The following is a 72,089-nucleotide window of genomic DNA, read 5'->3' as shown; positions in this document are numbered from 1 at the left end:
AACACTACACCTACCATGAACCTGGAGTCAACACTACACATACAGTACCATGAACCTGGAGTCAACAGTACACATACAGTACCATGAACCTGGAGTCAACACTACACATACAGTACCATGAACCTGGAGTCAACACTACACATACAGTACCATGAACCTGGAGTCAACACCACACATACAGTACCATGAACCTGGAGTCAACACTACACATACAGTACCATGAACCTGGAGTCAACACTACACATACAGTACCATGAACCTGGAGTCAACACTACACATACAGTACCATGAACCTGGAGTCAACACTACACATACAGTACCATGAACCTGGAGTCAACACTACACATACAGTACCATGAACCTGGAGTCAACACTACACATATAGTACCATGAACCTGGAGTCAACACTACACATACAGTACCATGAACCTGGAGTCAACACTACACATACAGTACCATGAACCTGGAGTCAACACTACACATACAGTACCATGAACCTGGAGTCAACACTACACCTACAGTACCATGAACCTGGAGTCAACACTACACATACAGTACCATGAACCTGGAGTCAACACTACACATACAGTACCATGAACCTGGAGTCAACACTACACATACAGTACCATGAACCTGGAGTCAACACTACACATACAGTACCATGAACCTGGAGTCAACACTACACATACAGTACCATGAACCTGGAGTCAACACTACACATACAGTACCATGAACCTGGAGTCAACACTACACCTACAGTACCATGAACCTGGAGTCAACACTACACATACAGTACCATGAACCTGGAGTCAACACTACACATACAGTACCATGAACCTGGAGTCAACACTACACATACAGTACCATGAACCTGGAGTCAACACTACACATACAGTACCATGAACCTGGAGTCAACACTACACATACAGTACCATGAACCTGGAGTCAACACTACACATACAGTACCATGAACCTGGAGTCAACACTACACATACAGTACCATGAACCTGGAGTCAACACTACACATACAGTACCATGAACCTGGAGTCAACACTACACATACAGTACCATGAACCTGGAGTCAACACTACACATACAGTACCATGAACCTGGAGTCAACACTACACATACAGTACCATGAACCTGGAGTCAACACTACACATACAGTACCATGAACCTGGAGTCAACACTGTTGTTACTTTATTGTGTTACTTTTTTGTACTTTATTTTTTATTATCACTTTAGTTCATTTAGAAAATATTTTTCTTAAAACTGCATTGTTGGTTAGTGGCTTGTCAGTAAGCATTTCACAGTAAGGTCTACACCTGTTGTATTCGGCGCGTGTGACAAATACAATTTGATTTGATCTGAGTTACATTGAAGAAAATGTTAAAAGATGTCTCAATTAATTATTTTATAGATGGCATCCAAATAGTAACCTTCCTTCCTTCCTTCCTTGAGTCCTCTTACTCCTCCTGGAGAATAATCCATTGGTGTTGTACGATATCCTGACTGAGCTGTTTCCCTTAGAGTTTAGACACCAGGAAATCTGAATAAAGTATCAGATGAATAAGATAAGATGAAGATATATCAAGAGATAAAAGCGTTGTCTACCTCCAGTAAAGTATTGCATCCATGAACTATGGTCTCTTGTCCTTCCTGCTCCAGCCTGCCCTCTATGGCCGACGCTGAGAAGGTGACGTCCACCCTGTCCTCTGAGGGAGTTCTGACTGTGGAGGCTCCTCTGAACAAGCAGGCCATCAAGGCTGCAGAGATCTCCATTCCTGTCACCATGGGCATCAGCAAGACCAAAACCCTGACGACATGACGATGAGGAAGAAGAGGAGTGAAGAAACTCCACACACACACACACACACTCAGATGAACACACACATTTATCCTAGACACAGAGGAAATTGTGAGATATTTCCACACTGACTGTATAGTTACAGTAAGCTATATATATATGTATAGTTCCAGAAAGCTCTTGAAATGCATCAAGAAAATGTTTCACACTTTCTCAAGCCTTGAACATTGTGAGGAAGAAACAAGATACATTAGGGATTGCCCTCTCTCTCATTCAACCCCTCTCTCTCTCTCTCTCTCTCTCTCTCTCTCTCTCTCTCTCTCTCTCTCATTCAACCCCCCTCTCTCTCTCATTCAACCCCTCTCTCTCTCTCTCATTCAACCCCTCTCTCTCTCTCATTCAACCCCTCTCTCTCTCTCTCTCTCTCTCTCACTGTCTCTCTCTCACTGTCTCTCTCTCTCTCTCTCTCTCACTGTCTCTCTCTCTCTCTCTCTCTCTCTCTCTCTCTCTCTCTCATTCAACCCCTCTCTCTCTCTCATTCAACCTCTCTCTCTCTCTCATTCAACCCCTCTCTCTCTCATTCAACCCCCCTCTCTCTCTCATTCAACCCCTCTCTCTCTCTCATTCAACCCCTCTCTCTCTCTCATTCAACCCCTCTCTCTCTCATTCAACCCCTCTCTCTCTCTCATTCAACCCCTCTCTCTCTCTCTCTCACTGTCTCTCTCTCTCTCTCTCTCTCTCACTCTCATTGTCTCATTGTCTCATTGTCTGTCTGTCTGTCTGTCTGTCTGTCTGTCTGTCTGTCTGTCTGTCTGTCTGTCTGTCTGTCTGTCTGTCTGTCTGTCTGTCTGTCTGTCTGTCTGTCTGTCTGTCTGTTAGTCTCGACTCTCTCTGTGATGAACTCAGCTCTGTGTGGCTGGCTGTCAACACATCTACACCATCTACCATGCTATATCTCATACTCCAGTAATTTCTATATGCATTGAATCAGGGGACAAAAACTGTTGCACACACACACACACACACACACACACACACACACACACACACACACACACACACACACACACACACACACACACACACACACACACACACACACCCACACACACACACACACACACACACCCTATTACATCTGCAAACAGTGACTGCAGCCCTGCTGCTGTCTGTCTGCATTGTCCACTTGCTCTCTCTCTCTCTCTCTCTCTCTCTCTCTCTCTCTCTCTCTCTCTCTCTCTCTCTCTCTCTCTCTCTCTCTCTCTCTCTCTCACACAGCCAATAAGACACCAGTGATAATGTACTCTGATCCCAGATCATTTTGTTGACAATGACTATCGGAGTTGTAAAGACTGCACAAACTGATCTGGGACCAGGCTAGTAGTACAGCACAGAACCAAATGGGCCAGGACATCTGGCTATTCCACTCATTGAAATAGAATTACATTCTGTTCCTTCTATTTTCATGTTTTCACCATCCACTGACTGTTGCAGGAAAATCACTGTTGGAAAGCTGTATCCCATGTAAAACGTTGAATAAAGAAAAATCCTAATAGAATCTGTTGGCTGTTCTTCTTTAGTAAGACGTGATCTGAGTCATGTAGCACAATTACGGACGTGTTGTTTTGAGCGATATGATATCAACGATGTCTGTTTTTGATTTAACTGGCAGTGGCATCGGTAGCATCTGTGTTAAGTCTGAAGATAAATAGAGAGACAGAGAGAAAAGAGCAACAGATATCTGTTAGATGGATGCCTGGACCTGAGATTGAGAAATAAGGCTGTGAATCACATCACAATACACATGACGGGGGTGTGATGATCCGTGATTGCGTCATGCACTTGTTTCCATGGTCATAGGTAGAGGGCTCACACCAAGTGTTGAAGGTCTCAATTCAATCCGTACCCAAATTGAGCGCCACAGCAAGCTAGAAATATAAAAGTAATTTCCGATTGAGCCAACATACGCAGCGTTTACCGTGACTGCGATCTCCGCTAACGCAGAAACATTGCCTTTAAATGTCAATCGGGCTACAATGCAGAACTTCAGTGCTACAGATTGAATCGAGCACTAGTATTTATCCATAGAGGTGTTAGTAATTATCCATAGAGGTGTTGTGTTAGTGATTATCCATAGAGGTGTTAGTAATTATCCATAGAGGTGTTGTGTTAGTAATTATCCATAGAGGTGTTAGTAATTATCCATAGAGGTGTTGTGTTAGTAATTATCCATAGAGGTGTTAGTAATTATCCATAGGGGTGTTAGTAATTATCCATAGAGGTGTTAGTGTCACGGGCTGGCTCGAAGAACAACAGGAGAGGTAGAGTCAGGCGCAGGAGACAGAGAGTTCGTGACCACACTTCTTTATTTGAAGTAACTGGATGTGGTCGTCAAAGTATAGGGGCGCAGCCCTTAAATATTCTGCGATGGTGTACACAAATAAAATAAACCACTGGCAGAAGGAAAACTTAGTACACGTTCTTTTCGCACACAACAAACCCGGACAAGCAACACAATCACATACAACCACATACATCCTACGCTAACCTAAATAACCCCCCCTTACTAATGACTAACCCAAAACAGGTGCGTGCCTACCTAGACCTAACCAAACGAAAGTGAAACAAAAAGGGATCGATGGCAGCTAGTAGGTCGGCAACGACGACCGCCGAGCTCCGCCCGGCCGAGGAGGGGCGCCACCATCGGTCACTGTCGTGACAGTTAGTAATTATCCATAGAGGTGTTAGTAATTATCCATAGAGGTGTTAGTAATTATCCATAGAGGTGTTAGTAATTATCCATAGAGGTCTTAGTAATTATCCATAGGGGTGATAGTAATTATCCATAGAGGTGTTAGTAATTATCCATAGAGGTGTTGTGTTAGTAATTATCCATAGAGGTGTTAGTAATTATCCATAGAGGTGTTGTGTTAGTGATTATCCATAGAGGTGTTGTGTTAGTATTTATCCATAGGTGTCACGGGTGTCGTAGGGTAAAGACCAAGACGCAGCGGGAAAATGTACACTCATCTTCTTTATTACGGACAAAGAAGGAAAACCCAAAACAAACACGTATACAAAAACACAACGACGAATAACAGGCCGGTAAGGCACAAAGCTATACACAGCACAATCTCCCACAAAATCCCATGACAAACAAACTCCTAATTATAGGACCCTCAATCAGAGGCAACAATAACCAGCTGCCTCCAATTGAAGGTCCAACCCCAATTAACTAAACATAGAACTACAAAAGACTAGACAGAATATAGAAATACACTAACATAGAACAATGACTAACAAACCCCGGACTAATAAATCAAATCACCCCTCTACCTAAACACATACACAAAACACACCCTGAACCACATAAATCAAACACCCCCTGCCACGTCCTGACCAAACTATAATAACAAATAACCCCTATTACTGGTCAGGACGTGACAGTACCCCCCCCCCCCAAAGGTGCAGACCCCGGATGCACCTCACACAAATAACCAAAAATAACCCCAAAAAATAAATCCCAAATCTAAAGGGAGGGAAGGGAGGTTAGCTTCCGTCTCCGACGGCTCCTGTGCTACACCCCCCTCCCCAAACCTCCAACAGTGGAGGTGGCTTAGGCTCAGGCCTTAATCCCCTACCAGACCAAACCACCCCCACTGCATACCTCTGCCTGAGGCCAGTCACTGAAGACCCTGGACTGGGCTCTGGGAGCTCTGGACTGTAGGGCGACTCTAGGAGCTCTGGACTGTAGGCCGACTCACTCGGTGCCGGACTGTAGGCCGTCTCACTCGGTGCCGGACAGTAGGCCGTCTCACTCGGTGCCGGACAGTAGGCCATCTCACTCTGTTCCGGACTAGACACTGTTACCGGATACTCTGGACGAGGTACTGTTGCCGGACACTCTGGACGAGGTACTGTTGCCGGACACTCTGGATGAGGTACTGTTGCCGGACACTCTGGACGAGGTACTGTTGCCGGACACTCTGGACGAGGTACTGTTGCCGGACACTCTGGACGAGGCACTGTTGCCGGACACTCTGGACGAGGCACTGTTGCCGGACACTCTGGACGAGGCACTGTTGCCGGACACTCTGGACGAGGCACTGTTGCCGGACACTCTGGACGAGGCACTGTTGCCGGACATTCTGGACGAGGCACTGTTGCCGGACACTCTGGACGAGGCACTGTTGCCGGACACTCTGGACGAGGTACTGTTGCCGGACACTCTGGACTGGGACTGGGCTGACGCACTGGAAGCCTAATGCGTGGGGCTGGTAGTGGAGGTACCAGACTGGGGACACGGCACCTCAGGGCTAGTGCGGGGAGCAGGAACAGGACGAGTTGGACTGGGCTGAACCACTGGAAGCCTGGTGCGTGGTGCTGGTTTAGGAGCCGCCAGACTATGGATACGCACCTCAGGGTCAGCACGAGAAGCAGGAACTGGATATACCGGGCCATGGGTAAGTACTGGAGGTCTGGAGCGCACCTCTTGCACAACCCGTCCTGGCTGGATAGAAATAGCAGCCCTGCACAAGCGGACTGCTGGTACAGGGCGAACTGGGCTGTGCAGAGGCCTGATGGTTGCCGTGCGTAGAGCAGGCGTAGGGTAGCCTGGGCCTAGGAGGCGCACTGGTGGCCAGATGCGTTGTGCAGGCTTCCTCCTTCCAGGCTGGATGCCCACTCTAGCACGGCACTTGCGAGGGGCTGGGATCGCTTTGCGTGCGCATAGGCGAGATTGTGCGCACTTCCGCATACTCCGGCGCTCGCCCCTCCAGTTGCTTCCCATAATAAGCACGGGGAGTTGGTTTGCGGTTCAATCCTGGCCTCGCCAAACTACTTGTGTGCCCCCCCAAAAAAGAATCTTGGGGGTGCCTCTCGTGCTTCCCCTTCGGCACGTACAAGGCTTCATACCAGCGACGCTCCGCCTTGGCTGCCTCTATCTCCTCCGGTGGGCGACGATATTCCCCAGCCTGGTGCCATGATCCAGCCCCGTCCAGAATTTCCTCCCATGTCCATGATTCTCGATAATTCCGTTGTTGCTCCTTCCTCCGCTGCTTGGTCCGTGGTTGGTGAGAGATTCTGTCACGAGTGTCGTAGGGTAAAGACCAAGACGCAGTGGGAAAATGTACACTCATCTTCTTTTATTAGGATAAAGAAGGGAAACCAAAAACAAACACGTATACGAAAACACAACAACGAATAACAGGCCGGTATGGCACAAAGCTATACACAGCACAATCTCCCACAAAATCCCATGACAAACAAACTCCTAATTATAGGACCCTCAGAGGCAACAATAACCAGCTGCCTCCAATTGAAGGTCCAACCCCAATTAACTAAACATAAAACTACAAAAGACTAGACAGAATATAGAAATAAACTAACATAGAACAATGACTAACAAACCCCGGACTAATAAATCAAATCACCCCTCTACCTAAACACATACACAAAACACACGCTGGACCACATAAATCAAACACCCCCCTGCCACGTCCTGACCAAACTATAATAACAAATCACCCCTATTTGTCACGTCCTGACCAGTATAAGGGTTATTTGTTATTGTAGTTTGGTCAGGACGTGGCAGAGGGTATTTTGTTTATGTGGTTCGGGGTGGTGTTTATGTAGTAGGGTGTTTGATTTATTATTTCCGGGGTTTTGGGGTTATGTTCCAGGTTTGTATTTCTATGTTGTCTCTAGTCTTTTGTATTTCTATGTCTAGTTTATTGGGGTTGGACTCTCAATTGGAGGCAGGTGTTTTCTAGTTGCCTTTGATTGAGAGTCCTATATAGGGGTATGTGTTTGGTTAAGTGTTTGTGGGAGATTGTTTCTTGTTTTGCCTGTGTGAGCCTGACAAGACTGTTTTGAGTCCGTGAGTTCTTCGTTTTTGTTATTTTGGTGTTCTCTTTATTTTAAAATAAATACAAGATGAGCATCCACATTCCTGCTGCGTTTTGGTCCTCCATTCCCGACGACAGCCGTTACACTATTACTGGTCAGCATGTGACAATAGGGGTGTTAGTAATTATCCATAGAGGTGTTGTGTTAGTAATTATCCATAGGGGTGTTAGTAATTATCCATAGAGGTGTTGTGTTAGTAATTATCCATAGAGGTGTTAGTAATTATCCATAGAGGTGTTGTGTTAGTAATTATCCATAGAGGTCTTAGTAATTATCCATAGGGGTGATAGTAATTATCCATAGAGGTGTTAGTAATTATCCATAGAGGTGTTGTGTTAGTAATTATCCATAGAGGTGTTAGTAATTATCCATAGGGGTTTTAGTAATTATGCATAGGGGTGTTAGTAATTATCCATAGAGGTGTTGTGTTAGTAATTATCCATAGAGGTGTTGTGTTAGTAATTATCCATAGAGGTGTTGTATTAGTAGTTATCCATAGAGGTGTTAGTAATTATCCATAGAGGTGTTAGTAATTATCCATAGAGGTGTTGTGTTAGTAATTATCCATAGAGGTGTTAGTAATTATCCATAGAGGTGTTGTGTTAGTAATTATCCATAGAGGTCTTAGTAATTATCCATAGGGGTGTTAGTAATTATCCATAGAGGTGTTAGTAATTATCCATAGAGGTGTTGTGTTAGTAATTATCCATAGAGGTCTTAGTAATTATCCATAGGGGTGATAGTAATTATCCATAGAGGTGTTAGTAATTATCCATAGAGGTGTTGTGTTAGTAATTATCCATAGAGGTGTTAGTAATTATCCATAGGGGTTTTAGTAATTATGCATAGGGGTGTTAGTAATTATCCATAGAGGTATTGTGTTAGTAATTATCCATAGAGGTGTTAGTAATTATCCATAGAGGTGTTGTGTTAGTAATTATCCATAGAGGTGTTAGTAATTATGCATAGAGGTTTTAGTAATTATGCATAGAGGTGTTAGTAATTATCCATAGAGGTGTTGTGTTAGTAATTATCCATAGAGGTGTTAGTAATTATGCATAGAGGTTTTAGTAATTATGCATAGAGGTTTTAGTAATTATCCATAGAGGTTTTAGTAATTATCCATAGAGGTGTTAGTAATTATCCATAGAGGTGATAGTAATTATCCATAGGGGTGTTAGAAGTTAGCTAGGCTGCCAACGTTAGAGAGCTAGATAGGCGCTCTGCCGAGTCACCCACAACACCACTCCCATCCAGCTACGAATGTCAGGGAACCACAGCGAAGCTATCCAGTTCCTGCTCATCAAGTCCCTCTGATTCCCGTGGTGTTTGGATTCTTCTGGCTCCAACGACACAATACCCTCATTAACTGGTCTACTGGTGCCATCATGGGCTAGAGCCCGTTCTGCAACACCCATTGCCTGAAGTCAGCACAACCTGCCCCAGGATGTCTTCCTGGGGGCTCGGAAAGTGCCCCAAACCTCTCCGCCATTTCCGCAGAGTACCGGGACCTTCGGGAGATGTTCAGCAAGGCCCGGGCCATGTCGCTTCCGCTGCACCGACCCTATGACTGCAGGATTGACCTTCTCCCTAGCATCACACTGCCCGGGGGAGTACTCTGTCGGGACCGGAGACCGTATTTGATCCCCTGCTGATTTTGTACGTTTACCCACTTACGAAGAAATGATCAGTCTATAATTTTAATAGTAGGTTTATTTGAACAGTGAGAGACAGAATAACAACAAAAAAATCCAGAAAAACGCATGTCAAAAATGTTATGAAATGATTTGCATTTTAATGAGGGAAATAAGTATTTGACCCCCTCTCAATCAGAAAGATTTCTGGCCGCTCCAGAGGGCCACTGTGTTTTCCAAGCTAGATCTACGGAATGCCTACCACATGGTGCGGATACGAGCGGGGGACGAGTAGAAGACCGCCTTCAACACCGCCAGTGGCCACTACAAGTATCTGGTCATGCCCTTTGGCCTCACCAACACCCCTGCTGTGTTCCAGGCTATGGACATGTTGAACCGGTTCATCTTCGTCTATATTGATGATATCCTCGTCTTCTCCTGCTCCCCTCAAGAACACGTGCTCCAGTCCGGCAGGTCCTTCAGCGCCTTCTGGAGAATCAGCTGTTTGTGAAGGCGGAGAAGTGTGAGTTCCATCGCTCCACCATCCCCTTTCTGGGTTACATCATCTCTGCTGGGAGTGTCCAGATGGATCCTGGGAAGTTGAGACTCCTCCTGAGGGTTCGACCACGGGGCAGGGGTTTCCAGTACCTGGTTGACAGGGAGGGTTGTGGCCTGGAGGATAGGTGCTGGGTCCCCCATAGAGACATCCTGGACCCAGCCCTCATCGCCGACTTCCGGCACCCCGGTCAACCAGGTATGTGCCCAGTTAGGATGCCAGGTGGCGACCCTAGAGGGGAGGGTACTGTCACGCCCTGATCTGTTTCACCTGTCTTTGTGCTTGTCTCCACCTCCCTCCAGGTGTCGCCCATCTTCCCCATTATCCCCTGTGTACTTATACCTGTGTTTTGATTTGTCTGTTGCCAGTTCGTCTTGTGTGTCAAGCTTACCAGCGTTTGTCCTGTCAGCTCCTGTCTTTTCCCAGCCTCTCTTTTTCTCGCCCTTCTAGTTTTTGACCCTTGCCTGTCCTGATCCTGAACCCGCCCCCCTGACCCGAGTCTGTCTACCGTCCTGTACCTTTGCCCCTATCTGGATTACCGACCTCTGCCTGACCTGACCCTGAGCCTGCCTGCCGTCATGTACCTTTGCCTCTGTTTCTGTAATAAACATTGTTTATTAAACATTAAACATAAACATTGTTTATTACAGCAACTCTGCATCTGGGTCTTACCTTATCCTGATAAACAATAATTTCTCAAAATCCGCCAACCTCAAGAACAATCTAATGAATATCAAGATGCAGGTGGTTTATGCCTATTAGTTGAAGATCCTTATAGGTAACTTACAGATAACTTCTAGGATTGTAGACAACATAGGATGTGTTCATGAGTTGTGAGTCCCTCTACCATCTCTGCCATCGTGTGTGATCTTAGTGGTTCAGATGGTAGAGTATGGCGCTTGCATCACCTGGGTTGTGGGTTTGATTTCCACAGTAGCCCAATATGCAAAAATGACACAAATGTATGCACTCACAACTGTAAATCGCTTTGGATAAGTGTAATGTACACAATACTAGAATGTCATCAATTATATTTGATTCCTGGAGCATTTTATATCCAGCACTTATTTGTATGACTTATTCAAAACTGTCCATGAATGGCTGCAAACATACACAGCCTCACATCATTCATTTTCAAAGACACAAGTAGGCATATCAGATTGAAATGATGTAATAACACTGACAGAACTGGGAAGAAGTGGAATATTAAAATAAGTGTGGGGAATAACAGTAGTGTTCTTGCTGACAAACACGGTAATTACCCTGTATTTTCGCCCATTGTTAAGAATAAGAATTCTTCCACTGATCAAACTAAGTAAAGTAAATAGATAATAAAATCTCCTGAAGACGAAAGAACATAAATCTGCCCTTAACACCCTAATCAAATAATTGTTATATTCATTGTCCGTCTTCTAGAATCAAACTTTTACTTTTCGGTTCCCAATCTGTTTGACACATTTTTTCATAGTTACAAATCAGCCCACCCTACCAAACTTCCCTGAATAGACATTTAAATCCGACTGAAGGAGAACAGTTACATTTTTTTATTTTTTATTCAGGGTAGTACCGTGAATTTGGTTAATGTCAAGCGCTACCGGAGCCCCAAGTCTAGGTTCAAGAGGCTTCTCAACAGCTTCTACCCCCAAGCCATTAGACTATTGAACACCTAATCAAATGGCTATTTACATTGCCCTCCACCCCCTCTTTTACACCGCTGCTACTCTCTGTTGTTATCATGTATACATATACGTATAACCTCAACTAACCGGTACCCCCGCACATTGACTCTGTACCGGTACCCCCCTGTATATAGCCTCCACATTGACTCTGTACCGGTACCCCCTGTATATAGCCTCCACATTGACTCTGTACCGGTACCCCCTGTATATAGCCTCCACATTGACTCTGTACTGGTACCTCCTGTATATAGTCTCCACATTGACTCTGTACTGGTACCTCCTGTATATAGCCTCCACATTGACTCTGTACCGGTACCCCCTGTATATAGCCTCCACATTGACTCTGTACTGGTACCTCCTGTATATAGTCTCCACATTGACTCTGTATCGGTACCCCCTGTATATAGTCTCCACATTGACTCTGTACCAGTACCTCCCTGTATATAGCCTCCACATTAACCCTGTATCGGTACCCCCTGTATATAGTCTCCACATTGACTCTGTACCAGTACCCCCTGTATATAGTCTCCACATTGACTCTGTACCAGTACCCCCTGTATATAGCCTCCACATTTACTCTGTACTGGTACCCCCTGTATATAGCCTCCACATTGACTCTGTACCGGTACCCCCTGTATATAGCCTCCACATTGACTCTGTACCGGTACCCCCTGTATATAGTCTCCACATTGACTCTGTACCGGTACCCCCTGTATATAGCCTCCACATTGACTCTGTACCGGTACCCCCTGTATATAGTCTCCACATTGACTCTGTACCAGTACCCCCTGTATATAGCCTCCACATTGACTCTGTACCAGTACCCCCCTGTATATAGTCTCCACATTGACTCTGTACCGGTACCCCCTGTATATAGCCTCCACATTGACTCTGTACCGTAACACCCTGTATATAGCCTCCACATTGACTCTGTACCGGTACCCCCTGTATATAGCCTCCATATTGACTCTGTACCGGTACCCCCTGTATATAGTCTCGCTATTGTTATTTTACTACTGCTCTTCAATTACTTGTTACTTTCATTTCTTATTCTTATCAGTATTATTTTTTAAACTGCATTGTTGTTTAGGGGCTCGTAAGTAAGCATTTCACTTTAAGGTCTACACCCGTTGTATTTGGCGCATGTGACAATTTATTTTATTTATTTTTTATATATTTTTTTGGGGGGGGTAATTAGTATGATTTTGTTCATCAAGAACATATTTTGTATTTGTTTTGTTTTTTTACTAATCTTTAGAGCAGGTGGCGGCAATACACCTGATGAATGTAGTCTGCCAATAAACCTCAGAGAAGACAGATGATTTGATTTATCTTGCTTCAATAACACGGATTAGCTGGCTGGCGCATGTCGTAGGCCAATCGATATTTACAATCTAGGGTGTTCGTGCTGGCGTCCCTTGAGAAGGCAAGAACAAAATGTATGCCAGGAGAAATGCAGTATTATCATAAGGAGACGTATTATTGGAATACAGAGGAGGAATGGAGGGAAAAAGAGAGGCAGAGGAGGTCTAAGCGAGAGAGAGGAAGAGGGTGAGCTTGAGTCCGTTAAAAATGGCAGGAAAAAGGAAAATGGTTTGGTAAAACTTGTTTGGGATAGGGGGCAGTGTTTTGACATCCGGATGAAAAGCGTGCCCAAAGTAAACTGCCTGTTACTCAGGCACAGAAGCTAGGATATGCATATATGGTAAATTTGAATAGGAAACACTCTAAAGTTTCTAAAACTGTTAAAATGATGTCTGTAAGTATAACAGAACTGATATGGCAGGTGAAACCCCGAGGACCAACCATATAAAAAAAAAAGAATTTCAGCCTACCACTATTTTCAATGGCTTTAACTTTTATTATGAGGTGAAGTCCTCCCATATTGCAGCTCCTAGGGCTTCCACTAGATGTCAACAGTCTTTAGAAAGAGCTTCATGCTGGTTTTTGGAAAAATGAGCCAGAAATTGTAGTTTTTCTAGGTGGCTCCCATTTTGGCTGTAGTGTTTCCAAGCGTGTGAATGAGAGCGCGTTCTTTGGTATTTTTCTCCGGTAAAGACAATAACGATTCTCCGTCTTAAATGTTATCGTTTATTTACGTATTAGGGTACCTAAGGCTTGATTATAAATGTTGTTTGACTTGTTTGGAAAAGTGTATTAGTAACGTTTGGGATTCATTTTCTATGCATTTTGATGGAGGGAAACTGGGTGGTTTATTGACTGAAGCGCGCCAGCTAAACTGAGTTTTTATGGATATAAAGAAGGACATTATCGAACAAAAGGAACATTTGTAATGTAACTGGGACCTTTTGGAGTGCCAACAGAAGAAGATCATCAAAGGTAAGGCATTTATTATATCGCTATTTCTGACTTTCGTGTCGCATCTGCCTGGTTGAAATATGTTTTTCATGGTTTTGTATGCGGGGCGCTGTCCTCAGATAATCGCATGGTGTGCTTTCGCCGTAAAGCCTTTTTGAAATCTGACACAGCGGCTGGATTAACAAGAAGTGAAGCTTTATTTTGATGTATTACACTTGTGATTTTATGAAAGTTAAATATTTATAATACTGTAGTTTTAATTTCGCGCTCTGCAATTTCACCGGATGTTGTCGAGGTGTCCCGCTACTGGCATGCCTTTCCCAAAGGTAAATAGCGGGAAAAAGGGAAATTTGTTAAAGAAAAATGGTAGAAAGTGTAAGCAGAGTGAGCTGAAGACAAGAGAAATGGAAGTGAATGAGTGCGAAGTATAAGAGGTGTGGTGAAGTTCTCGGAGCTCGAGGCTTGCACCAGGGGTCAGGATAAAGATGAGTCTGTGACAGGAGTGAAGTGTTTGGGAAAAGTGGACCCTTTGCCTTTTGGCTGAACCATTTGAGTTTTCAGGGTGGGTGAAAATAGAGTTGGGGTGCTGTGGAATAGGTGAGGGTAACCAGAAGCGGTCTTGTGATAATTGTTTGTGTTTCTGCTGGTCAGAGGGAGCAGGCGTTCCATGTTAAACGAATGGGGGGAAAAGATGTGAATAGTTTTGCTCTCAAGAAAAGGGCCCCATTGAAAGGAGTGATTACTGGGGTAGAGGTAAATGTGAACATTAACCAACTAAAGGAAAAGATTCTCACTAAACTAAGGACCCTGGGACTAAACCCTTCCCTCTGCAACTGGATCCCGGAATTCCTGACGGGCCGCCCCCAGGTGGGAAGGGTAGGTAACAACACATCCGCCGCGCTGATCCTCAACACGGGGGCCCCTCAGGGGTGCGTGCTCAGTCCCCTCCTGTACTCCCTGTTTACTCATGACTGCATGGCCAGGCACAACTCCAACACCATCATTAAGTTTTCCGGTGACACAACAGTGGTAGGCTTGATCGCCGACAATGACGAGACAGCCTATAGGGAGGAGGTCAGAGACATGAGCGTGTGGTGCCAGGACAACAACCTCTCCCTCAACGTGATCAATTCAAAGGAGATGATTGTGGATGTCGTGTCTTTGGGGTACCATTAAACTGAAGACATGTTTATCAATTAACTCCCTGTAATTAATATCACGCGATTAAACTGATTAATCGTTTAATTGTAATTAACTAGGAGATCGGGGCACCAAGGAAAATATTCAGATTACAAAGTTATAATTTTCCTAATACAACTTTCCTATATTATAATATTATATTATAGGCCGATTATCTTCTGGTTTAAATGGTGTATTTTACCTCGCGTCCAGTCTCATTCCAAACGTCGTAAATTGTTGTATCTGCACGAACCCAGTCTTTACTAAAATCATCCATACATCAATTGTCTTAAAATAATTTATTTACTACACTAAGTAATTAACAGAAAACATACAAACAGTAATTATCGTCACAAAGAATTGGTAGAGGAATGTGCCCTTGTGGGCTAAACAGGCAGGTCGGCCTGTTGAACAATGGATCATAAAAGGTCAGCTGTGGAGGCACACAGAGTTCATTAATATTAACAATTGATATGCTAATCCTTTGCACATGAACGCTCACTCATTCGGGAACAATTGCAATCAATATATATTTACGCTCAGTGTGTCGCCGGGATCCTTGTCGGAGCGTCGTTCTGTTGGAGAGTTTTGTCCGCGTTCTCTCTCTCTCTCTCGGTTAGAATGGATCTTTCAGAGCGACATTCATTAATGTCGTCATAGAATGGATGTTTCGTTGGTCTTCACGTTCGATGATATAATTTACTTAGCTGCAGACTAATAATTAATATCAAAGACTTGTTCTTATTCTGTCGATATCGATAGTCTAAAAGTTAACCACGTGGTATGGTTCACTTTCAGTAGAGTACTTGGATGGTCAAACCTATGGGCCAACTCGCAATTGGAGTGGAGGCCTGGTCTGAAGAAAGTAGCTCAGGGTATAGTTTTATAGGTGACCCTAGAACAGGCTTGTCAAATGACGCCTGGTCCTGTCTGTGTCCCTGGGGGGCGTGCCGATGACTGAGTTAAGCTTGGTACAGAAATCCAATTCTATCACATTAACATCAGTACATAGCATTTCAATGTATTACAAATAGCTTTATCCTTATTAATACATTTTATACAACCATTATGATGCAAGTCTCATCGCTGAAGCTATTATATAAACAGTTTTATGGTAATATGGCTATATTGTCTCTTCTGAGTATCACAAAATTGTACCAAGCGGACCAGTTCGTAGCTGGATTCTTCACCAATCTTCCATACCTTCTCCAGAACACAAATGTTGCTCGGTTCTCCAATTCTATGAGTTGGAAGAATTTCCTTTGTCTCTCTATGAAACATGTGGCAGGAGATTCTCCTCTTAGAGTTTTTACAACCCTTTCACACAGGGCCTGGGTGGTTGGGGAAGGTAGGTTGGGGGATGGTACAAAGGGGAGGGGGTCAACTGTCCTCCCTGTACCCAAAGAGGCCAACGTCATGACATGGACTACAGGAAAAGGAGGACTGAGCAGGCCCCCATTCTCAAAGATGGGGCTGTAGTGGAGCAGGTTGAGAGCTTCAAGTTCCTTGGTGTCAAGATCACCAACAAACTAACTTTGTCCAAGCACACCAAGACAGTTGTGAAGAGGGCACGACAAAACCTATTCCCCCTCAGGAGACTGAAAAGATTTGGCATGGGTCCTCAGATTCTCAAAAGGTTTTTCAGCTGCACCATCGAGAGCATCCTGACTGGTTGCATCACTGCATGGTATGGCAACTGCTCAGCCTCCGACCGCAAGGCACTACAGAGGGTAGTGCGTACAGCCCAGTACATCACTGGGGCCTAGCTTCCTGCCATCCAGGACCTCGATACAGACGGTGTCAGAGAAAGGCCCTAAAAATTGTCAAAGACTCCAGCCACCCTAGTCATAGACTGTTCCCTCTGCTACCGCATGGAAAGGGGTACCGGAGCACCAAGTCTAGGTCTAAGAGGCTTCTAAACAGCTTCTGTCCCAAGCCATAGGACTCCTGAACATCTAGTCAAATGGCTACCCAGACTATTTGCATTGTGTACCCCCCCCCTCTTTTACACTGCTGATACTCTCTGTTATTATCTATGCATAGTCACTTTAATAACTCTACCAACATGTAAATATCACCTCAATTACCTCGACTAACCGGTACCCCCACACATTGACTCTGTACCATACCCTCTGTATATAGCCTCCCAATTGCTATTTTACTGCTGCTCTTGAATTATTTGTTACTTTTATTTCTTATTTATATTTTTTATTACTTATTTATATTTAGGTCTTTTTCCCATCATCTCTATTTTTACATTTTTCTTCAAATTTTTCTTTTATTTCAACTTTAAAAAGTCTTCTATTTTTTAATTATTTAAAAATATATATTACTAGTTTATTATTGTTATAATTTTTGTATATATATATATATATATATTAACGGCATTGTTGGTTAGGGCTTGTGACACCGTACCCGCGCGTGCCCCATCGTGCGCATATTGATTTTGTCCCCCCCCCCAACACCATACGCGATCACGACACGCAGGTTGAAATAGCAAAACAAACTTTGAACCATTGATATTACTTTAGGGGGCCGGGACGATGTTGTTAGCACCTTTTCTTGCCTGCGTTTTTCCCAGTGACCCTGTTGAAATGTATTCTGATTCTTCTGATTTCACACTGATTGACGAGTGGTGACATGGGTAAGTTGTCACAGCTCACTGTGATAGCAGGAGGGGTGAAGTCAGACGCAGGAGACTGAGGTCCGTTTAAACGTACGTTTAATAATCCAAACAGAAAAAATGCCGCAACAAGGCAGGTTGCAAAACAACTAGGAAGGAGGACAGCTCCAAAGATCCACAAGGACGGGGCGCAGCCCGGCAACCCTAATGCCTAAACAAGCAGCTTCACTGGGAAAACATACAAAAAAAATTCCCGACTATCAAACAACATGACAAAGAACAATCCCGCACAAATCCCCAAACGAAACAGACAAACTAAATACCCCCACTAATTGACTAATACAAAACAGGTGCAGACCTAATCAGACAAAACCAACAGACACAGAAACATAGATCGGTGGCAGCTAGTAGGCAGGCGATGACGACCGCCCAGCACCGCCCGACCGGGGAGAGGCGCCACCTTCCGTGGACGTTGTGACATAAGTACATGATTGCACATTGAACAATAGTGATGCCAGAACAGGAGTTAATACATTTAACAAATACAAACTGTTTTACACATCCAGGCATTTTCCTCTCACAGACTCCCATTATGCCAATAATACACATGATGGCAGGCTAAGTACCATAATTAGCCAGTCTCTTTCACCTTACAACCAAACCACTCTGGTATGAGATATAAACAATGCATTTACGGACTAAAAGCCCATGAAATAAGAAACTGTAATAGTATACAAGTCAAAAAATAAACAATACTTTATGCATACTTTTCTAAACAGCATGGATTAACAGAAGCCACCTGCTAAAACAGAAGTTGTATTATTGAGGCGTAGATAGCGAAGGAGGTAGTGGTTATGGGTGCATCCTATACATGTGCTGAGAAGGGAGCATGGGGCAATACTACCGCCTTGTCCAGGAGCTGCTCTTAGACCGTGCCCCGACGTCACCGATGCTTCCGGATGAGTGCAGAAGAGATGGAGACTCTTCCGTCTTTTGTTATATCATAAGGTGAATGCACCAATTTGTAAGTCGCTCTGGATAAGAGCGTCTGCTAAATGACTTAAATGTAAAATGTTAATGTTGTTGGTCCAGACCTCACCAAGCAGACATCCAACTACAGGACCCCAATAGAGCCTGAGCAAAGACTCGCTGCCACTGTGAGGTTAGTTATTGGAAAAGGGTGTATTGTGTAAGCAGGTGTATTGTGTGAGCAGGTGTATTGTGTAAGCAGGTGTATTGTGTGAGCAGGTGTATTGTGTAAGCAGGTGTATTGTGTGAGCAGGTGTATTGTGTAAGCAGGTGTATTGTGTGAGCAGGTGTATTGTGTAAGCAGGTGTATTGTGTGAGCAGGTGTATTGTGTAAGCAGGTGTATTGTGTAAGCAGGTGTATTGTGTAAGCAGGTGTATTGTGTAAGCAGGTGTATTGTGTGAGCAGGTGTATTGTGTAAGCAGGTGTATTGTGTGAGCAGGTGTATTGTGTAAGCAGGTGTATTGTGTGAGCAGGTGTATTGTGTAAGCAGGTGTATTGTGTGAGCAGGTGTATTGTGTGAGCAGGTGTATTGTGTGAGCAGGTGTATTGTGTGAGCAGGTGTATTGGAGAAAAGCAGTATACTATAGTGTAAAGAAACTCCAACACACTTGTGATCATGATTCTCCAGATGTAGACGTGAGTTCCATTACATCTAGGAAGCAGATCACCAGTTACAGTGTCTTCATTATACTCAAGGTAAGTAAGACACACTGTTCTTTGTTTAGTCTTTTATTCTATAATTATTCAAGGTGACATTAACAGTCACAACAAGGCATGGTGAATCTGTTGTAGGTGACATTAACAGTCACAACAAGGCATGGTGAATCTGTTGTAGGTGACATTAACAGTCACAACAAGGCATGGTGAATCTGTTGTAGGTGACATTAACAGTCACAACAAGGCATGGTGAACCTGTTGTAGGTGACATTAACAGTCACAACAAGGCATGGTGAACCTGTTGTAGGTGACATTAACAGTCACAACAAGGCATGGTGAATCTGTTGTAGGTGACATTAACAGTCACAACAAGGCATGGTGTACCTGTTGTAGGTGACATTAACAGTCACAACAAGGCATGGTGAACCTGTTGTAGGTGACATTAACAGTCACAACAAGGCATGGTGAATCTGTTGTAGGTGACATTAACAGTCACAACAAGGCATGGTGTACCTGTTGTAGATGACATTAACAGTCACAACAAGGCATGGTGAACCTGTTGTAGGTGACATTAACAGTCACAACAAGGCATGGTGAATCTGTTGTAGGTGACATTAACAGTCACAACAAGGCATGGTGTACCTGTTGTAGGTGACATTAACAGTCACAACAAGGCATGGTGAATCTGTTGTAGGTGACATTAACAGTCACAACAAGGCATGGTGAATCTGTTGTAGGTGACATTAACAGTCACAACAAGGCATGGTGAATCTGTTGTAGGTGACATTAACAGTCACAACAAGGCATGGTGAATCTGTTGTAGGTGACATTAACAGTCACAACAAGGCATGGTGAACCTGTTGTAGGTGACATTAACAGTCACAACAAGGCATGGTGAATCTGTTGTAGGTGACATTAACAGTCACAACAAGGCATGGTGAATCTGTTGTAGGTAACATTAACAGTCACAACAAGGCATGGTGAACCTGTTGTAGGTGACATTAACAGTCACAACAAGGCATGGTGAACCTGTTGTAGGTGACATTAACAGTCACAACAAGGCATGGTGAATCTGTTGTAGGTGACATTAACAGTCACAACAAGGCATGGTGAACCTGTTGTAGGTGACATTAACAGTCACAACAAGGCATGGTGAATCTGTTGTAGGTGACATTAACAGTCACAACAAGGCATGGTGAACCTGTTGTAGGTGACATTAACAGTCACATCAAGGCATGTAAACAAATACGGCATATCCCTCCCAATAACTATATCCACTGAATAACAACAACAAAAAAACAATTAAAAAAAAGTTAAATGCATATATAACTGTAACAACAAAGTGCAAATAGTGTATACATAAAAGTTTCCCTTTTCAAAACACTTAAACAGAACATAGGCTTAATATTGCACTGGGCTGGGATCTGCCTTTTAGGAGGAGATTATTCAAATCAAATCAAATTCATTTATATAGCCCTTCTTACATCAGCTATATAAATGAATTTGATTAAGAAGGGCTTCTTACATCAGCTGATATCTCAAAGTGCTGTACAGAAACCCAGCCTAAAACCCCAAACAACAAGCAATGCAGGTGTAGAAGCACGGTGGCTAGGAAAAACTCCTTAGAAAGGCCAGAACCTAGGAAGAAACCTAGAGAGGAACCAGGCTATGAGGGGTGGCCGGTCCTCTTCTGGCTGTGCCGGGTGGAGATTATAACAGCACATGGCCAAGATGTTCAAATGTTCATAAAAGACCAGCATTGTCAAATAATAATAATCATAGTAGTTGTCGAGGGTGCAACAAGTCAGTAACACAAGAGTAAGTATCAGTTGGCTTTTTCATAGCCGATCTTTGAGAGTATCTCTACCGCTCCTGCTGTCTCTAGAGAGTTGAAAACAGCAGGTCTGGGACAGGTAGCACGTCCGGTGAACAGGTCAGGGTTCCAGCAGGTCTGGGACAGCAGGTCTGGGACAGGTAGCACGTCCGGTGAACAGGTCAGGGTTCCATAGCTGCAGGCAGAACAGTTGGAACTGGAGCAGCAGCACGGCCAGGTGAACTGGGGACAGAAAGGAGTCATCAAGCCAGGTAGTCCTGAGGCATGGTCCTAGGGCTCAGGTCCTCCGAGAGAGAGAAAGAAAGAAAGAGAGAAAGAGAGAATTAGAGAGAGCATATTTAAATTCACACAGGACACCGGAAAAGACAAGAGAAATACCCCAGATGTGACAGACTGACCCTAGCCCCCCGACACATAAACTACTGCAGCATAAATACTGGAGGCTGAGACAGGAGGGGTCAGGAGACACTGTGGCCCCATCCGATGAAACCCCCGGACAGGGCCAAACAGGTAGGATATAACCCCACCCACTTTGCCAAAGCACAGCCCCCACACCACTGGAGGGATATCTCCAACCACCAACATACCATCCCGGGACAAGGCCGAGTATAGCCCACAAAGATCTCCGCCACGGCACAACCCAAGGGGGGGCGCCAACCCAGACAGGAAGACCACGTCAGTGACTCAACCCACTCAAGTGACGCACCCCTCCCAGGGACGGCATGGAAGAACACCAGTAAGCCAGTGACTCAGCCCCTGTAATAGGGGTAGAGGCAGAGAATCCCAGTGGAAAGAGGGGAACCGGACAGGCAGAGACAGCAAGGGCGGTTCGTTGCTCCAGCCTTTTCGTTCACCTTCACACCCCTGGGCCAGACTACACTTAATCATATGACCTACTGAAGAGATGTGTCTTCAGTAAATACTTAAAGGTTGAGACTGAGTCTGCGTCTCTCACATGGGTAGGCAGACTATTCCATAAAAATGGAGCTCTATAGGAGAAAGCCCTGCCTCCAGCTGTTTGCTTAGAAATTCTAGGAACAATTAGGAGGCCCGCGTCTTGTGCCCGTAGCGTACGTCTAGGTATGTACGGCAGGACCAAATCGGAAAGATAGGTAGGAGCAAGCCCATGTAATGCTTTGTAGGTTAGCAGTAAAACCTTGAAATCAGCCCTTGCCTTAACAGGAAGCCAGTGTAGGGAGGCTAGCACTGGAGTAATATGATCAAATATTTTGGTTCTAGTCAGGATTCTAGCAGCCGTGTTTAGCACTAACTGAAGTTTATTTAGTGCTTTATCCGGGTAGCCGGAAAGTAGAGCATTGCAGTAGTCCAACCTAGAAGTAACAAAGCATGGATTCATTTTTCTGCGTCATTTTTGGACAGAAAGTTTCTGATTTTTGCAATGTTGCGTAGATGGAAAAAAGCTGTCCTTGAAACAGTCTTAATATGTTCTTCAAAAGAGAGATCAGGGTCCAAAGTAACGCCGAGGTCCTTCACAGTTTTATTTGAGACGACTGTACAACCATCCAGATTAATTGTCAGATTCAACAGAAGATCTCTTTGTTTCTTGGGACCTAGAACAAGCATCTCTGTTTTGTCCGAGTTTAAAAGTAGAAAGTTTGCAGCCATCCACTTCCTTATGTCTGAGACACAGGCTTCTAGCGAGGGCAATTTTGGGGCTTCACCATGTTTCATTGAAATGTACAGCTGTGTGTCATCCGCATAGCAGTGAAGTTTAAAATTATGTTTTCGAATGACATCCCCAAGAGGTAAAATATATAGTGAAAATAATAGTGGTCCTAAAACGGAACCTTGACGAACACCGAAATTTACAGTTGATTTGTCAGAGGACAAACCATTCACAGAGACAACCTGATATCTTTCCGACAGATAAGATCTAAACCAGGCCAGAACTTGTCCATGTAGACCAATTTGGGTTTCCAATCTCTCCAAAAGAATGTGGTGATCGATGGTATCAAAAGCAGCACTAAGATCTAGGAGCACGAGGACAGATGCAGAGCCTCGGTCTGACGTCATTAAAAGGTAATTTACCAACTTCACAAGTGCAGTCTCAGTGCTATGATGGGGTCTAAAACCAGACTGAAGCGTTTTGTATACATTGTTTGTCTTCAGGAAGGCAGTGAGTTGCTGCGCAACAGCTTTTTCAAAATTTTTTGAGAGGAATGGAAGATTCGATATAGGCCGATAGTTTTTTATAATTTCTGGGTCAAGATCTGGCTTTTTCAAGAGAGGCTTTATTACTGCCACTTTTAGAGGGTTTGGTACACATCCAGTGGATAGAGAGATGTTTATTATGTTCAACATAGGAGGGCCAAGCACAGAAAGCAGCTCTTTCAGTAGTTTAGTTGGAATAGGGTCCAGTATGCAGCTTGAAGGTTTAGAGGCCATGATTATTTTCATCATTGTGTCAAGAGATGTAGTACTAAAACACTTATTGATGTGACTGGGAGTCTCTGTTCCAGCTCTCTTTTAGGAGGGGGTTATTGATGTGACAGGGAGTCTCTGTTCCACCTCTCTTTTAGGAGGTGATTATTGATGTGACTGGGAGTCTCTGTTCCACCTCTCTTTTAGGAGGGGATTATTGATGTGACTGGGAGTCTCTGTTCCAGCTCTCTTTTAGGAGGGGATTATTGATGTGACTGGGAGTCTCTGTTCCACCTCTCTTTTAGGAAGGGATTATTGATGTGACTGGGAGTCTCTGTTCCACCTCTCTTTTAGGAAGGGATTATTGATGTGACTGGGAGTCTCTGTTCCACCTCTCTTTTAGGAGGGGATTATTGATGTGACTGGGAGTCTCTGTTCCACCTCTCTTTTAGGAAGGGATTATTGATGTGACTGGGAGTCTCTGTTCCACCTCTCTTTTAGGAAGGGATTATTGATGTGACTGGGAGTCTCTGTTCCACCTCTCTTTTAGGAGGGGATTATTGATGTGACTGGGAGTCTCTGTTCCACCTCTCTTTTAGGAGGGGATTATTGATGTGACTGGGAGTCTCTGTCCCAGCTCTCTTGAGAGAATATATTGTGTTGGAGACTTAGGTCCTGGTAAGTATTGATCTCTGGGCTCATCGTACATGATTGGCTGCAGTCCACCTCTTCCGTGCGGAGTACTTATTGGCTGCGGTGGTGGCAGCGGTCAGACCATATACCAGGGGTATGACCCCAAACATGTTTTTACTGTTCTAACTACGTTAGTAACCAGTTTATAATATCAATAAGGCACCTCGGGGGTTTGTGGTATAAGAACAATATACCATGGTTAAAGGCTGTATCCAGGCACTCCACGTTGCATCGTGCTTAAGAACAGCCCTTAGCCGTGGTATATTGGCCATATACTCTACCATACCTCCTTGTGCCTTATTGCTTAATCATACCAGTCAAACGAGTTAAATTGACATTCATTGATGGAAAATTATCTGGCGAGTTTAATGAGGGCGAATTATCTTTTCTCCTGCGACATATTCAAATTCCTTTATTACGTCATGTCATACCTCGCAATAATTCTTATTTTGAGGAAAACCGGATTTGTAATAATTCTGAAAATAGATTATACTTACAAATCTTATTGAATGTGTTCAAATGTCAAGTTACAAGTTTGCGGCCGTTGTTAAATCTTTCACACTTCATGATAAAAGCTTGCAAAATGTAATTACACATTTGCGAGCCGTACTTGCAACTACGAATCTCAACGTGCGACCACACAATTCAAAATACAAACTAGTTAGTTACCTAGTTCTGTCATTAATATAATCCCATACAATTGGCAGAAGCAAATGGGGATCCCTAATAAATACACATACAAATGCATGCCAATGTGTGAGAGTTAAGAAATATATACTGCTCAAAAAAATAAAGGGAACACTTAAACAACACAATGTAACTCCAAGTCAATCACATTTCTGTGAAATCAAACTGTCCACTTAGGAAGCAACACTGATTGACAATACATTTCACATGCTGTTGTGCAAATGGAATAGACAACAGGTGGAAATTATAGGCAATAAGCAAGACACCCCCAATAAAGGAGTGGTTCTGCAGGTGGAGACCACAGACCTCTTCTCAGTTCCTATGCTTCCTGGCTGATGTTTTGGTCACTTTTGAATGCTGGCGGTGCTTTCACTCTAGTGGTAGCATGAGACGGAGTCTACAACCCACACAAGTGGCTCAGGTAGTGCAGCTCATCCAGGATGGCACATCAATGCGAGCTGTGGCAAGAAGGTTTGCTGTGTCTGTCAGCGTAGTGTCCAGAGCATGGAGGCGCTACCAGGAGACAGGCCAGTACATCAGGAGACGTGGAGGAGGCCGTAGGAGGGCAACAACCCAGCAGCAGGACCGCTACCTCCTCCTTTGTGCAAGGAGGAGCACTGCCAGAGCCCTGCAAAATGACCTCCAGCAGGCCACAAATGTGCATGTGTCTGCTCAAACGGTCAGAAACAGACTCCATGAGGGTGGTATGAGGGCCCGACGTCCACAGGTGGGGGTTGTGCTTACAGCCCAACACCGTGCAGAACGTTTGGCATTTGCCAGAGAACACCAAGATTGGCAAATTTGCCACTGGCGCCCTGTGCTCTTCACAGATGAAAGCAGGTTCACACTGAGCACGTGACAGACGTGACAGAGTCTGGAGACGCCGTGGAGAACGTTCTGCTGCCTGCAACATCCTCCAGCATGACCGGTTTGGCGGTGGGTCAGTCATGGTATGGGGTGGCATTTCTTTGGAGGGCCGCACAGCCCTCCATGTGCTCGCCAGAGGTAGCCTGACTGCCATTAGGTACCGAGATGAGATCCTCAGACCCCTTGTGAGACCATATGCTGGTGCGGTTGGCCCTGGGTTCCTCCTAATGCAAGACAATGCTAGACCTCTTGTGGCTGGAGTGTGTCAGCAGTTCCTGCAAGAGGAAGGCATTGATGCTATGGACTGGCCCGCCCGTTCCCCAGACCTGAATCCAATTGAGCACATCTGGGACATCATGTCTCGCTCCATCCACCAACGCCACGTTGCACCACAGACTGTCCAGGAGTTGGCGGATGCTTTAGTCCAGGTCTGGGAGGAGATCCCTCAGGAGACCATCCGCCACCTCATCAGGAGCATGCCCAGGCGTTGTAGGGAGGTCATACAGGCACGTGGAGGCCACACACACTACTGAGCCTCATTTTGACTTGTTTTAAGGACATTACATCAAAGTTGAATCAGCCTGTAGTGTGGTTTTTCACTTTAATTTTGAGTGTGACTCCAAATCCAGACCTCCATGGGTTGATAAATTGGATTTCCATTGATTATTTTTGTGTGATTTTGTTGTCAGCACATTCAACTATGTAAAGAAAAAAGCATTTAATAAGATTATTTATTTCATTCAGATCTAGGATGTGTTGTTTAAGTGTTCCCTTTATTTTTTGAGCAGTGTATATGTATATATTTTTATTGAATGTTAAAACAATCCACCTGCAGTGAAGCCATTCAACATTTACATCACATTCAGTCATCTAACAGACGCTCTCATCCATAGAGACTCACAGGAGCAACCAGGGTCAAGCACCACGCCCAGGATCAACCAGGGTCAAGCACCATGCCCAGGAGCAACCAGGGTCAAGCACCACGCCCAGGAGCAACCAGGGTCAAGCACCACGCCCAGGAGCAACCAGGGTCAAGCACCACGCCCAGGAGCAACCAGGGTCAAGCACCACGCCCAGGAGCAACCAGGGTCAAGCACCACGCCCAGGAGCAACCAAGGTCAAGCATCACGCCCAGGAGCATGGCAAACAGATCTCTCACCAGGTCAAATCGGGGAGACGGACCAGTGAACTATTGGCCACCGATAGAAGCAGCCAATAGGAGGGCTGATTGCTTACAGCGCCACACACACACACACACACACACACACACACACACACACACACACACACACACACACACACACACACACACACACACACACACACACACACACGAGCAATGTATGCTATATTGAGCATGTGCCGAAACAGATGTGTAACTATGTAAAATCACATTTTAAAGGGAATTTGGATTGCATAATATCTGTTTTATATCTGACCATTACCTAATCCAAACTCTTAGTACAGAATTTACTGCAGAGGGAGGTTTATGGAAGTTACATTTCAAAGTCACTAATAGGGCAGGACACTGAACTTCAGACAAATTGACTCGATAAGCCACTTAACATTTCATACATGACTCACCATCCCCATTGCATTTTAATGCCTGGTTAAATTATTCATCTCTATCTCAGCAAGCCCATCCAGCTGCAGCCACTGTTACGTCTGTGAAGCGGACAGGTAAACACAGATGGAGACCTGTCTGTCTCTGAGTAACATCTGGATGGAGGGTGGCCTGTCTGTCTCTGAGTAACATCTGGATGGAGGGAGACCTGTCTGTCTCTGAGTAACATCTGGATGGAGGGAGACCTGTCTGTCTCTGAGTAACATCTGGATGGAGGGAGACCTGTCTGTCTCTGAGTAACATCTGGATGGAGGGAGACCTGTCTGTCTCTGAGTAACATCTGGATGGAGGGAGACCTGTCTGTCTCTGAGTAAAACATAGATGGAGGGAGACCTGTCTGTCTCTGAGTAACACCTGGATGGAGGGAGACCTGTCTGTCTCTGAGTAACATCTGGATGGAGGGAGACCTGTCTGTCTCTGAGTAAAACATAGATGGAGGGAGACCTGTCTGTCTCTGAGTAACATCTGGATGGAGGGAGACCTGTCTGTCTCTGAGTAAAACACAGATGGAGGGAGACCTGTGTGTGGAGTTGAAGTTATGTCATTAATGAACATCAAATCGTATTGAGATAGTGGCTGTGGAGGAGGGGCATGAGGATGAACAGTTTCTGGTAAGTTTTGACTGGCCGTGATGTTCATCTACAGTCCTTTCAGATTACTGTACGTTTATTAAAGGTAAAGGGTCAATCAAACTGTTTTTGACTTACTCTGTACTTTCACAAATTAATACAACATTTATATTATACTTGGTGCATTTCGAAGCATGGAATTAGGCCAATAGATTATTTCTTTCAACTGTATATTTGTGTTTCAACAGAAAACCATTTCAGCTCCTGCCGCCACAGCCAGACGCAGAGACAGCAACATACCAGTCGTTATCTCCAGGGAGACGGGATGTCTGGTACAGTAGCCCTACAATGAGGAAGGCTGCTGCTGAGAGCGGGAGATACCTTCTCTAGTCCTAGCAACAGCAACTTGATTGGTGAGTGCTGGTGTTCTAGACTGGCCACCATTGGCTTAAACTTTAACACGAGAACAGCCCGGCCACCATTGGCTAAACCTTTAAACAGGAGAACAGGGCATGATAATTTATCTTCTGAAAGGACTTTTTGAGAAAATAAATGGCTCTGTACATTGCCGAGTCAAGTGAAGATGCATTTGTGTCATTTCATGTTGTAATCTTTATCACATCTGTAGGTCTAGTCTTTTTAAATGGTTGACTATGAAGTTCATTCTCATCATATGAGGAGATTATGGATATTTAGAGTAATATACACCTGATACATTGTTAATCAAGGGGAAAAAGGTGGTTATGTAGTTTTATCTGGAAAATATTAAATGCCTTAGTCATTTACTGCCTTAGTCATTTACTGCCTTAATCATTTACTGCCTTGGTCATTTACTGCCTTGGTTATTTACTGCCTTGGTTATTTACTGCCTTGGTTATTTACTGCCTTAGTTATTTACTGCCTTGGTTATTTACTGCCTTGGTTATTTACTGCCTTGGTTATTTACTGCCTTGTTCATTTACTGCCTTAGTTATATACTGCCTTGGTTATTTACTGCCTTGGTTATTTACTGCCTTGGTTATTTACTGCCTTGGTTATTTACTACCTTGGTTATTTACTGCCTTGGTTATTTACTGCCTTGGTTATTTACTGCCTTAGTTATTTACTGCCTTGGTCATTTACTGCCTTGGTTTTTTGCTGACAGTCTATGAGATGGGTTATATGCAGCCCTCTTGTTCTCTGAAGCAGACATGTCTGTCCACCAGTCAGCTGTATAGCCCTGCTGTACCAGAATCATCTAGAGCTTCATCAAGGATTTATCTACTTCCCCTGCCTTCGATTGACTGTAGAGGAACCAACCCTGATACCAAAATCAATAACTACTCTAGGTAATGAACACAATCTGCTTACAGACACCCTACTGACTCCATTCTACTCAGGCAAATAGATAGTGCTTTTGACTTTGGATAGGGGTAAGGGTGGGGGTGAAAAGGGGACAGGCCCTAATCCAGCACGAAGGTGCTCTTCTCTTTCTGTCATCCAGAGGTAATCTTAGATCTAATTTCACCTAACTAGCAACTCCAGCCTATACTTAAGCAATAAGGACATCGGGGGTGTGTGGTATATGGCCAATATACCACAGCTAAGGGCTGTTCTTAGGCACGACACAACGCGCCCCCAAGGTGCCTTATTTATATTATAAATCAAATCAAAGTTTATTTGTCACGTGCGCCGAATACAACAGGTGTAGGTAGACCTTACAGTGAAATGCTTACTTACAGGCTTTAACCAATAGTGTGAAAAAAAGGTGTGTGTGTGTGTTTGTGTGTGTGTGTGTGTGTGTGTGTGTGTGTGTGTGTGTGTGTGTTTGTGTGTGTGTGTGTGTGTGTGTGTGTAGGTAAGTAAAGAAATAAAACAACAGTAAAAAGACATTTGAAAATAAGAGTAGCAAGGCTATATACAGACACAGGCTGATTGAGGTAGTATGTACATGTAGGTATGATTAAAGTGACTATGCATATATGATGAACAGAGAGTAGCAGTAGCGTAAAAAGAGAGGTTGGCGGGTGGTGGGACACAATGCAGATAGCCCGGTTAGCCAATGTGCGGGAGCACTGGTTGGTCAGGCCAATTGAGGTAGTATGTACATCAATTTATAGATTAAGTGACTATGCATATATGATAAACAGAGAGTAGCAGCAGTGTAAAAGAGGGGTAAAGGGGGGACACACAATGCAAATAGTAACCATTTGGTTACCTGTTCAGGAGTCTTATGGCTTGGGGGTAAAAACTGTTGAGAAGCCGTTTTGTCCTAGACTTGGCACTCCGGTACCGCTTGCCATTCAGTAGTAGAGAGAACAGTCTATGACTGGGGTGGCTGGGGTCTTTTACAATTTTTAGGGCCTTCCTCTGACACCGCCTGGAGTAGAGGTCCTGGATGGCAGGCAGCTTTGCCCCAGTGATGTAGTGGGCCGTACGCACTACCCTCTGAAGTGCCTTGCGGTCGGAGGCCGAGCAATTGCCGTACCAGGCAGTGATGCAACCGGTCAGGATGCTCTCCATGTTGCAGCTGTAGAACCTTTTGAGGATCTCAGGACCCATGCCAAATCTTTTTAGTTTCCTGAGGGGGAGTAGGCTTTGTCGTGCCCTCTTCACGACTGTCTTGGTGTGTTTGGACCATTCTAGTTTGTTGTTGATGTGGACACCAAGGAACTTGAAGATCTCAACCTGCTCCACTGCAGCCCCATCGATGAGAATGGGGGCATGCTCGGTCCTCCTTTTCCTGTAGTCCACAATCATCTCCCTAGTCTTGGTTACGTTGAGGGATAGGTTGTTATTCTGGCACCTTAGAAGAAAAAGAAACACACACCTATTAAGGCGAGGTGCTGGCTAGCGGAGTAGAAAACTTGAAAATAAGGGAAAGCCACACACTCTAAGAGCTCAGATGCAAAAATGTAATAACCTAATAACCAACGTTTCGACAGCGAAGCTGTCTTCATCAGGGTATCCAGGGTATCAGGGTATGTTATTCTGGCACCACCCGGCCAGGTCTTTGACCTCCTCCCTATAGGCCATCTCGTCGTTGTCGGTGATCAGGCCTACCACTGTTGTGTCATCTGCAAACTTAATGATGGTGTTGGAGTCGTGCCTGGCCATGCAGTCGTGGGTGAACAGGGAGTACAGGAGGGGACTGAACACGCACCCCTGGGGAGCTCCAGTGTTGAGGATCAGTGTGGCAGATGTGTTGCTACCTACCCTCACCACCTGGGGGCGGCCCGTCAGGAAGTCCAGGATCCAGTTGCAGAGGGAGGTGTTTAGTCCCAGGTTCCTTAGCTTAGTGATGAGCTTTGATGTATGGTGTTGAACGCTGAGCTGTAGTCAATGAATAGCATTCTCACATAGGTGTTCCTTTTGTCCAGGTGGGAAAGGGCAGTGTGGAGTGCAATAGAGATTGCATCATCTGTGGATCTGTTTTGGCGGTATGCAAATTGGAGTGGGTCTAGGGTTTCTGGGATAATGGTGTTGATGTGAGCCATTACCAGCCTTTCAAAGCACTTCATGGCTACGGACGTGAGTGCTACGGGTCTGTAGTCATTTAGGCAGGTTACCTTAGTGTTCTTGGGCACAGGGACTATGGTGCTCTGCTTGAAACATGTTGATATTACAGACTCAGTCAGGGACATGTTGAAAATGTCAGTGAAGACACCTGCCAATTGGTCAGCACATGCCCGGAGCACACGTCCTGGTAATCCGTCTGGCCCTGCAGCCTTGTGTATGTTGACCTGTTTAAAGGTCTTACTCACGTCAGCTACGGAGAGCGTGATCACACAGTCGTCCGGACCAGCTGATGCTCTCATGCATGCCTCAGTGTTGCTTGCCTCGAAGCGAGCATAGAAGTGATTTAGCTCATCTGGTAGGCTCGTGTCACTGGGCAGCTCGCGGCTGTGCTTCCCTTTGTAGTCTGTAGTAGTTTGCAAGCCCTGCCACATCCGACGAGCGTCGGAGCCGGTGTAGTATGATTCAATCTTAGCCCTGTATTGATGTTTTGACTGTTTGATGGTTCGTCGCAAGACATAGCGGGATTTCTTGTAAGCTTCCGGGTTAGAGTCCCGCACCTTGAAAGCAGCAGCTCTACCATTTAGCTCAGAGTGACTGTTGCCTGTAATCCATGGCTTCTGGTTGGGGTATGTACGTACAGTTACTGTGGGGACGACGTCCTCAATGCACTTATTGATAAAGCCAGTGACTGATGTGGTGTATTCCTCAATGTCATCGGAAGAATCCCGGAACATGTTCCAGTCTGTGATAGCGAAACAGTCCTGTAGTTTAGCATCTGCTTCATCTGATCACTTTTTATAGACCGAGTCACTGGTGCTTCCTGCTTTAATTTTTGCTTGGAAGCAGGAATCAGGAGGATAGAGTTGTGGTCGAATTTACCAAATGGAGGGCGAGGGAGAGATTTGTACGTGTCTCTGTGTGTGGAGTACAGGTGACCTAGAATGTATTTCCCTCTGGTTGCACATTTAACATGTTGATAGAGATTTGGTAGAACTGATTTAAGTTTCCCTGCATTAAAGTCTCCGGCCACTGGGTGCGCCGCCTCTGGGTGAGTGGTTTCCTGTTTGCTTATTTCCTTATACAGCTGACTGAGTGCGGTCTCAGTGCCAGCATCTGTTTGTGGTGGTAAATAAACAGCCACGAAAAGTATAGCTGAGAACTCTCTAGGCAAGTAGTGTGGCCTGCAATTTATCACAATATACTCTACTTCAGGTGAGCAAAATATAGACTTCCTTAGATTTCGTGCACAAGCTGTTGTTTACAATTATGCACAGACCGCCCCCCCTCGTGTGCTGTTCTGTCCTGCCGGTGCAGCGTATACCCCGCTAGCTGAATATCCATGTCGTCATTCAGCCACGGTTCCTTGAAACATAGGATATTACAGTTTTTGATGTCCTGTTGGTAGGATATTCGTGATCGTACCTCGTCTAATTTATTGTCCAATGATTGCACATTGGCGAGTAATATTGACGGTAACGGCAGCTTTCCTACACGCCTTCTGCGGATCCGGACGAGGCATCCGGCTCTTTGTCCTCTGTACCTGCGTCGCTTCTTCTTGCAAATAACGGGGATGTCGGCCCTGGCGGGTGTTTGGAGAATATCGCGAGTCCTGCTTGTTGTTGAAAAGATCTTTGTCTAATCCAAGGTGAGTGATCGCTGTCCTGATATCTAGAAGCTCTTTTCTGCCGTAAGATATGGTTGCAGAAACATTATGTACAAAATAATTTACAAATATTGCGAAAACCCCCCACATAATAACACAATTGGTTGGGCGCCTGTAAAACTGCTGCCATTCCTTCCGGCGCCATTTTCAGAAGGAGAAGGTTACCAATGTAATTCGAGCAGTAAAAATACATATTTTGTCATACCTGTGGTATACGGTCTGATATACCAAGGCTGCCAGCCAATCAGCATTCAGGGCTTGAACCATCCTTCCTATACTCCTTCCTATACTCCTTCCTATACTCCAGCCTATACTCCTTCCTATACTCCTTCCTATACTCCAGCCTATACTCCTTCCTATACTCCTTCCTATACTCCTTCCTATACTCCTTCCTATACTCCAGCCTATTCTCCTTCCTATACTCCTTCCTATACTCCTTCCTATACTCCTTCCTATACTCCTTCCTATTCTCCTTCCTATACTCCTTCCTATACTCCTTCCTATACTCCTTCCTATACTCCAGCCTATTCTCCTTCCTATACTCCTTCCTATACTCCTTCCTATTCTCCTTCCTATACTCCAGCCTATACTCCTTCCTATACTCCTTCCTGTACTCCTTCCTATACTCCTTCCTATACTCCAGCCTATACTCCTTCCTATACTCCTTCCTATACTTCCTATACTCCTTCCTATACTCCTTCCTATACTCCTTCCTATACTCCAGCCTATTCTCCTTCCTATACTCCTTCCTATACTCCTTCCTATACTCCAGCCTATTCTCCTTCCTATACTCCTTCCTATACTCCTTCCTATACTTCCTATACTCCTTCCTATACTTCCTATACTCCTTCCTATACTCCAGCCTATTCTCCTTCCTATACTTCCTATACTCCTTCCTATACTCCTTCCTATTCTCCTTCCTATACTCCTTCCTATACTCCTTCCTATACTTCCTATACTCCTTCCTATACTCCTTCCTATACTCCTTCCTATACTCCTTCCTATACTTCCTATACTCCAGCCTATACTTCCTATACTTTACTGTATGTGATGTGTATAATAGTGTATGACTTGGGCGACAAGGTGAGGTGAAGCCTGGCTCATATAGGTCTGTGTTTATTCCCATCAATCTTGTGCTGAAATAATTTGTATTCAGATGCATTTTCAATGAAGCAACAGTTTATTGATACATACCAGTGTTGCATTTGCTGGAGGAGAATACATTGGGTTTCCAGTCATCGGGGTATCCTAACCTTCAGCCAGGTCAGGTGTGATCAGAATTTTAAGATATAGAAGAGTCATACTTTTGGAAATAAGATTTTTAACTGTTAGCTGGTAGCTTTATAAACGTATTCATCAATTTTGATGGCAAACCTGCCACATTACCTGTCATAGTTCTTTCTATGGGGATTGATCGGTTGATCTATGTGAAAACATAGTGTTGTGTGGAGAACCCTAAGAGTGGCTGCACTAGCAAATTAATCTGCGAAATATAAATAGGTCCCCAAATCTTTTTTAGAAATAAATAAATACATTTCACTTCGCTGTCGTAAAGTAGCAGGACAGACAACCTTTAAGTTAATCATCACTGTGTTTCGAGGTCATCCAAGTATGTTGCAGTTTGATGATGTCTTTCAGGATGTGTCATCAGCAGATGTGAAGTTAAACCAATGTTGTGGCTTTGACAGTACACTAAGACGCCATCTTAGTTAAGTCACTGCAGGTTTTCTGCAGAAGAGATAAGCATCTCAGTGGCTTGTTGTTTCTATTCCAAGATGTAGACGTTATGATTTCTAAACATCAAACAACAAAAATATCTACCTACCTACAATATCTATCTATCTACAATATCTATCTACCTAGAGTACCTACTTACCTACCTACCTACAATGTCTACCTACCGACAATATATATCTACCTAGAGTAGCTACTTACCTACAATGTGTATGTATCTACCTACCTAGAAGATATCTACATACTTACCTACAATATCTAACTACCTACCTACAATATCTACCTACCTACCTACCTACCTACCTAGAATATCTAACTACCTACCTACAATATCTACTTACCTAACTACAATATCTACTCACCTAACTACAATATCTAACTACCTACCTACAATATCTAACTACCTACCTACAATATCTAACTTCCTACCAACTATATCTAACTACTTACCTACAATACCTACCTACCTACCTACCTACCTACCTACCTACCTACCTACCTATTTATCTACCTACCTACCTACCTACCTATCTACCTACCTACCTATTTACCTACCTACCTACCTACCTACCTACCTACCTACCTACCTACCTACCTATTTATCTACCTACCTATTTATCTACCTACCTACCTACCTACCTACCTACCTATTTATCTACCTACCTATTTATCTACCTACCTATTTATCTACCTACCTATTTATCTACCTATCTACCTACCTACCTACCTACCTATTTATCTACCTACCTATTTATCTACCTACCTATCTACCTACCTACCTATTTATCTACCTACCTATTTATCTACCTATCTACCTATCTATCTATCTATCTATCTATCTATCTATCTATCTATCTATCTATCTATCTATCTATCTATCTATCTATCTATCTATCTATCTATCTATCTATCTATCTATCTATCTATCTATCTATCTATCTACAAATGTACATCTGCACTGACATCAGACGCAACAGAGGTGTTAACAGCAGACATTATACACACCTTAAAATACATCTTATAATATACTATATCAAATGTACAACTGTATTTAGTGTACAATCAATGTAGAATTATATCTATCTGCTTATATATCTACCTACCCAGCTAACTGTAGTGAACAACATCACAGTACTACATCTGCCTCTAAAACAGTGCCCATTATATCGCCATGGCAATCTATGGAGCACCTTCAGAATAATCATGAAGAACAAACATTATATATATATAAAAAACAGAGCCAAAATCATCAGAAATGAATCGCAAAAGGCCAAACACCTATATGGTGGATATGAATCTAACAACAGCAGCACTGAAATGTGTTTTGAAGAGCTTAGTAATATTTGAATTACAGTTGTATTATTTTGTTGTCCTTTCATAACTGTTATTGTATTTCTGTTGAGTCACCAATACATGACTCACATTAAGATACCAGGTCCATGAGTGAATTCCCTACGTAAGATAAACAAAGCATTGTTTCATCTTGCAATAATGTCACATTCAAAATCTCTAACAGAAAGGTCATTAAGATAAATAAATCAACTATTTTACAATGTGATCATTATATGTCACTATGACAAAAACACCAGATGGTAATGTCAAAGGTCAAGCTAACACTGGTGTTTTTGTTTCTTTTATTTGTTTGTGCCCCCCCCCCCCCCCCCCCCATGCCTTTGTTTAGTAGAAACCAAATACAAGAATTGCATGTCACAATAGCAATGTCCATTACAGATCAATTTAATGTTAACAATCATTGTTTTTGGTATAGTGTACTTCCAGCAAATGGAGTAAAGAAAACAAAAATTAAAATAAATGTTCAACAATCCAATATAAAGTATAAATAGAAAATAAATCAGATTGAAATTCAGTCATTTCATGTTCATGTGAATACATCACGTCTACAGTATAAGTTAATAATAATGCAGTCAAGTTACTGTATGTAAATACATCACCAGCATGCACAATATTAGATTATGGAGAATATTGGAGTAGTTGTCGTTTTACACTCAAAAAACAGTATGATAGGCAAGTGCATTTCTTGACAATTAAAAAAGGTTAAGACACAAAAAAATAAAAATAAACTGTTTATATATTGGTCAGTGCTCTGTCCAATAAGGTGAACCGTGGAGCTCGTGGTTCCAGTCAACTGTGTGTCATTTCAGAGATCTACAATAATTGTTGTAAACATAAATGTACCTTTAATTTAGGGCAAATTCTGTTGCCTTACAATATCAAATGATCTCCTCTACAATATAATTTATTTTGGTAGTTTTAGCATTTTCATTTTCATTGTATTAGCATATTTTGATATTCTAATAATATGGCACCCTTGACAACCTCGGTAAGGGGTGAGTAATAATAATAGTAATAATAATAATAATATACTGCTAAAAAAAAATAAAGGGAACACTTAAACAACACAATGTAACTCCAAGTCAATCACACTTCTGTGAAATCAAACTGTCCACTTAGGAAGCAACACTGATTGACAATACATTTCACATGCTGTTGTGCAAATGGAATAGACAACAGGTGGAAATTATAGGCAATTAGCAAGACACCCCCAATAAAGGAGTGGTTCTGCAGGTGGTGACCACAAACCACTTCTCAGTTCCTATGCTTCCTGGCTGATGTTTTGGTCACTTTTGAATGCTGGCGGTGCTTTCACTCTAGTGGTAGCATGAGACGGAGTCTACAACCCACACAAGTGGCTCAGGTAGTGCAGCTCATCCAGGATGGCACATCAATGCGAGCTGTGGCAAGAAGGTTTGCTGTGTCTGTCAGCGTAGTGTCCAGAGCATGGAGGCGCTACCAGGAGACAGGCCAGTACATCAGGAGACGTGGAGGAGGCCGTAGGAGGGCAACAACCCAGCAGCAGGACCGCTACCTCCGCCTTTGTGCAAGGAGGAGCAGGAGGAGCACTGCCAGAGCCCTGCAAAATGACCTCCAGCAGGCCACAAATGTGCATGTGTCTGCTCAAACGGTCAGAAACAGACTCCATGAGGGTGGTATGAGGGCCCGACGTCCACAGGTGGGGGTTGTGCTTACAGCCCAACACCGTGCAGGACGTTTGGCATTTGCCAGAGAACACCAAGATTGGCAAATTCGCCACTGGCGCCCTGTGCTCTTTACAGATGAAAGCAGGTTGACACTGAGCACATGGGACAGACATGAGTCTGGAGACGCCGTGGAGAACGTTCTGCTGCCTGCAACATCCTCCAGCATGGTGTGGGGTGGCATTTCTTTGGGGGGCCGCACAGCCCTCCATGTGCTCGCCAGAGGTAGCCTGACTGCCATTAGGTACCGAGAGGAGATCCTCAGACCCCTTGTGAGACCATATGCTGGTGCGGTTGGCCCTGGGTTCCTCCTAATGCAAGACAATGCTAGACCTCATGTGGCTGGAGTGTGTCAGCAGTTCCTGCAAGAGGAAGGCATTGATGCTATGGACTAGCCCGCCCGTTCCCCAGACCTGAATCCAATTGAGCACATCTGGGACATCATGTCTCGCTCCATCCACCAACGCCACGTTGCACCACAGACTGTCCAGGAGTTGGCGGATGCTTTAGTCCAGGTCTGGGAGGAGATCCCTCAGGAGACCATCCGCCACCTCATCAGGAGCATGCCCAGGCGTTGTAGGGAGGTCATACAGGCACGTGGAGGCCACACACACTACTGAGCCTCATTTTGACTTGTTTTAAGGACATTACATCAAAGTTGGATCAGCCTGTAGTGTGGTTTTCCACTTTAATTTTGAGTGTGACTCCAAATCCAGACCTCCATGTGTTGATAAATTGGATTTCCATTGATTATTTTTGTGTGATTTTGTTGTCAGCACATTCAACTATGTAAAGAAAAAAGTATTTAATAAGATTATTTCATTCATTCAGATCTAGGATGTGTTATTTTAGTGTTCCCTTTATTTTTTTGAGCAGTGTAATAACAATGTGCTTGAAAATGTTTGTCTGTATAGCATATCAGTGCATGAGAGGGCTGTACTGTGTGTTTTCTCTACTCCTGCTTTCGTTACAATACTCTAAGTCTGGATGACTGGGTCCAAACCAATTGCTGACATCATGGGAACGAAACATTATTTATGTGTGTTCAATAACCACAGAGAATACCTGGCTTCACGCAACGATTACCATTACACGGTGAGGCATACTTTTTAGATTCCATGTTGGTAAGTCTGAGGTGTCTAGCTAGAGGTACGATACCTCTTTCACCCTCGCTGGAAACGATTTGCAATTCTTTATTTTTTTGCGAGGTGATGAAGTAAAAAAAAGAAAAATAATAATTATATTCTATATATTAATTTTATTTTTGCACAAGCTTCGATCTCTCCTTACATACATTTTGAATGTTCCTCCTCCCTTACCACATAAGTTAAATAAGCAGCTCCACTTCATGTAGCTAACGACATAACAACATGCCAGTCTCCATACCAGTGAGAAGGTGGCGTCTCTAACACAACAGCCACACTCTACTCACTGACTGACTGACTGACTGACTCACTGACCTTCTTCATTCTCAAGTGGTGTTTTGACAAAAGTTGCAGAGGCCGTCAAGAAGGAAGGGGTTTATTTATTATTATTATTATTTTTTAAACTATACTAGAAACTAAACTCATCTCACCTCCTTCTCCTATTTTGAATTAAATTGTTTCTTCACTTTTTAAATTCGTTGGGAAAAATAAAGAGCCGCAGCAGCTGTAGTACCATCATCGGCAGAAGTGGAGTTCCACCAGCCAACATTTTAACATGTCTAAAAACGGTTTAATTGTTGTTTGTTGTCATTTGTGAGTGTGTGGGCGTGTTGTGTGTATTGGCTGAAACAGGACACGGGGGTCTCTTTAGGGACTCTCTAGTTATTGGTCTCGCCACCCTCGTCGTCTTGCTGGTCGCTCGTCCACAGTGTCAAGTTATCTCGTAGCAGCTGCATGATGAGGGTAGAGTCTTTGTACGAGTCCTCGTTCAGGGTGTCCAGCTCAGCGATGGCGTCGTCGAAGGCGGTCTTGGCCAGGTGGCAGGCCTGCTCAGGTGCATTCTGGATCTCGTAGTAAAACACGGAGTAGTTGAGGGCCAGACCCAGGCGGATAGGGTGGGTGGGCTGCATGTGCTCCTTGCTGATCTCATGGGCCTCGCTGTAGGACTTCTCAGAGGACTCCACCACGCCGGCCCTCTTCTCGCCCGTGGCCACCTCGGCCAGGTAGCGGTAGTAGTCACCCTTCATCTTCAGGTAAAACACTTTGCTCTCGTGCTGCGTGTCGTTGCAGTTCTTGATCAGGAAGTTGTCCAGGAGGTTGAGCACGTCCTGGCACACGGTCTCCAGCTCCTTCTCGATCTTCTCGCGGTACGCGCGCACCATCTCAATCTTCTTCTCGTTGCCGTCCGCCGAGGTCTTCTGCTCGATGCTGGAGATGATGCGCCAGGACGAGCGCCGTGCCCCCACCACGTTCTTATAGGCCACAGAGAGCAGGTTCCTCTCCTCATTGGACAAGGCCTCGTTTAACTCTGTCACCTAGGAGACAGAGAGGGAGACAGAGTTGCAGTTTAAAACAGTATTTTCATATTTATAATATACAGTTTACCTTAAAACAGTATTTTCATATTTATAATATACAGTTTACCTTAAAACAGTATTTTCATATTTATAATATACAGTTTACATTAAAACAGTATTTTTATATTTATAATATACAGTTTACATTAAAACAGTATTTTCATATTTATAATATACAGTTTACATTAAAACAGTATTTTTATATTTATAATATGCAGTTTACATTAAAACAGTATTTTTATATTATAATATACAGTTTACATTAAAACAGTATTTTTATATTTATAATATACCGTTTACTTTAGAACAGTGTTTTTATCTTGTAAATGACTTTTTTTTGGCAGATTTTAAAACTTGGCCTGGCATATGTTCATTTCGCCATGTGTTCCCTTACTAGCTGAAACATTTTATATTGATATAACCTACATAGCTCGTCACGATAAACAAAGAAATACTGAGTTGCACAGCAGCTAGGTTGGCTAGGAAAATCAAGATAACAACATACTCTATACTGAACCAGGAAAACTAAGGAGGCTATTGGAATGCACAGTTAGTCATTCATGATGATTCACACAACGATAGAGGTCTGAGGTGGGCTAACTCCCATGATCTTCTACACCAGTGGTCACGGACTGTCATGGCATCCAATAGCTTCAGACCGGGGCTGGACCACGCCTGTCTGTAGTAAAGCTGACATCATGTCCCTGGCTGCTCAGTGGCTTTCTCCTGCTCTGAAAGCTTGTTTTGTTTTGTTTCCACGGGCCTGTATCTGTCTGGCTACAGAGATTAATCCTTTATACTCTCACAGAGAGGAGACCATGCAGTGTAGCACACATCACAGCCATCTTTACATACTTAACCCCTCTGCTCTGGATATAAAGCCTGCTACTCTAGTGTGTCCCAAATGGCAGCCATAGGGCTCTGGGCAAAAGTAGCGCACCATATAGGGATTAGAGTCCCATTTGGGACACAGCCCTCTGTTTCAAGGCCTTCATTCCTCTCCAGGGCCTTAATTCCACTGCCAGAGCATGGGGGCCCTGGCAGTGACTTTATAGTTCACACCAAGCCCTCTTTGTCTGATGGTAGCCCTACTGAATGTGTTTGTCTATGACAAACACACACAAAAACAACTAGATATATTCTAAACCTCCTAAACTACAGAGATCTTGGTGATCTTTAAAAAGCACAGAATTAAGCCCACTTGATTGGTTGCTTGCTTTAAGCCGCTTTGCAGTGCTCTTGGCCCGTTGCCTGAGGGGTCCCGAGAAAAAAAAATCTACAGTTTACTGTTTGATGATGTTGGTTTAGGAGTTTGACGACAGATTAACCTTCAACCCGGAAACAGTTCAGGAGATCGTTTAATCTCAGTGAATTTTCAACTTCTGCCCCATTATTAAAGATCCACACATTCTGTCCATCATTATTAAACCAGGTGTTTCATATCTAGTCTGGAAAAGGGATCTCCTCACTGAACGACTTGTACATTGATATGGATTTTGCCTCTTTTGAACAGTTAGTAAAAAAATTCTATATTCCTAGATCCCATTTCTTTAGATACCTCCAACTGCGTAGTTTTGTATCTTCATCCTCGAGTCAATTCCCATCACGCTCACCTACCTCCCTTCTAGATTATATTTGTAAAGTGAACCCTTATATCAAAGGGGGCATAAGCTTGATCTATAGATTATTAAACTCGCACAATGTGGATTCCCTGAACTTTCTTAATAACCAATAGGAGGAGGATTTAGGTGAATAACATTCAGACAAGAAAGAGTATGCTTCAGAGAATACATTCTTCATCTACATGTCTAAGACATGCTGTAATTCAATTTAAAATAGTTAATCAGTTACATTGGTCAAAGGCAAAATCATTCAAGACCAGAAATAGATCCCACTTGTGACCGATGTAAGCAGGCTCCTGCTACTTTATTACACATGCTTTGTACATGCCCGAAATTGAGAGATTTCAGGATATCAATTGTTGAGACGTTTTCTAAGATACTGGAGAGACCTATAGAACCTTCTGCCTTTATTGCATCATTCAGAGTGGCACCACAGAAGGCCCCTCTAACCAGTTCTATGGAGTGGCACCACAGAAGGCCCCTCTAAACAGTTCTATAGAATGGCACCACAGAAGGCCCCTCTAAACAGTTCTATGGAGTGGCACCACAGAAGGCCCCTCTAAACAGTTCTATGGAGTGGCACCACACAAGGCCCCTCTAACCAGTTCTATGGAGTGGCACCACAGGAAGCCCCTCTAAACAGTTCTATAGAATGGCACCACAGGAAGCCCCTCTAAACAGTTATATGGAGTGGCACCACAGGAAGCCTCTCTAAACAGTTCTATAGAATGGCACCACAGGAAGCCCCTCTAACCAGTTCTATGGAGTGGCACCACAGGAGGCCCCTCTAAACAGTTATATGGGCAACATGCTGGTATGTAGTTACTCTTCTAGCTAGACGTCTTATACTATTTAAGTGGAAGGATCGGTTTCCTCCTACTTTTAACCATTGGATAAAGAAAGTTATCCAACATCTCTAACTAGAGAAAATACGCTGTTAGGGATCTGCAATTACATTTATAATATCTGGCAACCTTTCCTATCCTTTGTAGAAGACATGGACCCAGCTAATTTCACAACTCCATAAACCAACCCAAATTAGAATTTGGATTATTATTTTTAAAAATATTTTTACGTTTTGTTATTTCTTTGTATTATTTGATTATATTATTAATTGTATATCATGCCTGCTTTAAGTCTTGTTTTGGGGCTCTGATAGAGTATGGGGGGTTGGGGTGGGTTTGATCAGCTTTGCTAGGGGATGCGTGTGTTTTCTGCCTTATGTCTGTTCTGTCTGTTATCTGTATATTCATAAAAATGCCACACAAAAAAATACAATATAATAGTGGACACCTTGAATACAGTGTTGTTTGACATGACAACAATTGAAAATGCCAGAGAGGAGTTATTTTGACAGGGTAGGAACCAAAGTGTTGGTCAGTGTTTCCTAGGAGACCCTGTAATCTTTGGCTACATTAAATGTTTTCGATTTTCTTCATGTAGCTAACATATTCATGCTTTGCATATTCCTCTTTGATTTTTAAGATACTGTGGCACAAACATCATTCTGATTTAGGCCTACACCATGACTGGTATCAGGCTGTATAGTTAGCAACGTTTGCTCTGACTCAGTACATTTATTAGCTAGCTAGCTAACCATCTAACTAGCAATTAGCATTAGCAGCTAACACGAACTAGTGATTAGCATTAGTGGTTTACACGATTTAGCCACAACTTCCTAAGAATAGACAAACTAGCTGTTTGTAATTATAGAACGGTTGTGGATTTATATTAAGAAGCAAAGCAGAAATATCATCGTTGTCATCAACATTGTTGCATGACCATGCAGAGTGTCGAACAGCAACAAATGCGCTCCTTGAGTGAAAGGGGGCGGTGCTAGGTCTGTGTGGAAAGCAGCATGGAGAGAGAGCATATCACATTTAACAAACCAAACATTCAAATATCGTTAGAGAAGATAAAGTAAAAACCCAAACCGGTCTGTGCATCAATACCGGTACATAGTCAAATACGGTATACAGCCCAGCCCAGCCCAAGGTGCTATATTAAGAAGAGTTACTTTCCTCTTCTACACTGAACAAAAATATAAACACAACGTGTAAAGTGTTGATCCCATCTTTCATGAGTTAAAATAAAAGATCCCAGAAATTTTCCATACACACAAAAAGCTTATTCTCTCCAATTCTGTGCACAAATTTGTTTACATCCCTGTTAGTGAGCATTTCTACTTCGCCCTGATAATCCATCCACCTGACAGGTGTGGCATATGAAGAAATGTATTAAACAGCATGGTCATTACACAGGTGCACCTTGTGCTGGGGCCAATAAAAGGTCACTCTAAAATGTGTAGTTTTGTCACGCAACACAATACCACAGATGTCTCAAGTTGAGGGAGCATACATTTAGCATGTTGCCTGCATGAATGTCCACCCCAGCAGAGCTGTTGCCAGATAATTTCATGTTAATTTCTCTACCATAAGCCACCTCCCAACGTAATTTTAGAGAACAACCGCGGACCACGTGCATGGCGTCGTGTCGGCAAGTGGTTTGCTGATGTCAACATTGTGAACAGAGTGTCCCATGATGGCAGTGGGGTTATGGTATGGGCAGGCATAAGCTACGGACAACGAACACAATTGCATTTTATCGATGGCAATTTCAATACACAGAGATACCGTGATGAGATCCTGAGTTCCATTGTCGAGCCATTCATCCGCCGCCATCACCTCATGTTCCGGCATGATAATGCACGGCCCCATGTCTCAAGGATCTGGACACAATTCCTAGAAGTTGAACATGTTCTTCCACAACCTGCATTCTCACCAGACATGTCACCCATTGAGCATGTTCGGGATGCTCTGGAACGACGTGCACGACAGCATGTTCCAGTTCCTGCCAATATACAGCAACTTTGCACAGCCATTGAAGAGGAGTGGGATAACATTCCACAGGCCACAATCAACAACCTGATTAACTCTATGCGAAGGAGATGTGTCACACTGCATGATGCAAATGGTGGTCACCCCAGATATTGACTGGTTTTCTGGTAGAGTGTAGTGTTGGGCTGGTTAGGGTTGGAGAGGCCTGTGGTAGAGTGTAGTGTTGGGCTGGTTAGAGTTGGAGAGGCCTGTGGTAGAGTGTAGTGTTGGGCTGGTTAGAGTTGGAGAGGCCTGTGGTAGAGTGTAGTGTTGGGCTGGTTAGAGTTGGAGAGGCCTGTGGTAGAGTGTAGTGTTGGGCTGGTTAGGGTTGGAGAGGCCTGTGGTAGAGTGTAGTGTTGGGCTGGTTAGAGTTGGAGAGGCCTGTGGTAGAGTGTAGTGTTGGGCTGGTTAGAGTTGGAGAGCCCTGTGGTAAAGTGTGGTGTTGGGCTGGTTAGGGTTGGAGAGGCCTGTGGTAGAGTGTAGTGTTGGGCTGGTTAGAGTTGGACAGGCCTGTGGTAGAGTGTGGTGTTGGGCTGGTTAGGGTTGGAGAGGCCTGTGGTAGAGTGTAGTGTTCCTATGCTCTCAACTGGAAAAAGACTTACAGAATCTCCAGGCTGAGCAAGACTTAAAAAATTACCATGTTCTCGTTATACTTCTGAGAATCTGATTACAAATAGAACAGAAATATAAATGCAACATGTAACAATTTCAAAGATTTTACTGAGATACAGTTCATTTAAAAGGGAATCAGTCAATTTCAGTCAAATTCATTAGGCCCTAATCTATGGATTTCAAATGGCTGGGAATACAGATATGCATCTGTTGGTCACAGATACCTTAAAATAGAAAGGCAGGGGTGTGAATCAGAAAAACAGGGCTCTCCAACCCTAACCAGCCCAACACTACACTCCACCCCTAACCAGCCCAACACTACACTCTACCCCTAACCAGCCCAACACTACACTCTACCCCTAACCAGCCCAACACTACACTCCACCCCTAACCAGCCCAACACTACACTCTACCCCTAACCAGCCCAACACTACACTCTACCCCTAACCAGCCCAACACTACACTCTACCCCTAACCAGCCCAACACTACACTCCACCCTAACCAGCCCAACACTACACTCTACCCCTAACCAGCCCAACACTACACTCTACCCTAACCAGCCCAACACTACACTCTACCACAGGCCTCTCCAACCCTAACCAGCCCAACACTACACTCTACCACAGGCCTCTCCAACCCTAACCAGCCCAACACTACACTCTACCCCTAACCAGCCCAACACTACACTCTACCCTAACCAGGTCAACACTACACTCTACCCCTAACCAGCCCAACACTACACTCTACCCCTAACCAGCCCAACACTACACTCTACCCTAACCAGGTCAACACTACACTCTACCCCTAACCAACCCAACACTAAACTCTACCCTAACCAGCCCAACACTACACTCTACCCTAACCAGCCCAACACAACACTCTAACCAGCCAAACACTACACTCCACCCTAACCAGCCCAACACTACACCCTACCCCTAACCAGCCCAACACTACACTCTACCCTAACCAGCCCAACACTACACTCTACCCTAACCAGCCCAACACTACACTCTACCCTAACCAGCCCCAACACTACACTCCACCCTAACCAGCCCAACACTACACTCTACCACTAACCAGCCCAACACTACACTCTACCCCTAACCAGCCCAAAACTACACTCTACCACAGGCCTCTCCAACCCTAACCAGCCCAACACTACACTCTACCCCTAACCAGCCTAACACTACACTCTACCCCTAACCAGCCCAACACTATACTCTACCCTAACCAGCCCAACACTCCAATCTACCCTAACCAGCCCAACACTACACTCTACACCTAACCAGCCCAACACTATACTCTACCCTAACCAGCCCAACACACCACTCTACCCCTAACCAGCCCAACACTACACTCTACCCCTAACCAGCCCAACACTACACTCTACCCTAACCAGCCCAACACTACACTCTACCCCTAACCAGCCCAACACTACACTCTACCCCTAACCAGACCAACACTACACTCTACCCAGCCCAACACTACACTCTACCCCTAACCAGCCCAACACTACACTCCACCCTAACCAGCCCAACACTACACTCCACCCTAACCAGCCCAACACTACACTCTACCCCTAACCAGCCCAACACTACACTCCACCCTAACCAGCCCAACACTACACTCTACCCCTAACCAGCCCAACACTACACTCTACCCTAACCAGCCCAACACTACACTCTACCCCTAACCAGCCCAGCACTACACCACCCTAACCAGCCCAACACTACACTCTACCCCTAACCAGCCCAACACTACACTCTACCCTAACCAGCCCAACACTACACTCTACCCCTAACCAGCCCAGCACTACACTCTACCCCTAACCAGCCCAACACTACACTCTACCCTAACCAGCCCAACACTACACTCTACCCATAACCAGCCCAACACTATACTCTACCCCTAACCAGCCCAACACTACACTCTACCCTAACCAGCCCAACACTACACTCCACCCCTAACCAGCCCAACACTACACTCTACCCCTAACCAGCCCAACCCTAACCAGCCCAACACTACACTCTACCCCTAACCAGCCCAACACTACACTCTAGCCCTAACCAGCCCAGCACTACACTCTACCCTAACCAGCCCAACACTACACTCTACCCTAACCAGCCCAACACTACACTCTACTCCTAACCAGCCCAACACTCCACTCCACCCTAACCAGCCCAACACTACACTCTACCCCTAACCAGCCCAACATTACACTCTACCCTAACCAGCCCAACACTACACTCTACCCCTAACCAGCCCAACACTACACTCTACCCCTAACCAGCCCAACACTACACTCTACCCTAACCAGCCCAACACTACACTCTACCCTAACTAGCCCAACACTACACTCTACCACAGGCCTCTCCAACCCTAACCAGCCCAACACTACACTCTACCCCTAACCAGGTCAACACCACACTCTACCCCTAACCAGCCCAACACTATACAATACCCTAACCAGCCCAACACTCCACTCTACCCCTAACCAGCCCAACACTACACTCTACCCCTAACCAGCCCAACACTACATTCTACCCCTAACCAGCCCAACACTACACTCTACCCCTAGCCCAACACTACACTCTACCCTAACCAGCCCAACACTACACTCTACCCTAACCAGCCCAACACTACACTCTACCCCTAACCAGCCCAACACTACACTCTACCCTACCCAGCCCAACACTACACTCTACCCCTAACCAGCCCAACACTACACTCTACCCTAACCAGCCCAACACTACACTCTACCCCTAACCAGCCCAACACTACACTCTACCCCTAACGAGCCCAACACTACACTCTACCCTTAACCAGCCCAACACTACACTCTACCCCTAACCAGCCCAACACTACACTCTACCCCTAACCAGCCCAACACTACACTCTAGCCCTAACCAGCCCAACACTACACTCTACCCTAACCAGCCCAACACTACACTCTACCCTAACCAGCCCAACACTACACTCTACCCCTAACCAGCCCAACACTCCACTCCACCCTAACCAGCCCAACACTACACTCTACCCCTAACCAGCCCAACACTCCACTCCACCCTAACCAGCCCAACACTACACTCTACCCCTAACCAGCCCAACATTACACTCTACCCTAACCAGCCCAACACTACACTCTACCCCTAACCAGCCCAACACTACACTCTACCCCTAACCAGCCCAACACTACACTATACCCCTAACCAGCCCAACGCTACACTCTACCCTAACTAGCCCAACACTACACTCTACCACAGGCCTCTCCAACCCTAACCAGCCCAACACTACACTCTACCCCTAACCAGCCCAACACTACACTCTACCCTAACTAGCCCAACACTACACTCTACCACAGGCCTCTCCAACCCTAACCAGCCCAACACTACACTCTACCCCTAACCAGGTCAACACCACACTCTACCCCTAACCAGCCCAACACTATACAATACCCTAACCAGCCCAACACTCCACTCTACCCCTAACCAGCCCAACACTACACTCTACCCCTAACCAGCCCAACACTACACTCTACCCCTAACCAGCCCAACACTACACTATACCCCTAACCAGCCCAACGCTACACTCTACCCTAACTAGCCCAACACTACACTCTACCACAGGCCTCTCCAACCCTAACCAGCCCAACACTACACTCTACCCCTAACCAGCCCAACACTACACTCTACCCTAACTAGCCCAACACTACACTCTACCACAGGCCTCTCCAACCCTAACCAGCCCAACACTACACTCTACCCTAACCAGGTCAACACCACACTCTACCCCTAACCAGCCCCAACACTATACAATACCCTAACCAGCCCAACACTCCACTCTACCCCTAACCAGCCCAACACTACACTCTACCCCTAACCAGCCCAACACTACATTCTACCCCTAACCAGCCCAACACTACACTCTACCCCTAACCAGCCCAACACTACACTCTACCCTAACCAGCCCAACACTACACTCTACCCTAACCAGCCCAACACTACACTCTACCCTAACCAGCCCAACACTACACTCTACCCCTAACCAGCCCAACACTACACTCTACCCCTAACCAGCCCAACACTACACTCTACCCTAACCAGCCCAATACTACACTCTACCCTAACCAGCCCAACACTACACTCTACCACAGGCCTCTCCAACCTTAACCAGCCCAACACTACACTCTACCCTAACCAGCCCAACACTACACTCCACCCCTAACCAGCCCAACACTACACTCTACCCCTAACCAGCCCAACACTACACTCCACCCCTAACCAGCCCAACACTACACTCTACCCTAACCAGCCCAACACTACACTCTACCCTAACCAGCCCAACACTACACTCCACCCCTAACCAGCCCAACACTACACTCTACCCCTAACCAGCCCAACACTACACTCTACCCCTAACCAGCCCAACACTACACTCTACCCTAACCAGCCCAACACTACACTCTACCCTAACCAGGTCAACACTACGCTCTACCCCTAACCAGCCCTGCCTACCCAGTGACGTCTAGGCATAAATCACTCTTGTTCTCTTTCCATGTCAGCTTTCATATAATTTAGAAGGGAAGAGATTGCTCACTATAATTTATTTTCTAATTGTTCTCATTGCTCTCTCTCTCTGTCTCTCTCTGTCTATATAGATTAGAACAGATCCATTTCCCAGACCCTTTTTCTGCAGCATAATCTCCTTCCCGTAAGAGGGGTTCTAGAACCCTCCCATAATCAGATCACAGTTTACAGTCCCAGAATCAGATCACAGCTTACAGTACAGTCCCAGAATCAGATCACAGCTTACAGTACAGTCCCAGAATCAGATCACAGCTTACAGTCCCAGAATCAGATCACAGCTTACAGTCCCAGAATCAGATCACAGTTTACAGTCCCAGAATCAGATCACAGTTTACAGTCCCAGAATCAGATCACAGCTTACAGTCCCAGAATCAGATCACAGCTTACAGTCCCAGAATCAGATCACAGCTTACAGTCCCAGAATCAGATCACAGTTTACAGTCCCAGAATCAGATCACAGTTTACAGTCCCAGAATCAGATCACAGCTTACAGTCCCAGAATCAGATCACAGCTTACAGTCCCAGAATCAGATCACAGCTTACAGTCCCAGAATCAGATCACAGTTTACAGTCCCAGAATCAGATCACAGTTTACAGTCCCAGAATCAGATCACAGCTTACAGTACAGTCCCAGAATCAGATCACAGTTTACAGTCCCAGAATCAGATCACAGCTTACAGTACAGTCCCAGAATCAGATCACAGCTTACAGTACAGTCCCAGAATCAGATCACAGCTTACAGTCCCAGAATCAGATCACAGCTTACAGTACAGTCCCAGAATCAGATCACAGTTTACAGTCCCAGAATCAGATCACAGCTTACAGTCCCAGAATCAGATCACAGTTTACAGTCCCAGAATCAGATCACAGCTTACAGTCCCAGAATCAGATCACAGTTTACAGTACAGTCCCATAATCAGATCACAGCTTACAGTCCCAGAATCAGATCACAGCTTACAGTCCCAGAATCAGATCACAGTTTACAGTCCCAGAATCAGATCACAGCTTACAGTCCCAGAATCAGATCACAGCTTACAGTACAGTCCCAGAATCAGATCACAGCTTACAGTCCCAGAATCAGATCACAGCTTACAGTCCCAGAATCAGATCACAGTTTACAGTACAGTCCCAGAATCAGATCACAGTTTACAGTCCCAGAATCAGATCACAGCTTACAGTCCCAGAATCAGATCACAGCTTACAGTACAGTCCCATAATCAGATCACAGCTTACAGTCCCAGAATCAGATCACAGTTTACAGTCCCAGAATCAGATCACAGCGTACAGTCCCAGAATCAGATCACAGTTTACAGTCCCAGAATCAGATCACAGTTTACAGTACAGTCCTATAATCAGATCACAGCTTACAGTCCCATAATCAGATCACAGCTTTACAGTCCCAGAATCAGATCACAGTTTACAGTACAGTCCTATAATCAGATCACAGCTTACAGTCCCATAATCAGATCACAGCTTTACAGTCCCAGAATCAGATCACAGCTTACAGTCCACTTCCAGAATCAGAGCAAGTCATCTATGAGTCATAGCCAAGTCTAACATTCCAAGCTGCCTATGATGACTTCAGCCCTTGATAAAAAAATCTAAATCAAAAAGAGATGACTTTGACTTCATTGGTTTCCTCTTCTACCCAGATATCCAAGTGGGATTTGATATTTTTTGTTCTTGGAGCCATGTACTGGGTACCCAAGAATATAAATCCCCCTCCAACTCTCTCTCTCTCAGTATAGGTTGTGAATACATTGAGTCACCAAATCACCTGTTAATTCCCGCAAAAAATCGAATACATAAAACACCATGTTCAACTGATGATACTGTACCTCTCACAGGTATGCCTATCCTCAAACACACAGACATGTATTAATATACATAAATACTGATTTCACACCTAACTCCTCCTGCCAGTAGCATACCACCCTGCATCCCACTGCTGGCTTGCCTCTGAAGCTAAGCAGGGTCGGTCCTGTTTGGTCCAGATGCTGCTGGAAGTGGTGTTGGAGGTCCAGTAGGGGGCCCTCTTCCCTGTGGTCTGTGGAGATCCCAATGCCCCAGGGCAGTGAATGGGAAATTGCCCTGTGTAAGGTGCTGTCTTTCGGATGGGATGTTAAAACAAGTTTCCTGACTCTCTGTGGTCACTAAAGATCCCTTGGCACTTATCGTAAGAGTAGGGGTGTTAACCCCGGTGTCCTGGCTAAATTCCCAATCTGGCCCTCGTACCATCATGGTCACCTAATCATCCCCAGCTTCCAATTGGCTCATTCTTCCCCAGGTTATTTCTGTAAAACAGTCAACTTACCTTGTGAAATAAGGATAAATAACACTACACTCGTTCATCGATAAAGTACCTTCAATGTCAAAACAACTTATCTTCCCCTCCCCCAACATCTGGCCAATCCGAACCTTCCCCTCTGGCTAGATGACTCGCTAGTGGCTAGCTAACAGGGAGGGCTGCGAACTGACAGAGATCTGCTTTGTTTTGGACAGCCATACTCTACCATCTGTCTCCACCGCTGGATATACTGCCAAGGAGAGAAGGACAAGGACCAGTGGAGGTACTGCGGTGGGGTAGTGGGTTGGGGTATAGTGGGGTAGTGGGTTGGGGTATAGTGGGGTAGTGGGTTGGGGTATAGTGGGTTGGGGTATAGTGGGTTAGGGGTATAGTGGGGTAGTGGGTTGGGGTATAGTGGGTTGGGGTATAGTGGGTTAGGGGTATAGTGGGGTAGTGGGTTGGGGTATAGTGGGGTAGTGGGTTGAGGTATAGTGGGGTAGTGGGTTGGGGTATAGTGGGGTAGTGGGTTGGGGTATAGTGGGTTGGGTATAGTGGGTTGGGGTATAGTGGGGTAGTGGGTTGGGGTATAGTGGGGTAGTGGGTTGGGGTATAGTGGGGTAGTGGGTTGGGGTATAGTGGGGTAGTGGGTTTGGGGTTAGGGGGGTAGTGGGTTGGGGTATAGTGGGGTAGTGGGTTGGGGTATAGTGGGTTGGGGTATAGTGGGTTGGGGTATAGTGGGGTAGTGGGTTGGGGTATAGTGGGGTAGTGGGTTGGGGTATAGTGGGGTGGTGGGTTGGGGTATAGTGGGGTAGTGGGTTGGGGTATAGTGGGTTGGGGTATAGTGGGTTAGGGGTATAGTGGGGTAGTGGGTTGGGGTATAGTGGGGTGGTGGGTTGGGGTATAGTGGGGTGGTGGGTGGGGTATAGTGGGGTAGTGGGTTGGGGTATAGTGGGGTAGTGGGTTGGGGTATAGTGGGTTGGGGTATAGTGGGTTAGGGTATAGTGGGGTAGTGGGTTGGGGTATAGTGGGGTGGTGGGTTGGGTATAGTGGGGTGGTGGGTTGGGTATAGTGGGGTAGTGGGTTGGGGGTATAGTGGGGTAGTGGGTTGGGGTATAGTGGGGTAGTGGGTTGGGGTATAGTGGGGTAGTGGGGTGAGGTATAGTGGGGTAGTGGGTTGGGGTATAGTGGGGGTAGTGGGTTGGGGTATAGTGGGTTGGGGTATAGTGGGTTGGGTATAGTGGGGTAGTGGGTTGGGGTATAGTGGGGTAGTGGGTTGGGGTATAGTGGGGTAGTGGGTTGGGGTATAGTGGGGTAGTGGGTTGGGGTATAGGGGGGTAGTGGGTTGGGGTATAGTGGGGTAGTGGGTTGGGGTATAGTGGGTTGGGGTATAGTGGGTTGGGGTATAGTGGGGTAGTGGGTTGGGGTATAGTGGGGTAGTGGGTTGAGGTATAGTGGGGTAGTGGTTTGGGGTATAGTGGGGTGGTGGGTTGGGGTATAGTGGGGTAGTGGGTTGGGGTATAGTGGGGTAGTGGGTTGGGGTATAGTGGGGTAGTGGGTTGGGGTATAGTGGGGTAGTGGGTTGAGGTGTAGTGGGGTAGTGGGTTGAGGTATAGTGGGGTAGTGGTTTGGGGTATAGTGGGGTGGTGGGTTGGGGTATAGTGGGGTGGTGGGTTGGGGTATAGTGGGGTAGTGGGTTGGGGTATAGTGGGGTAGTGGGTTGGGGTATAGTGGGGTAGTGGGTTGGGGTATAGTGGGGTAGTGGGTTGAGGTATAGTGGGGTAGTGGGTTGGGGTATAGTGGGGTAGTGGGTTGGGGTATAGTGGGTTGGGGTATAGTGGGTTGGGGTATAGTGGGGTAGTGGGTTGGGGTATAGTGGGGTAGTGGGTTGGGGTATAGTGGGGTAGTGGGTTGGGGTATAGTGGGGTAGTGGGTTGGGGTATAGGGGGGTAGTGGGTTGGGGTATAGTGGGGTAGTGGGTTGGGGTATAGTGGGTTGGGGTATAGTGGGTTGGGGTATAGTGGGGTAGTGGGTTGGGGTATAGTGGGGTAGTGGGTTGAGGTATAGTGGGGTAGTGGTTTGGGGTATAGTGGGGTGTGGGTTGGGGTATAGTGGGGTAGTGGGTTGGGTATAGTGGGGTAGTGGGGTTTGGGGTATAGTGGGGTAGTGGGTTGGGGTATAGTGGGGTAGTGGGTTGAGGTGTAGTGGGGTAGTGGTTTGGGGTATAGTGGGGTAGTTGGTTGGGGTATAGTGGGGTAGTGGGTTGGGGTATAGTGGGGTAGTGGTTGGGGGTTAGAATGAGCTAACACACAAACACATACACAGTCCACAAATCGATGTGTAGAAGACGATTCCCTCTATGGCAGTGATATTTAAAGTCTGGGTCACGGGAAACTACAGTGGGATCGCCAAAATTAGGAACAAAAAAATATTATTTTATGGGACAATATACAAATGTTTTTTTGCGAAAGAGAAATAGAAAAATACTATTTTATTAAATAAATGTATGTATTGGTTTATTTTTATTTTGATAAGAGATGAAAATGCAATGAATGTAAGGTTATTTTTTATGTGAAAATGTATTAAAATTAAGGTTGCGTCATTCGATTTGGGGTTCCCAGAAATTCTGGCAGAAAAAATGGGGTCCCCGCTGAAAAAGTTTGAATATCACTGGTCTATGGGCTAATTCAGGGATGGGCAACTTTGATGGGGGTGGGGGCCACAAACAAATCTGAACTCATGAGGGGCCGCAGTGACTCGCGGGTCTGTGTATGCACATCCATACCAGCACATGCAGTCAGAGCCAGCCCTAGCCTTTTGGAGGCCCTAAGTGACATTTTTGAGCAAAACATTTTAGCGGTACCCCCTCTTGACAGCAGATTATTATTTTTTATTATGTCTGAGAATTAATTTCCTACAATTCTACATATTTTGCCATGGGGCTTCAAAAAATAAGTTGCAGTTTGAAAGGGATACTTTGGGATTTTGGCAATGAGGCCCTTTATCTTCCTCCGCAGAATCAGATAAACTTGTGGATAACATTTTTATATCTCTGTGTGCAGTTTGAAGGAGCCTGGGGGTGTTTAAGCAGCATTTGGGGTGACACTGAAAGGACTAAGGGAAGCTGTGGTGCAGGGATCACAATAGAGTCCTCTGTCTGCCCGTAAAGCTCATCAATCGTCCCTAGTTCGCTCGTGACTCATCCCCACACTAGCTGCTGTCAACTCCAAACAACAAAAGCAACAGAAATCCAAAAGATCAATTATTTATCTCGGAGGGCTAATGGCTGTTTACTCTGCATCATTCCTCAGGCGGACAAATGTCTGATGTCTATAGACGTGAGATAGTAGTAAAAGCCTATAAGAGGGTGTTCCCAAGGGAAGGAGATTAGTGGAGGAGTTGGGTTAATGAAGGAAGAGTCAGGGTGAGGACTAAGAAGCTCCCACCTCACTCATTTTGTTCCACCTCTGCAACCCCTCACAAGGCTGGACGTAGGCTAATGCAGGGCTGACACAAGAGTGGGCCTCATTCTACATGTCCCTGGCTCTCACCAACTCCCCATCTCTCACACCCACCACCTCCCGTTCTCCCCCCAACTCTCCATCTCTCACACCCACCACCTCTCTCTTTCTGTCCATCTCTCACACCCACAACCTCTCTTTCTCTCCATCACTCACCTCACACCCATCACCTCTCTCTTTCTCTCCCCATCTCTCCATCACTCACACCCACCACCTCTCTCTTTCTCTCCCCATCTCTCTCTCACCCTTACCTTCCTCGCTCTCGCCTCGCTACCTTGTTTTCCCTCTTTATCTCTAAGCTAAAGTGACATCTCTCCTGCAGACCCTCTCCCTCTCTCAGGCTGCAAAGCTCAGAGACGGTGTGCGCTACCTGACGTCACGAGCTGTGAGAGGATGGCTGGTTAAGGAGACAGAGGGAGAGAAAGGGGGATGTGTGTGTGTGTGTGTGCGTGTGTGTGTGTGTGTGTGTGTGTGTGTGTGTGTGTGTGTGTGTGTGTGTGTCAGGGGAGAGGGTTGCTTCAAGTAGCTCTTTGTTGTTATATAACCATACACGAGTGCATTTTTTTTATCTCTCTCTCTCTCTATCTCTCTCTCTCTCTCATTGCAGCTGCTGCAGGCTTCTAAAAATACAATACATCAAAGTTGTATAACCCAAAAGGCATGAAAAAAAACCAAAGAGTTAGTAACTGTGTTGGTATGAAAGCAGGTTCATGCTTCCAGTGAGGGTGGTAACCGTCTCTGCTACAACATAGAGGCAGGATTTATCAGGATGGGGCAGTATATTCACAACATAGAGGCAGGATTTATCAGGATGGGGCAGTATATTCACAACATACTGAGGCAGGATTTACCAGGATGGGGCAGTATATTCACAACATAGAGGCAGGATTTATCAGGATGGGGTAGTATATTCACAACAGAGGCAGGATTTATCAGGATGGAGCGGTATATTCACAACATACTGAGGCAGGATTAATCAGGATGGGGTAGTATATTCACAACATACTGAGGCAGGATTTATCAGGATGGGGCAGTATATTCACAACATAGAGGCAGGATTTATCAGGATGGAGCGGTATATTCACAACAGAGGGAGGATTTATCAGGATGGGGTAGTATATTCACAACAGAGGGAGGATTTATCAGGATGGGGTAGTATATTCACAACATACTAAGGCAGGATTTATCAGGATGGAGCGGTATATTCACAACAGAGGCAGGATTTATCAGGATGGGGTAGTATATTCACAACATACTGAGGCAGGATTTACCAGGATGGGGCAGTATATTCACAACATAGAGGCAGGATTCAACATTTGACAGATTTGAGTAATAGCCAGATAGTAATTGTCTACTGTAATTTATCATCTGGAGAAGGCGTTGGGTTGGAGCTGGCGCTGGGGTTGAGGTAGGGGCTGGGGTTGGCGCTGGGGTTGAGGTAGGGGCTGGGGTTGGCGCTGGGGTTGAGGTAGGGGCTGGGGTTGGGGTTGGGGCTGGGGTTGAGGTAGGGGCTGGGGCTGGCGCTGGGGTTGAGGTAGGGGCTGGGGTTGGCGCTGGGGTTGAGGTAGGGGCTGGGGTTGGGGTAGGGGCTGGGGTTGGGGTAGGGGCTGGGGTTGAGGTAGGGGCTGGGGTTGAGGCTGGGGTTGAGGTAGGGGCTGGGGTTGGGGTTGAGTTAGGGGCTGGGGTTGGGGTTGAGGCTGGGGTTGAGGTAGGGGCTGGGGTTGGGGTTGGGGCTGGGGTAGGGGCTGGGGTTGAGGTAGGGGCTGGGGTTGAGGTAGGGGCTGGGGTTGAGGTAGGGGCTGGGGCTGGGTTTGGGGTTGAGGTAGGGGCTGGGGTTGGGGTAGGGGCTGGGGTTGGGGTTGAGGTAGGGGCTGGGGTTGAGGTAGGGGCTGGGGATGGGGTTGGGGTTGGGGCTGGGGAAGGGATAAGCATGGGGCTGTTGTTAAGGATGGGGGTTGGGGCTGGGGATTAGGATGGGGGTTGGGGCTGGGGATTAGGATGGGGGTTGGGGTATAAGGATAAGGATGGGGGCTGGGGATAAAGATGGGGGATGGGGCTGGGGTTAAGGATGGGGTTGGGGCTGGGGATTAGGATGGGGGGGATAAGGATGGGGGTTGGGGCTGGGGCTGGGAATTAGGATGGGGTTGGGGATAAGGATGGGGGTTGGGGATTAGGATGGGGGTTGGGGATAAGGATGGGGGTTGGGTATTAGGATTAGGATGGGGTTCGGGGCTGGGGATTGGGATGGGGCTTGGGGATAAGGATGGGGGTTGGGGATTAGGATGGGGGTTGGGGCATAAGGATAAGGATGTGGGTTGGGGCATAAGGATAAGGATGTGTGTTGGGGCATAAGGATAAAGATGGGGGTTGGGGCATAAGGATAAAGATGCAGGTTGGGGCATAAGGATAAGGATGTGGGTTGAGGCATAAGGATACAGATGGGGGTTGGGGCTGGGGATTAGGATGGGGGTTGGGGCATAAGGATAAGGATGTGGGTTGGGGCATAAGGATAAGGATGTGGGTTGGGGCATAAGGATAAGGATGGGGGTTGGGGCTGGGGATTAGGATGGGGTTGGGGATAAGGATGGGGGTTGGGTATTAGGATTAGGATGGGGCTCGGGGCTGGGGATAAGGATGGGGGTTGGGGATTAGGATGAGGGTTGGGTATTAGGATTAGGATGGGGTTCGGGGCTGGGGATTAGGATGGGGGTTGGGGATAAGGATGGGGGTTTTGGTTTTAGGATGAGGGTTGGGTATTAGGATTAGGATGGGGTTCGGGGCTGGGGATTAGGATGGGGGTTGGGGATAAGGATGGGGGCTGGGGGCTGGGGCATAAGGATAAGGATGTGGGTTGGGGCATACGGATAAGGATAGGGATTGGGGCTGGGGATAAGAATGGGGGTTGGGGCATAAGGGTAAGAATGGGGGTTGGGGCATAAGGATAAGAATGGGGGTTGGGGCATAAGGATAAGGATGGGGGTTGGGGCTGGGGATTAGGATGGGGGTTGGGGGTTGGGGCATAAGGATAAGGATGGGGGTGCCTGGCTACCTTGATCCGGCAAAACTCTACGCTATGCGCACGGATGTTAGTTTCTTCTCTGCAATGAGCCTGGATCTGGGTGCCTCCCGGACCCTTCACTGAATGCAAACACATTTGGTCCAGAAACCGATGGGTTGGGTTGGGTTGGGCCAGAGCCTGAACACACGGAGGTGGGTACAGTGCCGGTTTGAAAATTTGTCATTGGCTTTGATTCTCTGATCGGTTGGAGATGATCCAATCACTGATGACTTTGTTTTTTACAACACCCTTCATGCCCTGTCACCACAACCGACTTCAATGATGTCTCGGATTAAAGTATGTAGCGAATGACAGAGCAGCGGAAGAATTTAGTGTGAGTCGTCAGGCTAGGATGAGGGCTCCCCTCCTCCCTCTAGTGAGTCAGCCTTAATTTAGAGGGTGGAGCGAAAGCCCCCCCTCCCCTGACATTACCACCACCTGGTCCTAAAGCAACCTGTTAGACCAGGACTTCCCAAAACCCGGTCCTGCCCCCCCCCCCCGTGTGAACGTTTTGGTTTTTGCCCTAGCACTACCAGCTGATTCAAATAAACAACTCATCATCAAGCTTTGATTCATTGGAATCAGCTGTGTAGTGCTAAGGCAAAAAGCTTTAATGGGCTGAATCAGCTGTGTAGTGCTAAGGCAAAAAGCTTTAATGGGCTGAATCAGCTGTGTAGTGCTAAGGCAAAAAGCTTTAATGGGCTGAATCAGCTGTGTAGTGCTAAGGCAAAAACAAAAATGTGGGGCGGGGGGACTGACTTTGGGAAATGCTGTGGGGAGTTTATCGGTTTTTCTTGATGTCAAATTACTCCCATTAAATCTCGCTATTGGTCTGTGGCCATTTATTTTGCATCAGGGACAACAGTTGTTGACAAAAGTACCATTGTAGCTAAGCCTAACCCTAACCCTTTTCCTAACCTTAACCTCATTCTCCTAACCTGCCACGCTAATTCACCTAACCTGCTACATAAATTATCCTAGCCTTCCACGTTAGTTATCCTAACCTGCTATGTAAACAAATTATCTGTGTCGAGAAACCATCAATTCATAGCACTGGAACTGACCAATGGAAGGTATCAATGGACTGACCAATGGCAGGCCCCAATGGGCGTTTCCTGATATCAAATGCCCAGATTGCGGTCTACTATTACACCTCATTGGCCTACTATCCTGGAGAGCGAGATTCATTTACATTACATACTGACCTTAACCCTGGAGAGCATGATTCATTTACATTACATACTGACCTTAACCCTGGAGAACATGATTCATTTACATTACATACTGACCTTAACCCTGGAGAACATGATTCATTTACATTACATACTGACCTTAACCCTGGAGAACATGATTCATTTACATTACATACTGACCTTAACCCTGGAGAACATGATTCATTTACATTACATACTGACCTTAACCCTGGAGAACATGATTCATTTACATTACATACTGACCTTAACCCTGGAGAACATGATTCATTTACATTACATACTGACCTTAACCCTGGAGAACATGATTCATTTACATTACATACTGACCTTAACCCTGGAGAACATGATTCATTTACATTACATACTGACCTTAACCCTGGAGAACATGATTCATTTACATTACATACTGACTGGCTGCTAATACTACAGCCAGCTTCTTTCTGCAATGGACTCTGTGTCTGTGTTATTACAGTGTACTACAGTAACTACTTAGTGACAACCTACCGTTCAACATTAAAGCGCCCTGTTCAAGGCAATTATGCCATGCCCTCTATGGACTAGTAGTCTGTGACAGAGCGTTTTCTCAGAGGTGGATACAGTCCATCACTATTGGCTTGTCTACTCATTAAGGTGAATAGCCTGCTATGCTCTCTTCCCTCTCTATTCTACTGATGTAATAGAGACCCATTATACTATTGTGTATCAGTGGAGGCTGCTGAGGGGAGGACAGCTCATAGTAAAGGCTGGAACGGAGCAAACGGAATGGCATCAAACACCTGGAAACCAAATCAAATGTATTTATTTATAAAGCCCTTATTACATCGGCTGATATCTCAAAGTGCTGTACAGAAACCCAGCCTAAAACCCCAAACAGCAAGCAATGCAGGTGTAGAAGCACGGTGGCTAGGAAAAACTCCTTAGAAAGGCCAAAACCTAGGAAGAAACCTAGAGAGGAACCAGGCTATGAGGGGCGGCCAGTCCTCTTCTGGCTGTGCTGGGTAGAGATTAGAAACCTAGAGAGGAACCAGGCTATGAGGGGTGGCCAGTCCTCTTCTGGCTGTGCCGGGTGGAGATTATAACAGAACATGGCCAAGATGTTCAAATGTTCATAGATGACCAGCAGGGTCAGATAATAATAATAATAATAATAATAAACCATGTGTTTGATGTATTTGATACCATTCCACTGATACCGCTCCAGCCATTACCACTAGCCCATCCTCCCCAATTAAGGAGCCACCAACCTCCTGTGTTGGGTAGATTGTACATTCATGTTTGTTTGGTCAGGATAAGGATGAGAGATAGGCTAGACAGGCTACCACATTGGACATACATCCCAGGCCAGGGACAGCTACCCCATACTGACCTGACCATATCATCCACTATCTCAGCTAGTGTTTATACACCAGGTAGTCAATATCATCATTCTGATTATATCAAGCCCCCCCCTATAGCATGTCTGAATAGTAGGCCACGGATAAAAAGGGCTGAGTCCGATTCCCGAAATGGTGCAATACGGGTACTGCACCTTGGCACATTCTGCGACACGCCTCGTACACAAGTACCTGCTACGCCTTCCTTCTGACGAGGTCGAGGAGCATGCAATGATACAGCACTGGCTGCTACAATGCCGGTTATCTTTGAGATGGAATTCAGAACCATTCCGACCATTCTAACACGTTCCAGTCTGCATCCACTGCAATATGACAACCAAAGAACGTTCTAGAAGGATTTCTGCTACCACCCACGTTTCACGTTCCCAGGATCATATTTTACGGACACATTGTATATTGCGCCAAATCGATATAGGCTACAACAGTCAGCTAACGTTTGCTTTATTCTATACAGCGCGTGCTACTGACTTTGTGTGTGTGTGTGTGTGTGTGTGTGTGTGTGTGTGTTCATAAATGTATTTCCTCACAATGTTAGATAGGACTAATAAAAATGGATATTCACGGGAAATTGTCATGGTTAGAGATTAGTATCACAACCAGGGAATTGAACCATCCTCACCTCCGACCATGTCACTATTGAACAGTAGTTTAAAGTAAGGCTACAGTACCTGTGAATTGCTTGTTCTCTCTGGTGTCTACCCAAAAGCACATCATTTTACACGAAGATTCCACTGCCTCTCCTTGCCAAAATTAATCATGTTTCCCATTTAATTCAGTTAGATCAACAATTAAACAAGCAGGTTTCATCTCCAGAGAAAGAGTATTTATCCGTTATTACTCCCCATCATTGTTTCCATGCTGTCTAGCTGATTAAAAAGCAACCTGGCAAAAAACAAAAAGGCACCGCCCCAAAATCAAACAGTCCGCATTCGGTTTTTTGTTTCCTTCATCTGACAGCCCAATGCCACACTGACAACCACTTTATACTATAAGGCAATACGTGACCATAACTCAACGTTTCAATAAACATGCCTTTCATTTAGATAACGAATGTGGTACAAACAATTGCTGGATAAAAAAAACAAAATAACGGATATGTATTGTAGTAACCTATGGGCCTTGCCACTGCCAGTCACGTTCCCCGAAAATGTAAATGGCATGATATATTGGCTATCCCCTGTCTTATTCAAGTTAAAGGTTTTGCCATAATAATGTTCTTTCAAGGCATGTTTAATACATCGAATATGCATCTAATTAAATATGGATTGCAATAAGCAGACAACACTGATTGCCATAGGATACATCGCAATTATTATGTATGTAAATGTATATATCTTTTTTTTTTAAACGGGAGGAAATGACACTGTTAGTGACAGATATTTATGACCGCTTATTCATCTCAGAAATATGATTCCAAAGCAGAACTTACCGATTTCATGGCTGCTGCCATATCATCATATCTTTCAGCCTGTTCGGCCAGCCTGGCTTTCTGCACCAGTTGCTCGCGATCTACCATTTTAGCTGTCGTTGATACAATGCTATTATAGAATTGTTAAAAGTTTTAAATGGTAATTCATATATGTCACTTTCAGCAATACAAGTGGAATGTTACCAGAGGTCCTCTTGCTGCAGCTGCTCCCTGCTGTCTGTGCGTGCGGACGGGACACTCCCTCCCCAACATGACCACTTTCCCTGGATTGCGTCAGCGCCAGAAAATAGGCGTGTAAATGTGTCGTGATGTAACAATCCTTATTGGGAGCACAGTCAGTGGCTGACACTGGTTAACGAATAGGATTCTACCGTTAGAATCAGACGCTTTTACTCTGTGCAGGGTGCTGTGGGAACGGTACGGTTCATTCCAAACCATTTAACCGCACCCTATCATTGAACACCAGTAGACTAGAGAGAGGCTTAATTCTCATACACATGCTGTGACAGAAGGTCTAGTGTAGACTTCCGTAGGGTCTTTATAGGGGGAACTTGAATAGCCTAGGGTACCTTTCATGTTTAGTCACAATCTGAATTGATTAGAATAGCATATTGCAGTAATTGACTAGCCTCCTATGTCGAGCAGCAGAGTGCAGGTCTAATAGGCTGCAGAACAAATCCACCAAGAGCCCATCATCATTCCTGGGTTCAAGCTGCCCAAGCAGCACTACCATGTCAGTCAGACAGCCTGACCACAGCCTGACCACAACCTAACCACAGCCTGACCACAGCCTGACCACAGCCTCACCACAGCCTCACCACAGCTTAACCACAGCTTAACCACAGCCTGACCACAGCCTGACCACAGCCTGACCACAACCTAACCACAGCCTGACCACAGCCTCACCACAGCTTAACCACAGCTTAACCACAGCACTGACCACAGCCTGACCACAGCCTCACCACAGCTTCACCACAGCTTAACCACAGCCTGACCACAGCCTGACCACAACCTGACCACAGCCTGACCACAGCCTGACCACAACCTGACCACAACCTGACCACAGCCTGACCACAGCCTGACCACAGCTTAACCACAGCCTGACCACAGCTTAACCACAGCCTGACCACAACATGACCACAGCCTGACCACAGCCTGACCACAACCTGACCACAACCTGACCACAGCCTGACCACAGCTTAACCACAACCTGACCACAACATGACCACAGCCTGACCACAACCTGACCACAACATGACCACAGCCTGACCACAACCTGACCACAACCTGACCACAACCTGACCACAGCCTGACCACAACCTGACCACAACCTGACCACAGCCTGACCACAGCTTAACCACAACCTGACCACAACATGACCACAGCCTGACCACAGCCTGACCACAACCTGACCACAACATGACCACAGCCTGACCACAGCCTGACCACAACCTGACCACAACCTGACCACAGCCTGACCACAACCTGACCACAACCTGACCACAACCTGACCACAACCTGACCACAGCCTGACCCACAGCCTACAACCTGACCACAGCCTGACCACAACCTGACCACAACCTAACCACAGCCTGACCACAACCTGACCACAACCTGACCACAGCCTGACCACAGCTTAACCACAACTTAACCACAACTTAACCACAGCACTGACCACAACTTAACCACAGCCTGACCACAACTTAACCACAGCCTGACCACAACTTAACCACAGCCTGACCACAACTTAACCACAGCACTGACCACAGCTTAACCACAGCCTGACCACAGCTTAACCACAGCACTGACCACAGCTTAACCACAGCACTGACCACAGCACTGACCACAACTTAACCACAGCACTGACCACAGCACTGACCATAGCACTGACCACAGCACTGACCACAGCACTGACCACAGCCTGACCACAGCCTGACCACAGCACTGACCACAACTTAACCACAACCTGACCACAGCCTGACCACAACCTGACCACAACCTGACCACAGCCTGACCACAGCCTGACCACAGCTTAACCACAGCCTGACCACAGCTTAACCACAGCCTGACCACAACATGACCACAGCCTGACCACAGCCTGACCACAACCTGACCACAACCTGACCACAGCCTGACCACAGCTTAACCACAACCTGACCACAACATGACCACAGCCTGACCACAACCTGACCACAACATGACCACAGCCTGACCACAACCTGACCACAACCTGACCACAACCTGACCACAGCCTGACCACAACCTGACCACAACCTGACCACAGCCTGACCACAGCTTAACCACAACCTGACCACAACATGACCACAGCCTGACCACAGCCTGACCACAACCTGACCACAACATGACCACAGCCTGACCACAGCCTGACCACAACCTGACCACAACCTGACCACAGCCTGACCACAACCTGACCACAACCTGACCACAACCTGACCACAACCTGACCACAGCCTGACCACAACCTGACCACAGCCTGACCACAACCTGACCACAACCTAACCACAGCCTGACCACAACCTGACCACAACCTGACCACAGCCTGACCACAGCTTAACCACAACTTAACCACAACTTAACCACAGCACTGACCACAACTTAACCACAGCCTGACCACAACTTAACCACAGCCTGACCACAACTTAACCACAGCCTGACCACAACTTAACCACAGCACTGACCACAGCTTAACCACAGCCTGACCACAGCTTAACCACAGCACTGACCACAGCTTAACCACAGCACTGACCACAACTTAACCACAGCACTGACCACAGCACTGACCATAGCACTGACCACAGCACTGACCACAGCACTGACCACAGCCTGACCACAGCACTGACCACAGCTTAACCACAGCCTGACCACAGCACTGACCACAACTTAACCACAGCCTGACCACAGCCTGACCACAACTTAACCACAGCCTGACCACAGCCTGACCACAGCACTGACCACAGCTTAACCACAACCTGACCACAACCTGACCACAGCCTGACCACAGCCTGACCACAGCTTAACCACAACCTGACCACAACCTGACTACAGCCTGACCACAGCCTGACCACAGCCTGACCACAGCACTGACCACAACTTAACCACAGCCTGACCACAACCTGACCACAGCCTGACCACAGCACTGACCACAACTTAACCACAGCCTGACCACAACCTGACCACAGCCTGACCACAACTTAACCACAGCCTGACCACAGCACTGACCACAACTTAACCACAGCCTGACCACAACCTGACCACAGCCTGACCACAGCCTGACCACAGCCTGACCACAACTTAAGCACAGCACTGACCACAGCACTGACCACAACTTAACCACAGCCTGACCACAGCCTGACCACAACTTAACCACAGCCTGACCACAACTTAACCACAGCCTGACCACAGCCTGACCACAACTTAACCACAGCCTGACCATAGCCTGACCACAGCCTGACCACAACTTAACCACAGCCTGACCACAGCCTGACCACAGCCTGACCACAACTTAACCACAGCCTGACCTCAGCCTGACCACAGCCTGACCACAGCACTGACCACAGCACTGACCACAGCACTGACCACAACTTAACCACAGCCTAACCACAGCCTGACCACAGCTTAACCACAGCACTGACCACAGCCTGACCACAGCTTAACCACAGCCTGACCACAGTTTAACCACAGCACTGACCACAGCACTGACCACAACTTAACACAGCCGACCACAGCCTGACCACAGCCTGACCACAGCTTAACCACAACTTGACCACAACCTGACTACAGCCTGACCACAGCCTGACCACAGCCTGACCACAGCACTGACCACAACTTAACCACAGCCTGACCACAACCTGACCACAGCCTGACCACAACTTAACCACAGCCTGACCACAGCACTGACCACAGCTTAACCACAGCCTGACCACAGCACTGACCACAACTTAACCACAGCCTGACCACAGCCTGACCACAGCCTGACCACAGCCTGACCACAGCCTGACCACAACTTAAGCACAGCACTGACCACAGCTTAACCACAGCCTGACCACAGCACTGACCACAACTTAACCACAGCCTGACCACAGCCTGACCACACTTAACCACAGCCTGACCACAACTAACCACAGCCTGACCACAGCTCCTGACCACAACTTAACCACAGCTTAACCACAGCACTGACCCACAACACTGACCACAGCTTAACCACAGCCTGACCACAGCCTGGACCACCTGACCTGGAGAAGAGTTACCTGGGTGGGTTACCTGGGAGAGTTACCGTGGGAGAGTTACCGTGGGAGAGTTACCGTGGGTGAGAGTTACCTGGGAGAGTTACTGTGGGAGAGTTACCGTGGGAGAGTTACCGTGGGAGAGTTACCGTGGGAGAGTTACCGGGGTTGGTTCCCTGGAGAGTTACTGGGAGAGTACCTGGGAGAGTTACCTGGGAGAGTTACCTGGGTTGGTTACCTGGGAGAGTTACCTGGGAGAGTTACCTGGGAGAGTTACCTGGGAGAGTTACCTGGGTTGGTTACCTGGGAGAGTTACCTGGGAGAGTTACCTGGGAGAGTTACCTGGGGGGTTACCTGGGGGGTTACCTGGGAGAGTTACCTGGGCTGGTTACCTGGGGAGAGTACCTGGGAGAGTTACCTGGGAGAGTACCTGGGTTGGTTACCTGGGCGAGTTACCTGGGAGAGTTTACCTGGGAGAGTTACCTGGGTGGGTTACCTGGGTGGGTTACCTGGAGAGTACCTGGGTTGGTTACCTGGAGAGTTACCTGGTGGGTACCTGGGAGAGTTACCTGGGGAGAGTTACGGGAGAGTTACCTGGGTGGGTTACCTGGGTGGATTACCCGGGTGGATTACCTGGAGAGTTACCCTGGGTTGGTTACCTGGGAGAGTTACCTGGGAGAGTTACCTGGGGAGAGTTACCTGGGTGGGTTACCTGGAGAGTTACCTGGGAGAGTTACCTGGGGCTGGTACCTGGGAGAGTTACCTGGGTGGGTTACTGGGTGGGTTAGCTGGGGGATTAGGGGGTGGGTTACCTGGGAGAGTTACCTGGGTGGGTTACCTGGTGGGTACCTGGGAGAGTTACCTGGGTGGGTTACCTGGGTGGGTTAGCTGGGTGGATTAGCTGGGTGGGTTACCTGGGAGAGTTACCTGGGTGGGTTACCTGGGGGGTTAGCTGGGTGGATTAGCTGGGTGGGTTAGCTGGGTGGATTAGCTGGGTGGGTTACCTGGGAGAGTTACCTGGGTGGGTTACCTGGGTGGGTTACCTGGGAGAGTTACCTGGGAGAGTTACCTGGGAGAGTTACCTGGGTGGGTTACCTGGGTGGGTTACCTGGGAGAGTTACCTGGCTGGGTTACCTGGGAGAGTTACCTGGGAGAGTTACCTGGGAGAGTTACCTGGGTGGGTTACCTGGGTGGGTTACCTGGGTGGGTTAGCTGGGTGGGTTACCTTGTAATCCAAGCAAGGCCCGGAGCGTTTTCATTAAGCCGATTCTGTTGCAAAACGTTTTTTGAAATGAACCACGCGGAATGAAACGGGGAGGGACCTACCTGAACGAGAGTTGCAATTGGAAATGTGTTTCCAATAGAAACTCTCATTTTGGACAAATGATTACACACCTGGTGTGTACCTCCCGATCAGCTTAGGTCTCGTAGAGTGACACGCCCAACATTACTACATGTCCAATACAAAACACAAAATAAAGAGGCACCATTAGACAATTGAAGAGGAGAACTGATTTCACAGTAAGGCTGTAGCTAAAGCTTAGATCATTTGCCATACTCTTCCTGAAATAGCACTGTCAGAGAGAGAGAGAGAGAGAGAGAGAGAGAGAGAGAGAAAAGACTAGAGAGTCCTTTCCAGAACCAGACGTCAAAATACACACGGCAGACAGAATATAATGAGTCATCCTGGTCTACAAGAGAGGACAAAATGGAAGACTAGCTGGATAGGGTGACGATTTACACATGAAAGGTGTCACATTTAAAAATAACTTCTACCAAAATAACTACAATACCGGAGCTTTGGAAGTCAAAATGATCTGATTCCAGACATATGTCCACCTCTTCTCAGGAATAACACATTACAATTTATAAAAATTGGGGGAAAAAAACATGCCAAGAGGACTACGGTGTCATGTACATGTTCTGTCTATCTTTTTGCCTGTATGTCTGTTTCGATTGTTATAGTGTAGTGCAGTATGTCTGTTTCGATTGTTATAGTGCAGTATGTCTGTTTCTATTGTTATAGTGTAGGGCAGTATGTCTGTTTCTGTTGTTATAGTGTAGTGCAGTATGTCTGTTTCTGTTGTTATAGTGTAGTGCAGTATGTCTGTTTCTGTTGTTATAGTGCAGTGCAGTATGTCTGTTTCTGTTGTTATAGTGCAGTGCAGTATGTCTGTTTCTATTGTTATAGTGTAGTATGTCTGTTCTGTTGTTATAGTGTAGTGCAGTATGTCTGTTTCTGTTGTTATAGTGTAGTGCAGTATGTCTGTTTCTGTTGTTATAGTGTAGTGCAGTATGTCTGTTTCTGTTGTTATAGTGTAGTGCAGTATGTCTGTTTCTATTGTTATAGTGTAGTGCAGTATGTCTGTTTCTATTGTTATAGTGTAGTGCAGTATGTCTGTTTCTGTTGTTATAGTGCAGTATGTCTGTTTCTATTGTTATAGTGTAGTGCAGTATGTCTGTTTCTGTTGTTATAGTGCAGTATGTCTGTTTCTGTTGTTATAGTGTAGTGCAGTATGTCTGTTTCTGTTGTTATAGTGTAGTGCAGTATGTCTGTTTCTATTGTTATAGTGTAGTGTAGTATGTCTGTTTCTATTGTTATAGTGTAGTGCAGTATGTCTGTTTCTGTTGTTATAGTGCAGTATGTCTGTTTCTATTGTTATAGTGTAGTGCAGTATGTCTGTTTCTGTTGTTATAGTGTAGTGCAGTATGTCTGTTTCTGTTGTTATAGTGTAGTGCAGTATGTCTGTTTCTGTTGTTATAGTGCAGTATGTCTGTTTCTGTTGTTATAGTGTAGTGCAGTATGTCTTTTTGTTGTTATAGTGCAGTATGTCTGTTTCTGTTGTTATAGTGTAGTGCAGTATGTCTGTTTCTGTTGTTATAGTGTAGTGCAGTATGTCTGTTTCTATTGTTATAGTGCAGTGCAGTATGTCTGTTTCTGTTGTTATAGTGCAGTGCAGTATGTCTGTTTCTGTTGTTATAGTGCAGTGCAGTATGTCTGTTTCTGTTGTTATAGTGCAGTATGTCTGTTTCTGTTGTTATAGTGTAGTGCAGTATGTCTGTTTCTGTTGTTATAATGCAGTATGTCTGTTTCTGTTGTTATAGTGCAGTATGTCTGTTTCTGTTGTTATAGTGCAGTATGTCTGTTTCTATTGTTATAGTGCAGTATGTCTGTTTCTGTTGTTATACTGTAGTGCAGTATGTCTGTTTCTGTTGTTATAATGCAGTATGTCTGTCTCTGTTGTTATAGTGTAGTGCAGTATGTCTGTTTCTGTTGTTATAGTGCAGTGCAGTATGTCTGTTTCTGTTGTTATAGTGCAGTATGTCTGTTTCTGTTGTTGTAGTGCAGTATGTCTGTTTCTATTGTTATAGTGTAGTGCAGTATGTCTGTTTCTGTTGTTGTAGTGCAGTATGTCTGTTTATGTTGTTATAGTGCAGTATGTCTGTTTCTGTTGTTATAGTGTAGTGCAGTATGTCTGTTTCTTGTTGTTTGTGTAGTGCAGTATGTTTTGTTTCTGTTGTTATAGTGTAGTGCAGTATGTCTGTTTCTGTTGTTATAGTGCAGTATGTCTGTTTCTGTTGTTATAGGGCAGTATGTCCTGTTTTCTGTTGTTATAGTGTAGTGCAGTATGTCTGTTTCTGTTGTTATAGTGCAGTATGTCTGTTTCTGTTGTTATAGTGTAGTGCAGTATGTCTGTTTCTGTTGTTATAGTGTAGTGCAGTATGTCTGTTTCTGTTGTTATAGTGTAGTGCAGTATGTCTGTTTCTGTTTTTATAGTGTAGTGCAGTATGTCTGTTTCTGTTGTTATAGTGTAGTGCAGTATGGCTGTTTCTGTTGTATAGTGCAGTATGTCTGTTTTCTGTTGTTTAGTGCAGTAGTCTGTTTCTATTGTTATAGTGTAGTGCAGTATGTCTGTTTCTGTTGTTATAGTGCAGTATGTCTGTTTCTATTGTTATAGTGCAGTGCAGTAAGCGTCTGTTTCTGTTGTTGTAGTGCAGTATTTCTGTATCTATTGTTATAGGTGTAGTGCAGTATGTCTGTTTCTGTTGTTATAGTGCAGTATGTCTGTTTCTGTTGTTATAGTGCAGTATGTCTGTTTCTGTTGTTATAGTGTAGTGCAGTATGTCTGTTTCTATTATTATAGTGCAGTATGTCTGTATCTATTGTTATAGTGTAGTGCAGTATGTCTGTTTCTGTTGTTATAGTGCAGTATGTCTGTTTCTGTTGTTATAGTGTAGTGCAGTATGTCTGTTTCTGTTGTTATAGTGCACAATGTCTGTTTCTGTTGTTATAGTGTAGTGCAGTATGTCTGTTTCTATTGTTATAGTGTAGTGCAGTATGTCTGTTTCTGTTGTTATAGTGCAGTATGTCTGTTTCTGTTGTTATAGTGCAGTATGTCTGTTTCTGTTGTTGTAGTGCAGTATGTCTGTTTCTGTTGTTGTAGTGCAGTATGTCTGTTTCTGTTGTTATAGTGCAGTGCAGTATGTCTGTTTCTGTTGTTATAGTGCAGTATGTCTGTTTCTGTTGTTATAGTGTAGTGCAGTATGTCTGTTTCTGTTGTTATAGTGTAGTGCAGTATGTCTGTTTCTGTTGTTGTAGTGCAGTATGTCTGTTTCTATTGTTATAGTGTAGTGCAGTATGTCTGTTTCTATTGTTATAGTGTAGTGCAGTATGTCTGTTTCTATTGTTATAGTGCAGTATGTCTGTTTCTTTTGTTATAGTGTAGTGCAGTATGTCTGTTTCTGG

General features: G+C 45.5%; 2 protein-coding genes across 2 annotated transcripts in view; one reads left to right on the top strand and one right to left on the bottom strand.

Annotated features, from left to right (window-relative positions):
- Positions 1-2,103, top strand: part of hspb1 (heat shock protein, alpha-crystallin-related, 1) — an 11,960-nt gene extending 9,857 nt beyond the window's left edge. The window contains exon 3 of the mRNA XM_029699562.1: positions 1,669-2,103. Within this exon, the coding sequence (XP_029555422.1) occupies positions 1,669-1,828 (160 nt within the window). The 3' untranslated portion in view covers positions 1,829-2,103. The remainder of the gene's footprint in view (positions 1-1,668) is intronic.
- Positions 2,104-38,861: 36,758 nt separating this feature from the next.
- On the bottom strand, positions 38,862-63,330 carry LOC115153901 (14-3-3 protein gamma-1-like). The gene is made up of 2 exons (XM_029699561.1): positions 63,099-63,330; positions 38,862-40,459 (listed from the first exon to the last, which is right to left on the bottom strand). Exons 1-2 carry the CDS (start codon positions 63,183-63,185, stop codon positions 39,803-39,805), a joined length of 744 nt encoding a protein of 247 aa, XP_029555421.1. The 5' UTR covers positions 63,186-63,330; the 3' UTR covers positions 38,862-39,802.
- Positions 63,331-72,089: the final 8,759 nt, after the last annotated feature.

This window comes from Salmo trutta, chromosome 19, assembly GCF_901001165.1.
Source record: "Salmo trutta chromosome 19, fSalTru1.1, whole genome shotgun sequence".
NCBI classification, from domain to species: domain Eukaryota; kingdom Metazoa; phylum Chordata; class Actinopteri; order Salmoniformes; family Salmonidae; genus Salmo; species Salmo trutta.
Note: the sequence above shows the minus strand (reverse complement) of the source record. Positions and strands in the feature narration are given on the sequence as shown.

Bases quoted from the DNA above. Each gene is read 5' to 3' on its own strand.
- LOC115153901 (XM_029699561.1), bottom strand. From the start codon at position 63,185: ATGGTAGATCGCGAGCAACTGGTGCAGAAAGCCAGGCTGGCCGAACAG. The intron at 40,460-63,098 runs GTAAGTTCTGCT...TCTGTCTCCTAG, and splicing joins TGGCAGCAGCCATGAAATCG to GTGACAGAGTTAAACGAGGC.